The 52,500-nt window shown below is 40.3% G+C and overlaps 2 protein-coding genes across 6 annotated transcripts; one reads left to right on the top strand and one right to left on the bottom strand.

Moving 5' to 3' along the window:
* Position 1: 1 nt before the first annotated feature.
* Positions 2 to 4,753, bottom strand: hdgfl3 (HDGF like 3). 2 transcript variants are annotated; one of them, XM_043216848.1, is made up of 6 exons: positions 3,868 to 4,753; positions 2,827 to 2,903; positions 2,618 to 2,756; positions 2,045 to 2,188; positions 1,395 to 1,532; positions 2 to 862 (listed from the first exon to the last, which is right to left on the bottom strand). In XM_043216848.1, exons 1-6 carry the CDS (start codon positions 3,949 to 3,951, stop codon positions 836 to 838), a joined length of 609 nt encoding a protein of 202 aa, XP_043072783.1. In that variant the 5' UTR covers positions 3,952 to 4,753; the 3' UTR covers positions 2 to 835. The 2 variants fall into 2 exon arrangements, with proteins under 2 accessions (XP_043072783.1, XP_043072782.1); XM_043216847.1 differs by having other exon boundaries at positions 2 to 865; positions 3,868 to 4,750.
* Positions 4,754 to 35,564: 30,811 nt separating this feature from the next.
* bnc1 (basonuclin 1) lies at positions 35,565 to 44,050 on the top strand. Of its 4 annotated transcripts, XM_043263934.1 has the most exons (5): positions 35,565 to 36,011; positions 38,093 to 38,195; positions 39,131 to 39,366; positions 39,976 to 41,699; positions 41,861 to 44,050. In XM_043263934.1, the coding sequence occupies exons 1-5, from the start codon at positions 36,003 to 36,005 to the stop codon at positions 42,441 to 42,443; spliced, it is 2,655 nt and encodes an 884-aa protein (XP_043119869.1). In that variant the 5' UTR covers positions 35,565 to 36,002; the 3' UTR covers positions 42,444 to 44,050. The 4 variants fall into 4 exon arrangements, with proteins under 4 accessions (XP_043119869.1, XP_043119870.1, XP_043119868.1 ...); XM_043263935.1 differs by lacking the exon at positions 35,565 to 36,011 and having other exon boundaries at positions 38,078 to 38,195; positions 41,933 to 44,050; XM_043263933.1 differs by lacking the exon at positions 35,565 to 36,011 and having other exon boundaries at positions 38,078 to 38,195.
* Positions 44,051 to 52,500: the final 8,450 nt, after the last annotated feature.

Here is a 52,500-nt window from a genome sequence, read left to right as displayed (position 1 = left end):
CTTGCATTCCAATGAGTTTATTCTGTAAAATTCTTTTCAATAAACAGGAAAAACAGTTTACATGTAGCTACAAACTTCAAAAACGCAACATGTGTGAGGGCAATAAAAATTGGAACGAAATGAAAAGCACATTGGTGAGTGCGAATTTACCACAGATGTGTCATCTACTATCATCAAAAATAAATAGAATATATTCTTTATATAAACAAAGATAAGAAATAAAAAGCTAACAAATCAAGGGCACATTTTCCGTCGGGAAGAAGACGGGATCGGCGCCGTCTGACCAAACAGACAGAACATCATCAGAACGGAACGGAGCTACGGAATGGAAACAGAAGCAGGCATGCCACTAGAAAGGCTAGAAAACAACCAACCCACCGACACACGAACGGATATTTCACGTCTTAAAAAGATGAGCAGTACCTCTAGCATCAGGATAATAGTACAGAGCTCCTAGAATCTACACCCAAATCAAACGTACAGAGATAAATGGAGTTACAGCGACTCTGTGCACAACACTTCATACGGATTCTATGGTTTCCACTCTTGTTCTCTGATTACATAAAAGCGTGAAGATGAACGTCTGACCTACAATGTGTTTGTTCATTGTGAAAGAAAAAAAATCTGTAGCGCGTCAGGAGAGGAATGACTGAGAGATCTGAACGTCTGAAGCTAAACTCTAAATCAAACAGCAGAGAGGAACGAGGGGCTCCTGGACTCTATGTGTGTGTGACTCAACCGGATAATAATGTGTGGGAGTTTGCAAGCGATCGGCGTAATAAGATGCATTTACAATATCACATATCAGCGTCTCAAGCTGGTGTCCGACGGTCGTCTAGTGATCCTCCCGGAGCGACAGATTCTGCTGGAAGAGAACGCAGCCGTCAGACACGTTCTGCTCAGATTCTGCCGAGTCAGACAAGTTCCTGGATCTAACATATTTTGTTTATCCTGAAGCAACATCACTGTCCAAAACACAACCCTGACCCTAAATCAGAGAGCATTGATAGCTGTAGAACAAGAACGCACAAGCACCTAACCCACATTAATCCCTCACTTCTGATTGGTTGATTGGGAAGTTGATCCAGGAACATGTTGTACTTGTTGCAATCATACTCACCTTTCTGTTGTGACATTCACTCTCTCAGTGAATATTCCTCCATGCTATTGTGTATTTATAAAGCATAATAACAGGGCTATAAATGAAAATCAACGGCCTCAGAGTTACAAAAAGTTTAAGACACAGTTTTTAATACAATTAACATAAATGGCACTATATTTCTGTGATGGATGAACTAGGTGTCGTTTGCATTAGTGCATCACTTCTGTCCTGTTGAACTGCAGAAATACAGGTGCCCTGATGATGAAATCAAGAAGATCTTAATTGCTCTTACCCCTTGACTGCACGTCTTGTCTGATGAGTTCTGGATGTTGTTGTCATGGTCACCAGCCTCTGATCCGCTCTTCTGCTCGTCTTTGCCATCCTTCTCCAGATCTTCATCCGAACCCTTCCTGGACAGCTTGGAGGACATCTTGAAGAAGGTCAGAGTGAAAACAGACTTCATTCTCACACCTGTGCTGCTGCGCGGTCCAAGCGTGTAGCTCGCTAAACTTCCCTACATATATAAGCGTGCAGGACTCTGTTGCTAGGCAACAGCTGTTGCTAAGCAAGGGCTCAGAGAAAGGGATGCTCAGATCCACACTCACTTCAGAGACTGCTTCGGCAGAGAACAGGTCCCTGATCTCAGACACTCAGTATCATCTGTATCTCACACACCGGTTGACTGTGATCCCGTGCATATTCTGCCCCCTACTGACCTGGAGCCTGAAGTAACCTTCAGCAATACCTCAGCTGAACACGTTCATTCTCTGAACCATATAATCACTGAGCACATGACTGAATAACAGATCCTGTAACTGGACAAACACTCCCTGCTATCTAAACACCTGCTGGAGTTTTTGCTGCTCAAGGTTTGCAAGATTCTGCTGTAAAGATAAAATATATTGACAAAGAACGGACAGAAATGGGTTCAAAACACGTTACCTTTGAGGATGCGCTTTTTTTTCGCTTGGATCCAACCTTGTCGCTCTTCATCTTGCCCTCCTCCTCCTCCTCCTCCTCGCTGCTGCCGTCACCCACGTTTCCTCCTTCTCCCTCTGTCTCAGACGAGCTCTGCTGTTGCATCACCTGAAGCACAGGTGGGGGTCAGACAGACACAGGTGTGGGTCACGTGGAAACAGATGCGGTCAGCTGGACACAGGTACAGTCAGCTGGACACAGGTACAGTCAGCTGGACACAGGTACAGTCAGATGGACACAGGTACGGTCAGAGAGACAAAAAATGTGGGTCAGCTGGACACAGGTACGGTCAGAAGGACACAGGTACGGTCAGAAGGACACAGGTACGGTCAGATGGACACAGGTGATATCAGACGGACACAAGTGCTGTCAGACAGATGCCGTTGCTGTCAGCTGGACACAAGCATGGTCAGACAGACACAGGTTCAAGTCAGACAACACAGGTATCACACAGACAGAGGAGCAGTTAGACAGAGACAGGTGCGGTCAGATGAACACAGGTGTATTCAGATGGGCTCGTAGCACTGCTCTACTCACCTGGAAACCAGTGAATTTGACGCCAGGGTTGTTTTCAATCTCCCACAGGCCTTCATTAAACCCTTTCCTCTTGTTCGACTTGCCAAACTTGTCTTTGTATTCCTTGTAGGGTAGCAGGTCTTTAGGGCCCAGAAAGGCACTGTGGAGACACACATTGATTACTGCTGCCTTATACACGTCACTGAATCACAAACACACTTCAGACTTACGTCTCATGGGTACCAAAGAAGAAGATAGGGTATTTATTAGCTGGCGGCTTCACAGCTCCCTCTGGCAGCTCGTCGATCTAAATGATCAGGAGGAAGAAGAGTTAAACTCTGATCAGGAACATCATTTTGAATGAGTTTTACACATATTTTCGTCAAACTTTTTTTTTTTTTTTTTTTTTTTTTTTACTTCATGTCACGTTATAGACACTTAACGAGCTTGTTTTCTTTAAGAAGGCATTTTTGTAAAACTCAGGGAAGAATTTTGTCGGATCTATCAGCTTGTGCTACCAAAAATAAATGAGCATTGTTTCAAAGGTAAGTTTAGGTTAAGGGTATGTATGGGTGGGTAGATTTTGGGTATAGTGAGTTATGGACATTAAAAAAAAGCCTCAAACCACCTGCAAAAAGATACTTGTAGCACAATCTGATGCGCTACCTATCTGTTTAATTGGAGGCAGCACAATCTGAGCGGGAGCACACGTCGTCAGAAGAACGGACCTCACGGCGTCCTCAAGAAAGATCGGAGAACATGGAGGGTTTCCTGTCGAAATGAAGCTAAAACGCTGTTCTGGGCCCAGATCAGCACACACACACACACACACACACACACACACGCACATACGCACGCACGCACACACACATACAACGGTTCGCTCCGCACTGCCGCGGGTTCGAGTTCGGAGGAGTTCGGTTCCGGTCCAAACGGGCGCTACTCGGCCCAGATGAGGAACAGCAGCTGCCCAGATAACAACATCAGCGGCACAAACACACACCAACAGACCCAACACACCTCCAAACAGGACCCGTCCCGGGAGTGAAACACACCATAAACGTCTAAAATAACGCAGAGCCCCGAGCGACGAGAGCGAGCGGATCATTTGACGGTACGCACAAAAACACGACTCTCGATCTGCGCGTCGAAAGCTTTCCCCGACGCATCACGGCGCTTTCCGCTCGGTCTCGGCCCGTGTGTGCAGCGGTCGCTCCGCGCTCCGGTAAACGGCCTCCGCGCCGCGCCGCTCGGCTGCTGCTCGTACTCACCCTCGCCGGCCAGTGCGGGTATCCCTTCATCTTGGCGAAAACCAGGTCTCCAGCTTTATATTCCCGGGGCCGTGGGCGAGCCATCACGACACACACGCTCACCGACGAGAAACACTGCACGATATTCCGCGGGCGTCGAGCTCAGCGACGGATGATCGACCATCAATGTTTTGATCGCAGTTAATAAGGAAATAAATAATGAAAGAGGAGAAAGGGCCTGGAGAAACACCTCTTCCCTCGTCTTCTTCCTCTTGAAACACTCACTACAGACCTGTCCTTTCGCCGTGCAATTTTTAGGGAACGTTTTATTTCTTACTTTTATTCTGTCATTTTGTTGCAGACAAACACACACGGCACGTGCTTCAGTTCAGCATCAGTGTATTTTTTTTAAAGGGGAAAGAAAAGGGGAAATTTAAGCCGACAGTTTCTTTCTGACAGGCTCCCAAGCTCTTCTATAACAGGACTTTTGCATCTAAAAAGGGTTAAATAAAGCAGGTTGGAAGGTTACAGATGCTCTCATCAAGAGAAACAGAGGCTGGTGTGCACAGCTGTGAAGAATCATTAAAGATTGAGAGTCTGTAAGTGTGCATGTGCTTTACTGAGTGAACGAACCCTCATATTGACCACAATACTTGACAAAAAATGCTTCAGATGGGAGCGATGTGTTGTGTTTTCAATTCACTGAATTCTGAAAAATTTAGGGCGTACAGTTGTTTTCAAGGAGACCTGGAGGAAAAAGTACAAACAAACAATTCTGTATCATTTAGTTAATGACAGCATATATATATACAGTATATATAACAGGTTAATTTTTATATGTTTTTATAAACATCTTATCTTGTAGACTTTTGACACAGCTGTGGCCTCCTGAATTAAAGGCTTACTCCAACCCAAAATGAAATGTTTGTCTTTAATAACTTACCCCTAACCCCCATATCAGCTAAGTTCATCATCAGAATACAATTGAAGATGTTTGAAGTAAAATCTGAGGATTGTGTCCCATTCACTGTGATTTTGTCTAAAATATCAAACTCTGTCCCGAAGACAAAGCTTGAATGTGTTTGGAGGGACACGGGGGTAAAGATCATCACAAAACACACGACCTCAGCTTCAGCAAGTCCCTAATAAAGACTGTTCAGGGACTTCAAATCAAAAGTTCAGGAAAAAGACGATTTAGCATTTGAAATTATTTCTATAATTAAATTATTAAACACATATTCTCCAAACACACAGTAAACGTAACAGATAACACACCCCCAGCAGGCCCTTTTTCCTCTGAAATATCAGCACAATACAGTCAGGGATGAACTAGTCTTTTTCACATCAGCTTCGTTCCTCATTCGACGCGAGGATGCTGGCTTTCAGATGCGCTTCTTTTTTTTGCATTTTGCTGTTCATGTGAACAAGTTCAGAATGTGTTACTGCCTGATTGATCCAAATAAATCACGTGTACAAATGGTTTAACAAAAGCAACAAAAAGAATGTAAAGAGCGAATCAGTCATGGTCTTTAGTATTGTACAAAATTAAGAAAATACTTTTACTCAGATTCCATATTAAGGTCAGATTGTGTCTGAATGTTGGATTCTCTGTCAGTCAGTGGTCTTCTTCAGGGAAGGGTCTGCTGATAAGAGTGTTGTTCTCCTGTGGAGAGCAGAAGTGTGTCACACACACACACACACACACACACACACCTTCTTCATCAACACCTTACGATCAAGTCACAGAAGCATTTTTTTTTAAATATAATTTTAGAGAGTAACAGGATCCTCTGGAGCTACTAACTTCACAGAAACCTAACCCTAACCATATGTTTAATGAATTAATACAACACACTACTTAAATGTATAATTACACTGTAACAAGAACACCTTAAAATAATGTGTAATCCATGCACGCACACACACACACACACACACACACACACACACACACACACACACACACACACACACACACACACACACACACACACACAGCTATCCTCTGATCTGGTTTTTCAGCACAGGACAGTACCTGGGAAACCAGTACCTTTACTCATCTTCTTGATTCGTGGATTGGTTTTTTGTTTGTTTGTTTTAAGGTCATTATTTTATAGAAGAGTTTGTAAAGATGGCCCCACCAGTCCTGATCCTGTAACCCTGATTCCTCAGTTCTCCACTAGATGGAGATAAAGACCAATTATAAACGACTATGATTGAATCATATTATCTATGATTTGTACAGATAAACGATTCTGACATATTATATGAATCCAAATGTATATTGATATAAACTTTGACTTTTTTTTATTCATGCATTTATTGTGATTTAGTGCTTGTCAAAACCAGTAACTGCTTCTCTTTTCATTTATTCAGCTGTTTATGCTAAAGTACTAAGAAGAGGTGATTTTAAGTTTATTATATTACTGTAGTGTGTCATCTTCTAAGAGACATTTTATATATATATATATATGATATCATAACTTTATTATATTAGTGTAGTGTTCTCATCTTCTAAGAGACATTATATATATGTATGTATGTATATATATAAAGTGTGTGTGTGTTTGCTCCTTCATGTGGAGTTAGTTTTACTCTGCTATAAATCCCAGTGTCGGAGTCGAACCAGAGGGAACGATGCCACAGTCTAAATAAATGATCTAAATGTTTGTCGTCTTTTTTTCCCTGAAGCCTCGACATGGAGGGATTTCAGCCCCTCAGCGCATGTAACGCAGCCAGACTGAATTGTGGGAAATGAGGCAGACGACCAGTAAATAACAGTTGCCATGATGCCCCTCAGCTCCCGCCGAACTGCCACCCAAACGCTCGCCTGCGGAAACAGCGGCCGGCCTCCACAATTTCTGCACTTAACACTTGGCTTGGCGCATGACAGGTGCTTATTTTCCTGCACCGGGGGCTTGTGCATTTGAATAAAGCCGCTACCCCGGCCATCATCATCATCATCATCATCTGAGGCTGATCATGAAGCCAGGCAACCTTAATCTGACCTTTCATCTTTACGTGTGTATAAGAGAAGATCTATGGGGAAAAAATGTAAGGACAGTAAAGCAGGTGTGTTCTGCTCCTATCATCAGGGTATCTAGTAAAACGCTTGTTTTCCTCACATGATCTCCTGAGTATGACGATGAACGACTAATGCTTCATGCTCTGTATATGTGGATTTGACTTCTGTCCTCGTCTGTTGATTTCAGGTGTAGAACGAAAGCTCAGGGGTTAACGTACGTGACTTCATCAGACCTCATTAAAACTGCTCGGACAGCTCATCATAAGTTCATCAGGATGAAGCCCATCACTCCGGCAGCAATATATGCCACAGCTCTAAGCAGGTTTAGAAATGAAAATCTACTACGACGAGTAATAGTCTGTTGGTAGATAATACTGGTGGTTTACAAATGATTAAAGAACCTCTCAAAATGGAAACATCTTTGGGGTGTGAACACAGTTGTAGGAGGGCTTTTTTCTGGCTTGAATTTAGTATGAAATAATAGTTATAATGAGAAATAAAATGCAAATTCAAATTCAAAGATGCCACTTTGTTCATTCTTGACAAAAACTTTACACATGATTCTGGATATAATAATATAATATGAATATAATAATAATATAATAATGATAATAAAGCACAAGTACAAAATAACTAGAGTACACAATAAGGAGAATACAGATAGCATGAGTAGAGACTAATGAGAGTACTGAGTAAGGGACTAAATAAAACTCAAGTACAGTATAATGAGTACAGAATAACACTCGACTAATTTTGTGAACAATTAAGTTATAAAAAATAATTTTGTTTCTGTTTTGTGTTATTTTGACAGCGTCTGCAAACAATCATTGACTACAATTTAACTGAAAGTGATTCATTGATGCAGAATTATATTTCAGTCTAAGCAGTCTGATAATCTGGCTTGCTTCTGATGTTTTCTTTTCAGTTGAAGTTACGAATGGCCGGTAAACAGCGAACCTGGGCTGTGTGACATTTGCACCTTTGAACTATGAAAGCTAAAGGCAAGAAGTTAACGTGTGTGTAGAAATGAGAGTTTGGTGCTTTAACTCTCGCTTCGTCGGAAAGGAACACAGTGTCCTGATAAATAATTAAAATCCTCAGCACAAGATTTTCGTGCCTTGATCGCGTTCCTGGATTATGATCACGATCGTCTCGTTGAAGTCCTTACCTCTCACACTCAAAGTTACAGTCCCAGCTGTCATTCCCATCTCCCATCGCTGCGGTTGACGATTCAGAAACATAAATGGGATCACACCTCTTTTTGTCCTTGTCAATCACTGGAGCGGCGTTCCTGTCTCCGGGCCACAGGCGGGACTGTAGGGAGGGAGTGTCACACGGCATTACAGTCCTGCAAACAGAGCAAAAAGCAGCTTTTTAACATAACAAAAAACCAAGCGATGCATTATTAAACGGGCAGATCAGGCACAATTTGAGTAAAGATGTTGAATGTTGAGCCACGGGTTTCAGCAGCGAGCAACAGCGACCGCTCAGCCGCGCTCAGCATGAATAAATGATGACCGCAAGATCATCGGCGTCCGACATGAGCGCTGTCTGACGGACGTGCAGCGTCTCACACACACACACACACACACACACACGCACACGGTCCCGGGGCCCATCTTCCCTCTGCTCCACACAACTCTCACCTGATTCGTTTGCAGTAGATGCAGTGTGGGCAAAAAGAGCAGCAGAGTCTCTGGAGGCCATGAGTGTGTGTGTGTGTGTGTGTGTGTGTGTGTGTGTGTGGTTTCCTCTGAGGGGACGCTGCTCTGATTAGCCTGTTTGGGACACACACTCACTCTCTCGCTGACCTTGAGAACTTCTTCCCACTGTCCTTGAATTAGACACTGCAGGAGAAAATAACAGGCAATATTCTCAGTTGCACCCTCTCTGTGTGTGTGTGTGTGTGTGTGTGTGTGTGTGAGAGAGAGAGGGAGGCTTTTATGAAGCATACATTTTCACTGTAAATTACACTAATGAAATAATGACTAATAATTTAAAAATCAATTCAGCATTGCATCTCCTTCAGGAATGATTGTTTACAGTTACAGTGATCTTTATAGTATAAACAAAAAGATTGTTTCAGAGGCAGATCATTTCTGTCACAGTGTGAAAGTTTTCATACAAGCCGTGAGACAAGAATCAATGAATTGACTCGTTATTGTCTTCTTGCATTACTGACCAACGATTCTCCTGTTTGACACAATCTAGAAATAAAGGTGACTTGACAAGTATGATTTATATTTAACAGGGATGTGCTTTGTTTCTGTGAGGATAATATACTGGCTTATTTTGCACTGAACAGCTGTGTGTGACGTGATGATTTGCATTTCCTCGTCTCACATGATAATTCAGGATTCGTTTGAGATGATCGATGAACGTCGCTGTCTCCTTCAGACTCTTCTTCAGAGTCTTTTTACACTCGACTGATTTTTAAATCTAATGAAACGCTTGGCTTTTCCCCCAGTCTGTTTAACAAACCTCAGAGAAGAAAACATTCAGTACGAAAAATCTTTCACGTCCTGAAAGCGATAAATGTGAGCGATTATAGCAGACCTGACACATTCGAAGTGAAGCGTGTTGCTCAAAACGATTTCAAGATGGATCCTCCTCAAAAGACGGTGGGCATTTTCAAAAGGCGTGCATCAGACGCTCGGAGCTCATTGTGGAGCGCAGACATCTCTGGTCAAGCCTTTTGTTCTCACTTGGGAACCACTTATAAGAAAACAAGTCTAGGGTTTTAGCTCTAAAAGCTCATGCCAATAACGGTGTTTCCATAGCAATCGAAGCACACGACCGGCTAAAATGTAGCACAGAGTCTGTGCGATCCGAAGCACCTCTGACCTCTGACCCGCTGCTAGATGATATGGATCAATAGGACCAGTTAAAGTTCTTTGAGCTGAATGGAAGTTTGTGAAAAGAATAACTGTGATTCTTCAGCCAGTAAACAGAGCTGTGATGCGAGTGTCAAACGCATGAATAGAGGCTCCATTTCAGAGCTGCTGCAGTGTGACTCTAAAATCTGTTTTTCCTTCAATCCCTTCACTGTGATCTTTGCTTTTTTCCTGAACTTGGGTGACTTTATCTTTCTCTGTCTTTTGAGCTGAATTGATGTGAGTGCTGGAAACTCGCTGTTGGACTATGTGTTGAGCGTCCTGACGGTGAGTGTGCAAGCAGACAAAGGTCAGAGGTCACAGACTCGTGTTTTTTAGCAGAGCTGAGATGGAGGCGAGGCCACGGGGCAGCACGAAGCACACACACACACACACACACACACACACACACACATGCACACTGCATTCATAACAAAAGCAGAAAATATCCAGGAGACTGTAACTGCTTTGTGAGACGGAGTCATTTCACAATGGATCGTTACTGAATCTGAAACATTACATTTTTTAAAGCTAGGTTCATCATCAAATATATATTAACTCACCAATAATAATCTGAAAAGTGGATATTTACATGATTGCAGACAGAAATAATGTGTGTATATGTGTGTGTGAGTCAGAGTGTGGGACCAGTTTTGTGTGTGTGTTTCTCAGAATGTGAGACGTGTTGTTGTGTGTGTGTGTGTGTGTGTGTGTGTCATTCCGTGTGTGTGTGTCTATCAGTGTACGTGATGTGTTCTGTGTGTGTGTCTAGAGTGTGTGACATGTTCCGTGTGTGTGTGTGTGTGTGTGTGTGTGTCTATCAGAGTGTGTTATGGGTTCTGACAGGTCCTGGTGGGCTCGACTGGACTCAGCAGAGGGTCCGATTGATGTGGTTAAAAAGATGAAAAACAAAAGAAAAAAAAAACAACCTCAACAATCTACTGATTTATAGTCACAGGACTTTCACTTATATTAGTCGAGGTTATTTATTAGCAAAACCTGCCTTATTTTTTTTCTATTCAGCTACTTTTGATCAGACTGTGTGTTTCCTGGGAAAATCCCTACCTTGGACTATATGATCTGCTATATTTCTGATATTCTGTCAGTTTTTCAATGTTTTTAAAAGAATTCTGTTCTGTACGAGAATACTTTTTTAAAGTAAAAAAAAAATTGATTATGAGCAAATACTCACAGTTTATAGGTTGTTTTCTCTGTGAATATCTGTTAAACTGTGATCAAAGCTGAATTTTTAGCATCATTAGTGTCACGTGATCCTTCAGAAATCATTCTTCATTAGCAAATGTTGATATGACACAAAACTTTTTTCAGACAAATCAGATTTTTTTTTTGATCACCAGTATCTGTGTTTGAAACAATAAACATCCATTACACAACAACAAACACTTTATTTAGAAGCAAACTGCCTGAGTCATGTCTGTTTCGAACCATCTTAACCAAATGCTGAAGTAACAATCTTTCAAAACATTTAACAATTAAGGTCTATGTGTCTAAAATCTTTATGTTCTTTTGGACAATACATTTTGTAAATGGTTTTATAAGCTCCATAACATAGGTACAGTATGTGTGTCACTGAAGCTTGAAGCACTGATTGTCACACCGGAGCTGATTCATCTTCATGTTCTTTAAAAGACCTGAACTACTGAAACATTTTCCTAATATCTTCGACTTTGTAATTAGTCTTAAAGGTTTCCTCCAAACGCCTCTTATTACCTTTTTTTGCTTCCTTAAGTTAAATGTTTAGCACTCTGTTTAAATACCCTGAAATATCCTTATTTCTTTCCTCAATTGTATAACTCATTTAATATTCTTAGTCACATATGATTTATTTGCATAAACTTTAATATCTTTTGTAGGTATAACCAGATCCACACAAAACGTTTCTATAGTCATTTAACACTGTAACTCTTTCCTCAAGTGAACCTTCCTCATTTCATCAGTCACTTTTATTTATATAGTGCTTTTAACAACTGAACAGAATCAAACGGGAGAAAAGAGTGATAGTAACGTATAATGACAAGATTAAGCAGTTCTTTTTTTTTAAATGCAGAGACGGACTGTGTAATCAAATTGACGATAAACGCTATAAATTAAGTGTCCCCAACAAAGCAAGCCAGAGGCGACAGCGGCAAGGAACCAAAACGCCATCCGTGAGAGAATGGAGAAAAAAAACCTTGGTAGAAACCAGGCTCAGTTGGGGCCCAGCACTTCATTTCCAGTTCAATTTTAAACACAGTTACATCAGACTGTGCAAAGGACTTCTAGTGAGAGTGTGTGTGTGTGTGTGTGTGTGTGTGTGTGTGTGTGGTTCTGGTGATCTGTCCTCGGGCTCATCTAGGTGTTCTGGTCTCTGATGATGGTCTTGGTGCTGATCCACCATCTGATATAGATAGGGATTGAGAAACAGAATAAGCAAGAAAGAAACTAATATTAGCATAGATGCCATTCTTTTTACAATGTAACGAGTACATAGTATGTTATGGGGAATGATAGCTGATCTAATTAACGCAGCCTAACAATCCTGTAATGTATCTGAATAAGAAGTGTATTAGTGTGTTATGTGTACTCTAGGTTAAAAAGATGTGTCTTTCATCTAGATTTAAACTGATAGTGTGTCTGCTTCCCGAACAGAGTTAGGGAGATTGTTCTGGAGTTTAGGTGCTAGATAGGAAAAGGATCTGACACCAGCAGTTGATTTTGATATTTTAGGTATTATCCAGAGTTTTGAGAAAGCAGCGGACGAGGAGGACAGTAATGTGATATATTGAGTATTGAGGAGCTAAACTATTCAGGACTTCCATCAGCGTCTCCCAGCTATATGGGTGAAATATAAATTCCATGTGCCATTGAAGGTTGCATTGCCAAACATAATCCAAAGAGAATAATCATCTACAAAATCTGAATCAAGATTGCCTTCCTCCCAACATTCATCTTTCCACTTTTATGAAACCTCGATCCATACACTTATTGAACAACACACAGAAAGCACAAACACAGTATACTGAAACACAGTGTGCCACGACGGAAGAAGTGAAGTCCTGAAAAGAGTTGTGCTGCACAATATCTTTCTGAAAACTATTTTTCAAGGTTCAAAGATGAGAATTTGATGAGATGAGATTTATTTGAAATAGAAACCTATTGTAATATTATAAATGTTACAACCTCTCTATTACATCCTTGATAAAAAAAAATAAAAATAAAGAAAGAAATAAAATCACTTAAATTGTGCTAAAAACAAAAAATAACCCTAAACGTTAGAGTAATGTTGATGTTAATGAGTTGTGTTGTGATGTTTAAACTCACTTCAGCATATATATATATATATATATCATCATCATCATCATCATCATCATCATCATCATCATCATGTTAGGATAGAACAATATTTGGCACACACACATTCAACTATTTGAAATCTGCTTTAAAGTTGTCCGAATGATGTTATTAGCAATGCATGCTTATCAAACATGAAGTTTTGATATATTCACTGCAGGAAATGTACTATCTTCATGGAACATGATCTTCTCTTAATATCTTGATTATTTTGACCAATACACTGTATTTTCAGCTATTATTTAAAAATACTTGTGCTACCTATGCCTGGTTTTGTGGTCTAGGGTTACATATATGTCAAAGATGTGTGTTTACATATAAAATATGCCCTTTTCGGAAAAACCAATGAACAATGGGGTTAGGAATGAGGTGATTGTTTTATTTTTCTCAATCAAGCAGAACAATCTAGGATGTATGTGTGTGTGTGTGTTTGGAATAACAGTGAAGATCAAATCAGTTTTGCTGATTTTATGGAATATAGTGTGTTGCTGTCTAATGGCACACTTTCATTCAATCATACGAGTTAATGTGAGCCTGCAGTGTGCTAATATAATCTCATCTGCTGCCGTATGTGTCACATTTCAGCATGTCTGATACTAATGCAATATCCTCTCCTCATGTCATCCATCCACTCGCTCACCCGTCCGGCGCTGAGGCCTAACACCTCCATCCCTGGCAGTGAATCATCAGTCAAACGCTGCAGAAAGACAGGCGTGCTTCCAAGCACAGATTGTTTTTAAAGAGCAGCACCGATCTGCAGAACACCAGGCTCTTTCGCAAGATCTCCTGAGTCGCTGATTAACGGATCTCCAGCGCAGAGTCCTCCCGCCCCCCGCCGGCTCTCGGCCTGTCCAGGCGCTGCGCTCCTTCCCCCCCGTCTGTGCCGCTGGGCCTAATGGATTTTTATCAGCCTAAAGTATCAGAGCTGATTTGAGGAGTCCCTCTGCTGCTCTAGAATTCCTTTTGAAATGCCTTTCTTTGGTAGTCTCATTGCACTAGCCTGGGGCAATGGCCTTCAGAGATCACAATGTTATTAATATAAACATGTCAAAACGCATGCTGAAATTCAAAACAGGGGTGCCAAAATGTCAAGGTGTCAAACTGCTGAAATATAAATCAGGCTTTAATATTCCAAAGCACTGCGAAAATGGCCTTACTGCAAATCACTGTAACAATGCGGCTCATTTGAGATGAAGTCGTTTTCTGCACGCTAACGGTGGCTTCGACACAGCCGTAATCAGCAGAACAGGACAGTACCTCTCTGGTCGCTTGTGCAGCGCCTGACGTACAGAGAGAACCGCTTCGGTGCTGTATACTTAAAATGATCGAAGAGTCAAACAACAGCTGCTTATTCTGCTCTGGTTTGAGTCTGCGGGTCTGTGTTATGAGGCTGAGGTTTAGAACTGGTTTGGTTCACCTGAAGACCGTGCACAAACAGAGCGAGAGGATCACAGTTATGCGGCATGAACAGCTTTCATGTGCTTGTCATGCTGAATAAAGCTTAACATGTGGCCTTGAAAAGCTGTGCATCTGCGACAGAGAGGAGACGTGGACTCACCTGATGTGAAGCGTCACGTCTTCTGCCCTGCTGATCGCGTGTGGTGGTTTGGAGCGGCTCTGGGCGTCCATGCACCGCCGCATCTGAAACACACCGACAGCCCTCAAATGCTGCAAGCAGCGACTGGCTAAAGACTTCGGCCCTCTGTGATCTTTCATTTGCAGCTAAGAAGTAGAAAGTTTGCATCAAACTGCCTTTTCACTGTAATGATAACCATTTCGTACTTATTTATATCCTAACACCACAGACACGAGCGGAGCCCATTAGAATCAGTGGTGCAGGTAAATGACGTGCTAACACAACGTTTAGATGTTTGCAACACTCGCTTGGTCACATCCGGTGCTGATACGTTGCAATGAAGATGATGATAGTGATAATAATAAAAACAAAAATCTGTAAAGCTCCCAGTTCATTACATATAAAAAAGATTTAAGCATAAAAACAATCCAAAAAGAACAAAAAAAACGGAACAATGAATGGAGGAAAGATAAAAGTAAAATTAATTAAAAAGAAAGAATGAATATTTACATCTGCTTTTTACATGTGTGAATCTGTGGAGTTAGACTGTTAGCGTCAGTATGTTCACCTGATAAAAGATTAAAGGTTTAGGTTTAGCGTCAGGCGAGCTTGTTTAAGTCATCCAGAGAAACGCAGGGCTCCAGGAGTTTGAACACATTCGGTCGCTTCAATCCTCAAGATACAAAATGCTATAGTTAACTGTTTTTATTTCACACATTCACATAAAAATTTGATGAAACTCAGAACAAGTGTACTAAATGATGTAATTTGCCTAATTCAAAGCGCCAACGTATCGCTCAACACAGCATCTGGAAAGCATCTCAAGAACCACTGAAGCTTTTCTCATTCCCATGCTGAGGGTAAAGAGTTTCGGTCACTGTACTAAATTCTAAAGGTTATTCCTCCAATCACATTAAAGCTTGACACCATCATCTGAAATTTTCAAATTATACCCTGGTGTGCTGATGGACTTCAAAAGTGGCTTCAAAATACTTTGACACAAAACATATATTTTTCAAGCAAAATATATTTGATTTTAGTGCCTTTAGCATTCATGTAAACAACACAGATATGACTGGAGATGCATGTCTCTGCTCTTTGATCTGCGTCTTCAGCCTTTGATCTGTCTATGAGAGTGAAAAATGTATTTTCCAGAGGGGCGAAGCACAGCGCTGTGGTGACCCCTCAGACGCAGGAAATGCGCAAGAAACACCATCTCCAAATGCTCCTGGAAAAGCTGGAAAATGAAGTAAACATACTCATATCTGCTGGTTCCACCATGACTTGCCATGCCTTAAAGCAGGATCGTTCAGAGGCCCTGTGATCCAGATGGAAAGCAGCTGAGGCCAAGCGTTTTCAGAGCAATTACTAGATTGTAAGGAATAGGTCAACATGACAAACAAAGCCTAACATGCCATTTGTGCACAGTAATGAATTAAACCCTACCAAATGACTGAGATCTACTATTAACTGCCATCTTTAACTAGTAAACAGGTTTTAAGAAAGTGTTGTTTAAATGATCTGCTAAACCCTGGTCTTTGAGACCCATAGGCTGGAGGATCATTCTACAAGAGAAAGAAATGTCCACAATGAGCAAAAACGAGCCTGTCTTTGTCCTGCAAATATAATGAATTTTTACACAGTGTAAAAATGTAAATGAAAACTTTACAATCATTAGTGAACAAATGTGAATTGATGATGTGTGAGAATGTCGACCGTATGATCCAAACACAACGAGGATAGTGTGTGTTCAGTGGTGCTTCATGCACAGGCATAAAAACAGCGTTTTTGAACTACTGTCGGGAAGGATTAAACGCACGGATTTTTAATTTGATCAAAACCAGTTGGAATACCATATAACAATAACGGATGGTGTGGAATGAAGAAACATTTTAAAGTGCACAATAAACTGGAATATCACATTTAGGAGAGTGTCTTGATCTCGGTTCAGCAGTCATTTAACTTCAAACCCTTCTGGCTCAAATCGCTGGCCTTCAGGAATATGCAGAAGTCGCTTGCTCAGGGTTTCAGTCCATGCGGCTCAAACCTGGAGCTGTCAGGCTGTGCTGGGAAATCTGCTAGAGCATTAGCATACGACGGCAGCCGAGGCTCACAGCTGCCATGTAGATTTTCCTCTCGCTGGCTGCCATTTTCTAATTGTCCACTCAGAGCTCTCAGCTCCACTTAGAGCATCTCCTCTGAAACAAGGCCTTCTGGGTACAGAGAAAGAATCGGTGGCCACAGGTCTGCCTTCCCATGGTGATCTGCCACTGTAGATCGGACACGAGGGCATCCAGCCTTCCGGGCGCCGCGGCAGACACACTTACACAGAGACCCAGTGCCCGCCGGCCATCGACGCACATGTCGCTCTTCTCTAGGGCTGCTTCTAAACTTAAAGCCAGGACAGAGACTTGTGAACGCTGCCACAGACCAGCTCTGACCTGGCCTCCGTGAAGCCAAAACCAGAGTCGTTTCACAGACAATTTATATTTCTAGCGATTATCGTCAAATTGATTACAGAGACCGTTTCTGCATTTAATAACAAATTATTCATTCTGGTCATTATACATCCATATCATTGTATTCTTCTGTTTTATAGTGTTCAGTGCTTTGATACAATCTGGGTTGTTAAAAGCGCTGTATAAATAAAGTGATTGATTCATTGACAAGTGTCCAGGAATTAAGGCATTATAAATAAACTGTGTCACGGTGTTGTTTTTTTCAGTAATGTGCAATCAAACAAATTATTGTTTCCCCCATTACAATGCCATTACTGTTACTGGCAATAAAATGTGCCGGTGATATAATTTATTATGATATTATTATAATTGAATTTTTCAATCCATCTGAATAAGTGTGCAGTGTAGCTGTATTTGATGTGAAAGCACATAGAGCAGGAAAGTGTTTCATAACATGCAGACCTGATGCACTACATGTAAATATTATTTGTTGTATTTTCCTGTCAAAATAATGGAGTTCCTTTGGAATTTTTCCGCTTTTAAGAACTGCTGGTTTCTCTGGTAGGGCAGAACTAATGCGCAAAAGACTTATTGGCTGGCACTCACCTATTATTATCCCATTTTGATTTCAACAAATCAATTTGAGCAAACACTGACTACTTGATTCATGAACTCAACAGTTCGTTTCATTCATATAGAAACCCTCAATGATAAACAAGCACCGCCAGCAGTCCTAATTCAGTCAACATGACAAACATGCATTTACTTGAGTAATCAGAATGATCATATATATTATAATTCTTGACTTACTGTTGCTATATGCCAGTATATAAATAGTGTAGATGAATGTACGTTTTAGGATAATAATGTATTATACTTAGAGTCTATTGTATTATATATGTTTTTTTTACATTTAATACAGGGGCATCTGTAACAGTTTCTGGTGTTGTTTTCACTCCCCATGGGCTCGGTGTGTGACCTAACTTCTGTCATTATCTGATTGTGTTCATTCTGTTCAGGTGCGTCTCATTAATTAACGTCATTAAGTTGGACAGACTTTGTTTTGAGTGTTAGTTTGTCCGGTCTCGTCAATGTTATGTGTGTTTTGCTATTACCCTTTGTGTTGGAATGCTCTCTGTGGATTCATTAAAAGATTGTTTTTGTAATCTTTATCTATGTGTGCTCCTTACCAAACCATACTGTGACAAAAAAACGGACCAACACAGTAGCGGCGTGAATACCTGCATTTTGTTTTTAGTTTTTTACCCAGTGTTTTGTTGTTTTTGTTGTTGTTTTCCCCAGTAAATGATCTCAATGTCCTTGTCCTCTTGCTGGAGCAGGGGGATCGCTCTTTTGAGGAACACACGCATGACTTTGTGTTCCTTACACACTTTACACACTACCCGGACAGCTGCCTATAAACTTTCTAGTGAAAGGGACTGAACTTCGTCACCAGTGCGCAGCTGTATGGGCATGGTCCTCGAGAGACCCTAGCTGCCTACACTGAATAACAGCTGGTGTCGTGAAACACATCGTTGACCATAAACTCTGTGGATGATGACACCAGCCCCACTCAGGATCCAGATCCCAGCCCACCATCTCCCCACTGTGCAGAATTACAGCCAGAGCCCACCACTGACAGAGAGCCATTGCAGAGGATCACCTCAAAACGTCAGACCAGGTGCGAAAGCCACGGATGGCTCTGCACACTGCACTATAGCTGAGGGTGAGCTGATAATACATCTGAGGCTGATAGATATGGAGAAGGACTGGGAAACTGATCCGAGTTTCTCCTGTGTTTCTGTTGGTCCTGCCACCAGAGCTCCCTCCTGATTTCAGCCCAAAGGATAATCTTACATAAACGCCATCTCACCCATTCCTGTCTCTTCCACCACTGGCTCCTCACCTCACCTCACCATCTGTGCGTTGGATACGGGTCAGCCAATCTTCATCTGTGTCGTGGTTGGAGGATCCCTCATCTCTGCCTCAGCCCTTCGACCCATCGGCTCCACTATGGTTCCCAGCTCCCTCCTCTCTACCATGGGCTTCTATCATGGCTGTGGTCCTGCTGGTCTCCTCCTGCTCAGGATTGCTCCTGTCTCTTCCCTGGCTCCTCCCTCCTTCGTCTCCCCCTTGGACTCTGTTTGCTGGCCCCCTCCTGGGTGTCCGTCCTCCTCCTGAACCTCCTCCCAAGTTCCCATCCGCCCCTCCTCATGTTGATTTTGTTTTTAAGTGCAAATTGCTCAACATGCGGATTTATTAAAAGACCTCTTATCAGACCGTACTGTGAAAGCATCCAAGTTAGTTAGCAACACAATAGTTACTTTTCCTAATAACTAGTTACTAACTCAGTTACTATTTGTGAGAAGTAGAAACTATATAATTACTTAAAGTTACGTGCCCAACACTGCATATGTCTCAAATAATTATTACATATAAAGTCATACATTAATAGGTGCAGATCAGAGGAGTCTGTCAAACACATCAAACATCACAGGACTGTTTCAAGATCTTGTCTCTGCTTCAGTATATTTATTGAAGTCTTTGAAAAGTCTGTTTTAAAAACACTTCTAGTATTATGAACCAATGAATTTACGATCTGAAGATGAGAACTCACGTCCTGTGCTTTACTCAAGTGTTACTTGTGTTATTACTAGAGGATAATATTGGTTTAGATCTGTCATGCGGTTGCTGTTCTCTTTGCATGTGTGTGAAGTGAAGAGAAACGCTGGGCTGCTGAAGTGAGTATTGACCGGCTCCCCATCACCGCTATAGTAATAAATTTGACTCACCTTGCATAAAGTGCAAAGCAGCATGGGCTCCTGTCTGCATCCATGAATCGACAATGAGAATGACAGGACAGTTACACAAACTGACATGTACATGCATGAGATGACAGGATAATATCATCGAATGAATGTTAGCAGTACGTATAAGGCTGAGCAAGAATGTCTTGACAAATATTAAGACTGAGTATTAAACAAACACACAAACTTATCTGATCACCAAAAGAATTTGTCACTTCATGACACTTCGTTTCATGACATTAACTTTTTTGCTATAACTTTATAGTACTATAAAAGCATGGTGAAGAGTCAGAGACGTTCAGATCCATTTGCAAGCTCTTCATTGAGAATAGTCTAACAGGCAACAACAGCGTCAGTAATATTGGAGACAGAGACAGAATCATAAACAGTACCAGGCTTGGGTCAATGCAGGCAGCGAATGATCAGCTTTGACAAATCCAAGCAAGGGGTCGAAAGGCAGACTTTGGGGGGCAAGGACAAGACTTTGCACTGAGGGTGAGTCTGAGCACAGTTTATATAGAGGGTATAATGAGTTACACCTGGGCAGGTAATCAGCCCTAGGTATGGGGCATGATGGGAAATGCAGTTCAGGATAGCTAGTACTCAGGGGAGGGTTCCCTCAGTTGGCCCTTGGAGAGAGCCACAGAGACAAAAAGTAAACTGTGAATAGTTAATGGTTTAATTAATGGTTTTCAGGGAACTTCCTTCTCTTGCTTGTGTCCTATTGCTTAGGCTGCATGCTATAAATATGAAAATTAAGTTACATTTTTATTTTTCTTCTGTGTGCAGTTGTGTTCATTTGTTTTGATTTCTTTATGAGATTCTCTGTGAGCCTACTGGCATTACTTGTTATTTTATTAATCATTGTCTACATATATCGAATGTAATAAAATCAGAACCAGTCTCATTAAAATTTCAGTGCAGTTAAATATTTTAATCACATTACTTGTCTAGTTGGGCAAGTAAAATTCCTTTCTTTCACTTGCCTCTTCAAAAAAATCTACTTAGCGAGTTCTATTACTGTATAAAAAATTCAACTTGCCAGATTAGCAAGTGAGACTACTGTACTGTACTACACAGACTTTATTAAAGAATTTGCTGAGTTAGTACTGGCTGCAGGTAAAGTCTTAATTGTTGGTGATTTTAATATCCATGTTGATAATGAGAAAGATGCATTCGGATTAGCTTTCTTAGACATTATGAACTCTTGGGTTTAGACAACTGAAGAAATCATACTCTAGATTTAATTGATGTTAATGTTGTTGAAATTCTGCAGCAAAGTGATGATATTTCAGATCACTATCTAGTCTTGTGTGAACTCTGTATAGATAAAACCCTAAACTCTGGACCTTATTACGAGTATGATAGGACCATCACCTCCACCACAAAATAATGATTTCTAAGTAATCTCTCCGATTTATCTCAATTCCTTAGCTCATCCAATACAGTAGAAAAACTTGATGATGTAATAGATGCTCCTTTTTTTCTATCACTTTAGATACAGTTGCTCCTTTATGCTTAAGAAAGATGAAAGAAAACAATCTGACTCCATGGTATAATGACAACACACGCAAAACAAAACAAAAACAAAACTAGAAGTATTTTGTTAAGGCTGAAAGTATTCTATTGTACAGAAAAGCATTAAAAACTGCTAGATCTGACTACTTTTAGAAGAAAACAGGTTGTGTCCCCGGTACTTATTTAATACAATGACTAAATTAACAAAAAAATAAAGTGTCAACAGGTGCTAACATTCCCCAAGAGAACAGCAGTAATGATTTCATGAACTACTTTACTTCTAAGATTGATACCATCAGAGATAAAATTGTAACTATGCAGCCGTCAGCTACAGTTTCACATCAGATAGTGAGCTAAAGATCCCCTGAGGAGAAATTACACTCAGTCTCTACTGTAGGAGAGAAAGAATTGTACAAACTTGTTAAATCATCCAATCTCGAATCTTCCTTTCCTGTCAAAGATACCAGAAAAAGTAGTATCCTCACAACTATATTCATACTTATAGAAAAATGGTATCTCTGAGGATTTTTCATTCAGGTTTTAGACCGTACCATAGTACTGAGACTGCTCTCATTAGAGTTACTAATGACCTGCTTCTATCATCTGATCGTGGTTTTATCTTGTTATTAGTGCTATTAGATCTTAGCACAGCATTCGATACTATCCATCACAACATTCTCTTGAAGAGACTAGAAAACTATGTTGGCATTAGAGCAAGCGCCTTAGCATGGTTCAAATCATATCTATCTGACAGCTATCAGTTTGTAGCAGTAAATGAGGAGGTATTATAACTGGCTCCCTGTTAAACAGCAGATAGATTTAAAAATCTTGTTAATTACTTATAAAACCCTGAATGGTTTAGCTCCTCAATACTTGAGTGAGCTCTTATCACATTATAGTCCTGCACGTCCGCTGCGTTCTCAAAACTCTGGCTGTTTGATAATACCTAGAATATCAAAATAGACTGCATGCAGAAGATCCTTTTCCTATTTAGCTCCCAAACTCTGGAGCAATCTCCCTAACTCTCTTCGGGAAGCAGACACACTCTTTCAGTTTAAATCTAGATTAAAGACACATCTTTTTAACCTAGCCTACACATTACACACCAACACACTTTTATTATTCAAATCCGTTAAAGGATTGTTAGGCTGCATTAATTAGATCAGCTGGAACCAGGAACACTACTCCTAAAATACGATGTACTTGTGACATTGTAAAAAGAATGGCATCTACGCTAAAATTAGCCTGTTTCTATCTCATTCTGTTTCTCAGCTTGTATCCAGATCAGATTGTGGATCAGCACCAAGAGATGACTTTCATGGGAGACCAGAACACCTAGATCTGTGGACAGATTACAGAAACCAGCCACACACACACACACACACACACACACACAAAATAATTCCTTCACACAATCTGAACAAAGCTACATTTGAAGTTGAACTGTAAATTAAGTGCTGGTTGTCCAGACAGAGGAGAACTGACCTCCAACGGAGCCTGGTTTCTCATAAGGCTTTTTCTTATACTGTTCTACTGACACAATCTGTATTGTTAAAAGCACTATATAAATAAAAGTGATTGATTGTTGCAACCAATTGCTCAGTGAAAATCAGCATCAGTTTTTGCATCAGTTTTCACAATCACAACTAGACAAACTTTTTCTAAGGCCAGCGTTTAATAGTGTTTGAAAGTGAATGGCATTGGAGGGCTTGGAATAAAATTAGATTCATATCTGCACTCAAATAACATCCTGCATACTCATTTCAGGACACTTTCTTAACAATGTTTTGTGACGCAGAAACTTCTCTAGCAAAGAAAACACGCTCACCTCAAGAGACGGCTAAACACATTTCTTTCTGCCCAGAGGTAACATTAGGAAAACACTGCTTGGACATTGAACATGGAATTACTTTGCAAACACTGTAGACCATAAATTGGGTTTATGTGTGACCTCTGGGTGACAAGACTGATGGTGTCAGGAACTGGGACTTCCTGCTGGAGTTCAACCCGGACACACTGTGTGTGGTTCTGTGTCGGGATGGATGGACACTTAGAGATTTGTGGCCAGCATTTCTCTTCCCCAAACCTAAGGACCAAAAAAAAAAAAAAAAAAATTTTACTTTTTTTTTTTTTCTTTTTAGAGAGACGTGCTCCTGACTCTGAATCTTGAAATGCTATCAGATTTCAGAACAGATCTGTTCTGAGCAGATGAGTGCTAGTCAAACTGGACTGAGCTATCTTTATTCATGTTCTTTATTATTATTAAGATTATTATTATTTTTGTACTTAAGTTTAAATATGTACATACAGTACATGTGACATCTCTCTGGGGATTAATAAAGTTTATCAAATTAAATTTAATTCAGAACATCTTAATTCACTTTTCATCATCCTTTCCTACGGATGTATTTTGTTTTATGAAAGAAAACGTTTTGAAGGCAATATGTAAAAGTAACTGACACAACATGATATTTCATATTTATATTTTAAAAAGCAAAAATTTTGGACAAAAATCTTTTTTGACGGAAAAAAGTCATTGACATTTACTATCATTTTAAAGTGACTCCAACTGAGATAACTGATATAAAAAGAGTAACAGACCCAATCCAACTTTAATTACTTGATATGAATATTTCAGAGAAACGTGGATTTGTGGTTAAAGCGTATGCTTTGATGTGTAGCGCTTATCTGTGGCCAACCTGCGTTTGAGTCCAGCTCCTGACAATTACTTGTCCAACATCTAATCAAATTAAAGAAATGAAAGGCAAATAATATATAATATTTCAGACAGAAATATGTACACGGCAGCATTACAGTTCAGAGAACCCATTGCTATACACTGGAGCTGGCCAGATTCAAGCAGAAACACACTGATGGATTAGACAAAAAAAAAAACAGCTCCAAAGTTTACCGTTTATGTGTCTACACACCTTCAAATCACATTGTACAGTGCAAAAAACTGCTGTGAGGCATGAGGACTTGAGTTTGGCAGCCTGTGAGCGAGGATGTGCATGTGACTGGCTGATCTGCTGTGATGTAGTATATATGACATGCTGGTCAGAGCGCATCCCTAATAAGAGCAATGAAGGCACACTGGGGCAACAAAAGGCAGCTGTTTGCTCACCAGTCAGGTGGAATGAAGGGATTGAACCGGTGGGTCTGAACTGAAGCCATCCGAGCAGAAGCTCTGAATATCTGCATGCCTCCAATTACTGCCTGTCCTGCCAGCAGCATGTAATACACACACACACACACACACACACACACACACACACACACATTCCTGAGCACTTGGATTAATGCTCTCTATCCTTTGATTAAGGCAGTACAGAGCTTTAATGGTAAACCCACAATTTTGGAGAGCTGAAACGATACGCAAGTATTCACGTTACACAGAGACAGTATGAATAAACCTGCCAAACTTCACTGACGCTGAACAACATATTCGCATCTAAAATGTTCTGCAGGACAAAACTCACAGCCAGCTTCCAACTAGATGTTTCCCAAACAAATTGTTTGGATTTTAAAAAACATCCAATGTACAAGGATGGTGTTCAGAATATAGATCTGTGATCTTTTTTTAATCTATTTTTTGTTGATCACAGTTATATTTAAGACCTCTAATGAATATCAGTAATAGAGAAGAATAAACAGAGTTCAGAAAACTGACCCTGTCAGAAAGAATTATTAATGAGGACCAGACCTGCAATGAATTCACTTAAACCTTGCATAAAGAGCTTGTGGATTATTATGAGCTTATACACAAAAATATGATGCAAACTATTTTGATAATATATTTCTAGGCAGCTATTTCCACTTTTTCTTTGAGCAACAAACCAATAAGATTGCAGCTTTGGGTTGCATGTCTTTAGGAATCTTTCTTCCTTAAAATCCATAACTTAAATCTGCCAAAGAACAAATAAAGCAGACCAAAGATTTATAAAGTGTAGGTAACACGTTTAAATTTCCTTTTTAAAACTGGAACAACAAAAGTCAGGTTCACTTGTAATTGTAATGAGTGTAGATGAGTTTTTTCACACAGTCGGTGTTTGGCTTGACATCAGCATGAACTGCACAGCTACAGTTGTGTTCCTGCACACTTTTAGGAGTTAAGGCTGCTTTAGCTGTCGGTAGAAGCAGCTCACATTAGAGTAAACTCGTGGATGTGCGCATCCACACACATCAATTTCTAGGGATTATTGTCGTTTTGATTACACAGACCATCTCGGCATTTAATAGAAATGTAATAGTTTAATCATTATAAATTACTATCATTCTATTCTCCTATTTTATACTGTTCAGTGCTTTGACAAAATCTGTATTAAAAGCTATTTAAATAAAAGTGATTGACTGATCAAGCTCCCAGCGGTCGCTAACCTGTGAGCATCCAGCTGACACCTAAAAAGACAAACACAATGGGCTTCATGATCACATGGCACTAATTCCACTAACCAACACATGAAATGTGCCATTTGAGTCCACGTCCTTTGAAACTTTACACAACAAAAATGACTGGAGAGAGAGTTTCAGTTTTATTCAGAGCGGGTGCACAAATCCGATGAAGACAACGACCAAAGTCTGACTCACCCACAACTAGACAACATGCTTTTTTAGGATTCAGACTAAGCCTAGTTTTCACTTTTTACACCTTGTTCCACACAGAAAGCAGCCCGTGGACACTTGATTATCCATTCTAGGGCAATAACTAGAAGAATTTCTATGTGCAAATGTGTACATGGTTGAACTACATAATGTTGTTAATGTGTTTATAATTAGGATAATACATTCAAATAATACAGGAAGAGACCAATTTGCAATAATATGCTGAGAATCAATGGTGCAACGTTCAAGGATGAGAACAAATTCTGTTACAAGCTGTGGCAAGCATTGTTCAGATTTTGCTCAGTTCAACAAAACTGTGTGAAATGTTTCTTTATTTCAGCTATTATAAAACGAGTTCAATTCAGCGATGAGCAGCTTTTACATAAGAAATCACTCATCATTCAACTCGAGTCAATGTTGATTCAATTCAGTTCAGTAACAGCGTGGATGCCGCAACAAGGACAGTAAACACTGGAATGTTTAATCACATTTATACCCAAACTACAGGAATCTAAACGAGGCGTGAGTTCATCCGTCAAATCAATCAACGGCAGCTTTGATTAGTTTACCTGAGTTTAACAGACGGCGTGCAGAGACAGAGACAGAGACAGAGACAGAGACACTAAACACTAAACGGAAGAGAAAGTCCAGCAGAAGAGACGGGATCTGAGAGCTTGGCATGACACACAGCTCATATCTCCATCTCAGTGATTTAAACACATCACTCGAAAATCACACTATTATGTGACAGACTCATTGCACCGGAAAAAGAAAAAAATAACATAAAATAAAATTATATATATATATATATAAAAGTATATATAGTTACTCTTGTTAATAACGGATTCTGCTGCTGTGTGAATGTGAACATATTTATGAAACTCACAATAAATCCTACACATACATGGGTTTTTATGTCAGTTTATTTACTAGTGCCTTTCGGCTGCTGCCATTTGATTTATTTCATATAGTATTTAGTATAGTATATAGTATTACACTTTGGTTCTGGTGGAGTAACAGAATTAAATTGTTTCATCTATCGTACCACTGTCGGTCTGCATCATCCTGAGAGATTTCTGTTTCTCTCTTGGTGTGAACAGACAAAAGAGGAGCATAATAGTGATGTTTTCCATAACATACTATTTGCAGTTTCAAGCCACCTTGAAAATGTTTTATTTAGCCAGAATACATAGATACTTGGAAGCACTGTCAATTAAGACAGATGTGTGTAATTATGACATCTACCAGCAGAGGCTAACAGAGCGATATTGTAACCAGCAAAACCTTGACCCCTTGAAACAGACGTTTGTCAACCGTTCAATTTGCTTTTTTTGTTTTTTTGCATTTGGTGTGAAGAAAGGGTCCTCAAGATGCCCGTGAAGCATTGAAGATGCACTCTCTTCACTCAGTGCGGTGAGGTGTTTTCACAGCAAGGTTGATCCCTTTGATTTGGTTTTGTTTGTCCTCATGGTCATTCTGACTTGTGGAGTTACACAAAGATTAGCTCGCAGAGAAAGAGTGAATATGTGGTGTCAGTGTGCCGTGATGGTGGGGGGTTATAAAGCACATCTGGTGGAGAATGTGGGTGTTTCTCAGAACAACTTCCCTTCCCGTACCAGTCAGAGCCATCACACGGCTGATTTACGCTCCTCTAATGTCATGGAACGAAAACATGGAAACTGTGCCATAAACAGTGAATTCCTCATAAGTTGGGAGATTATGATTCAGTGTATAGGGAGGAGGTCCAGCTTTCACGAGACCATTAGTGCATTAACACACACACACACACACACACACACACACAGGAGCAGTGAGCTCGGCGTCAGTGAGAAGTGTGTTATCTCATGGTGACCCCACAGCTCTCATTCTAAAATCCAGTAACTTTCCATTCCTTTTTCCTTTAGTCAGGGATACATGTCATCGCCAAAGAGACTGTGTTTATGATTTTACACAGAAAATGTTTTGGTAATGACTTCAGTTGGATGCTTGGCTATTCTGTTTGGGAGGGAGACAGAAGCAGACGGATGCTCTCTGAGTGTGTGAAAGATTAATGCAAACTCTGGATTACCAGTGCCATCGCAGGCATTACACCAGAGTCTATCGATTTTCCTTCAGCTTATCCGAAAGAAGAAAAGAGAGAGGGCTATTCTCCACAGAGATGCTGCACGTCTGTTTTACCAAGAGCTTCTGCTGTCCGTTTTCACAGGCTGCTCTTCTTCCGCAGCGAGCACAATAAATGCTGGAACATTCTTATCAGTCATAGACTAGCCATATTTACAGCATGTTGACATTCATGACTGACAGCGGAGATATGGTGAAGACCTTGTCACGCTACAGAACCCTTTAACTGCATAAACGTTGAAAGCATAAGACCACTTTCGTATTTCTATATAAGAAAAGCCTGTTCGCACGTCTCGTGAACGGCTCGTACAGGCGGTGTAGGAGTGATGGTGTTGTGAAGAGCTGGGCACTTTAATCTGCTTGTTCACAGCCCACAGCGTTTGCACTGGTCTGCGTGTTGCCATACATATCAAGTGCATGAGATTTTTTGAGTTTTCCAGAAACAAGTAAAAATCCATAGATGTTCGTTTGCTATGTTGACCAGTGTCTAGGTCAGTTTAAGGATGTCATGCGATGAAAACCTCACCTTGATCTGGAGACAGCAGGGACAAAGCCTGCATATTTTGATCCATGGCGATGATCACTAAAGCCCAGAACTCTCCAGCAGATGAAGCTGATGAGGATGCGGAGTGTCTGCTAAACAAACGATAAATGTCTGTGGTCTTGTGAATAAGTTCTATACAAATTAGGCTGACATCTTATGACGTTGTAACCAGGAATGTTTTGCAATCCTTCTCAAAATTCTGGCTTAAAAATAAATGTGTGAATCTTTACATATCTGACAAAACATTATATTTTATATTTAACCACAACATGAACTTAAACATATAATGGTGGACAGACTAAATCATTGTATAAATTACTTTAAGTTTAAATGGTTTAAATAACTCCCAGGTCCCCTTTATCTTGACCTCCTGTTGTAATAAATAAAATAATGCAAATTATGTCAGCACAATTACAATGGTCCCTGGTTTCCTGATTGGGAAACGCTGTTTTAGACCAGCATACAGTCATAATTGCTTACAAAATACAATCATTACTAAGGTACCTCCAAAAAACTCAAATCCCTCCCCATTATGCACAAAGTCGTTCCTTTTAGCCACGTACCTTATAACGTTCTCAAGAGATCAGTTTCATTTCAGAGCTCTGACAATCCCAAGCTGATATAAAGGTTTCTTTAAAATGTCTTTATAACCAAAATGTGTTGTGCTCCATGATACAAAGATCCCATTGTGGTTATACCAAGAGCTGGTGGTTTTGTGTAATGTGTAGAGATAAACACTGCAAGAAAAAATAGGAAAAATGGTGCAGAAACAAGCTAAAAATATTTTGGATTATTTAAGATGGACTAAACCGTAAAATATGGGTCTCAGAATCATACAGGCACTGTTAGAAGGAAATGCTCAAAAGTGTAGAAGACGCTGGACAACTAAGTAATAAGGATTTTTCTTTAGAACTGTCTACAGATAAACAAGGGACCGATGAACAAACAACCAAACAAACAGTTGTGAATCATTCAGTTAATATTTTGTCTAGTGGACATTTAGTCAGAGCAGTACTAAATGATAAAAAGCACTGCTTATGATTCCTCTTTATTTAATTTATTATTTTTTTTATCTGGGGTATTCAAACTTCCTGTATGCTAAAAACAGGGACTCTGTATGGGCGATCAGAACTGCTATAAATATCCCTTAAAATGATATTAAAGCAGACAAGCTTGAGCTGGGAAAATCTTCAGGGTGGGACATTTCTAAACCTCTCTATCAGAGTAGATGGCTTTTGTGTGTGTGACTGCTGATAGATGTTGCTCTAGTTGTGTCAGAGCTGTGGCCACGTTTGGGCAGGTGTGTCTTTGGCTCAGACACGTATCGCAGTGAAACAATCAGCTCATTGTGCAACATCTACATTCCAGCCGCCACATGAGCGTCTCAAAGCTGCTGCACTTCACGTCCATCTGTGAGCCAGCAGCGACCGCGCCGAAACACACCTACACCACCACACAAGACTAGTTTACTGAACACACATCCAGCTGATGTGCCCTGCTATCTGTCAAGAGCTCTTCTACATTTAATTACAGCTTCACATGACTATTTTATAGTGAGAGCTGGTATTCTTCTTTCTTTCCTGAGTGTTGGATTGTGGGAGTGCCCAAAGAGACTTCAGAGAGATGTAGAGGTATATTTTGTTAGTCCGGGTTGGGTGTCTGGACAAGGTCCCTAAGCTGTTTTATAGTTTAACCAGCCTTGACTTGTTGGATGGTGACATGTATCTGCTGACTAGCAGGATCAGTGCGCTAAGCTGCAGTCTGATGCTTGAAAGGCTTTTGGCATGTGCTGGTGCCTGAGTTTTTCACCCTTGACTGAAAGCATATGCTGCGAACAGTGTTAGCGTGTGTTAGCCTGTGTGCATGAGTATGCATATGTGTTAGTGTATGAATGTGTGTGTGTGTGTGTCCGTGGGTTCCCGGCCATTTCCGACACATCTGGCAGTGCTTGGCTCCTTCAGGTGAATCATGTCTCTTGGGAGGCTGCCTCACTCTGTGTGTGTGTGTGTGTGTGTGTAGTGTCTGTGAGTGTGTGTGTCAGTGTATATATTAGAGTGAGAGTATGAGTGTGTGTGTGTGTGTGTGTGTGTCTGTGTGTGAGTGTGTATATGTATATGTGTGTGTGTGTGTGTGTGTATGCATGTGTGTGTGTATATGTACATGTATGTACACCTGGTATTTATCATGTTATGGGGACCAAATGTCCCCACAAGGATAGGAATACCAAGACGAAACAAGCTTATAAAAATACAAAATATATATATTTTTTCTTTAAATCTAAACATTTCAGTAGTTTCCAGTAAGGCGTAGGTTTAGGTGTAGGGTTGGTGTAGGACAATAACAAATACAGTTTGTACAGTATAAAAACCATTACACCTATGGGGAGTCCCTGTAAAACATGGAAACACAAAATGTGTGTGTGTTTGTGTTTGTGTATGTAAGCATTTGTACATGTGTGTTTGAGTGTGTATGTGTGTGTGTGTGTGTGTGTGTGTGTGAGATAGGAGGCTGGCTTTCAGCTCTGTGGCATCTGCAGTGTGGCAGGAAGTATGTGAATCTGTCTCACAGTTAATTCAGACACCACATGCTTTTCTAATTCCACCCCATCACCCCCCTTGGCCCTTAAAGGGAAAACGTCAGAAAAAAAGTGTGAAACCTTATGCAGTTGATGATGTTTGTGTGGTAGTTTGGAGTGGGTCACGAGTGCTGGCGGGAGAACAGTAGCACAGGGACGCTCTGACAGGACGTCTTTACCTGGCCAACGGTGTTCATGGGGCCAAGAGCTGCTTTCACACTTACAAGCCCCAACACACATCAGCTGCCTGGGGCGGCGCATGCCTCCGTCTGCGATCAACAGATAACAGCCTAAAACTGCACTCTCCATCGACAACTTCTACAAAACACCTAAACATTTACCCTTTGCTTCAGCTACTAAGCTGAACAAGAGTTTGGCAATACAAAAATTCTCACTCGTTTTTGTCAAAAGAGTTTCTCTGTCTGTCACAGTTGTGCAGATTGTGTGTGTTAATAGTTGGAGTGAGGCTGTTTTGGAGGAAAAGGTCATGAGTGTTACAGGAGAATCAAACAGCGGAGAGAGTTTGTCTCCACCCTAATGAAGAGACGAGAGGATGGAGACACGAAACACCAAATACACCCCCATACTAAAATAAACCAGCTCCCTGCCCACATCCACACACTTTCACGCAGACACACTGCACCCTGCACCCCTCGCTGACACCGGGTCATGTGTGTGTGAGTGTGTGTGTGTGTGTGTGTGATGGGTTACACCTGCAAGTTTCACCATCTACATTCCATTCCAATGAATTATTTGTGTTACACTGATATTGTATAACACATCTTCAGAAATTAATTCTCACTGAAATTAATTCTGTTATGTTAAGATAATGAACAAGGCTCTGTGTGTTTTTAGAAGTATAGTCAAAAATCAGCCTAAACAAACAATTCAATAGCTTGACTTGCATCCTTGCCTCTAAACATATTTTCACATTCACGCACAATATTTTGTGGCACTGTAGAGCTGAAGCACATTCAGAGATTGTATTGCTCTAATCTGGAAAATTGTGTTTGGCAGATCAATCACAGCATCGTAATTTTAGACGAGACTTTAACATTTAGTACTCACATACAGCAGACCTTTAGCAGCAACTTAACACACACTGGCTCCTTCTGCTGACGCTAATGCCACTAATACTCCTCTTAACACGGTTTGTGTGTGGACACATGAAGGAGTTGTGTGTGTGTGTGCTTTTGTGTTTATGTGTGAGTATGTGAGCGTGTATATGTGTGATGGGAATGTCAGTGTTTCTCGAGCTGCTGGGACGTACCGCTGGGTGATGGGTGTGCAGTGTTTGGCTGGTAATACTGAACGCTGTCCCCTGCTGAAAGATTCCAGAAGCTTCTCCTCCTCACAGGGCTCCTGGGTCATGCGTTTGTCATCATGACCTCTGACCCCTCAGGCCAGCGTGGCAGCAGGAATGTAGGAGATGTTTACGCTGCTGAAACTGATGGAGTCCAGGTGGCCGCTGCAATCCCTCCATTCTCTCTCTTTCCTTCACTTTCTTTCTCTCTATCGCTCGGTCTCTCCTTCTATTCTGCTGGATCTTTGTTTTCAATCTGAATAAAACACGTTACTCGTGTGCAGCTCGTGCTTTCAGTCGTTTTTGTGAGAAGTCCTCTGACAGCTGTATTTTCAGAGGCAAATGTTCATGATGAAATTATACAGGAAGAGGAAGTGCAGGCATTGTCAGCGTGTGTGTCCCACCTTCACGATGATGGTCCATCTCTCTCGCCATCATTCATCTGCTGATGGCTTTTTGAAGTGCTCTCTAACTTCTGGAAAGTTTTCCACCCCCCAACCCCCTTTTAAAAGGCCATTAAACTGTGTTGTAATGCAAACGGTAATTCTAAAGAGACCAAACAGGTGTCCGATGTGCAGGCAGCGTGTCTAATGTAGCTATTACATGGACAACAGCAGATTATCATAAAAGCATCTCTCCTTAATGTGGACTGGACTGATCAATAGCAGACTGGCGATGAGACGTGCACACACACACACACACACACACACACACACACACACACACACACACACACACTCTCTCTCTGCAGACTGGAACTGATATTTGCTGCACTTTATTAATCCTCTCCTGCGTCCTGACCTGATTCCACTCATACACCGAGTCTTTCACCGTCACTTTTGGGCTTGACAGCCGTTTGTGGTTCTACAAATTCCAGGGTTTGGGTTTGGATTGGGGTTAGGGTCAGATTTAGCGTTATCCCGTTTACCTTTGCTCTGCCTCTTCATACATCTGTCTTTGCTTCGCCCGGGGCTCGTTCCTGCTCCTCTGTGAGCGCAGAGAAGAGAGAGGTCAGAGGTCACACAGCTCCTCCACAACCATCTGACGTAACATCTCTCTGAAAGTGGCATGGGTGTCGGATTTGAATACGAGGACTTCTCATGGCTGCCGTGGCCTCCAGCTTGTTCAAAGGCAGTATTTTTAGAGCCACTATGAGATAGAAGCTGCTCTTCGCTGCTCTCTGTGTTTTTGAAGTACTCTCTGCAGGCACAAAGCTTTTACTCGTACCTTTTTGGATTAAAACGATCCTCATTAAAGCACTATGAGGCTTTTCATCCTTTCAGTGGTGTGAGGGAAAGCTTATTTAACGTGCTTTATTGAGTTTGGTGCCGCAGAGATGTGTCATGTTTTACTGAATTGAACAGAATCACTGAAATGTCATTTTAAGAGTAATTTCTTTGCAATAATCGATTAAATGCTCTTACTGCATGACAATTGTGAATATATATGTATGTATATATATATATATATATATATATATATATATATAGAGAGAGAGAGAGAGAGAGAGAGAGAGTCTCAGTGTTCAGTAAAACAGACTTGTGCAGTCTGGGACAGTCTTCTGTCATAATTTACTCTCTTTGTGTATAGACAAGGTTTTCTTTAACTTAACACCTTAACACCTAAACTGAATAAAAAAATAAAACAAAGAAAAGACAGGTCAGATTAGTCGACTGTAATATCATACTCTTTCTGATCAGCACTTTCACATCGTATGTAATATCGATGTAATATCAGTTCATTGGGTCAAATAAGTTTAGAACAGTGAATGCACTTTAATGATATCCAATTTTTTCCTCTGGGATCAGTCAGTTTTTTTGATTTGCCTAAAATCACACAGGATGTTAGCAGCACCTAGGAGCACTGTACATGAATTATCCAAACTCCTTTCTTTGGATATTCACATTGCCTGTTGTTTACACACAAGACCAAATGTGTGCAATTCCATACAAAAAATTAACGAAATGATATTTTAACTGTTAATGCATCAAACCACTCTTGTGCCCCGTGTGCTGTAGATGAAGCGATCTGTGTTTGCATGTGAAATGCAGTACGCAGGAGGGAATCTGCCAGAACGAGCCGTTGCTCGGCGGCGAACTCGACTCCAGACCGCAGCCTCAGGGAGAAGATCAGCAAAACGAATTCTGTCTTTAAAAAAGCTATCTTACAAACAGCAGCACTGCAATCCAGCCAATTTCTGCATGTTGATTTGATAAGCGTCCTCTGGGTCTCGCTGCACGACTGAGGGCTTCCCATGTGTGACTTCATAAAATTTGCCTCTTACAAATAAAGCTTTGATCTCCTGTAAGTAATACAGATTTAACCGAATATTTCAAGCTATATTAGCTACACAGTAATAGTTCCTGCCATTTTGCTTGTTGCAAATTTGTAGTTAAGGAGAGAAGATGCCCACTCAGTCATCCGTCTCTGATCGTTAAAGAAGCCAAAACCTGTTAAAACCTGCTCTGTAATGGATTAAATGCAGCATGTTTTTACCTGCTGTGTAATTGGTGTATTAAAATGTCAAGTGACTGCACAAAATGTAATATCGCCTCATCAGCTCAGTAGATATAAACTTCATGGATTGATTGTCATGATTACGAGAAACGTGTATTTAATTAAACATTTTTGAAGTCAAGCGCTTTAGTCAAAAATCCTTCACATGCAGCAAGGTTTTTTGGAAATTAAAAGTTTTCTGTGTTTAAATCAAACATGTGATATCTGAATCACTGCAAAGAAAACGCTGAATTGGATGAAGCATGCAAGACTCTGGCGAGCAAAAGCATAAGTTGCTGGGATTGATCAGAGGCTGTTAAAACACACACACACACACACACACACCCAGTATCCAGTGCTTGAGTGTGTCTTGTGCCGGGCTGCATTGATTTAATGCATTACTCAAACTGCTGGAGAGAGAGAGCAGAGGTAGAGAGTCTCTCCTGACTGCATTAGGAGCCTCCAGCCTTTGTGATTCCTTTTGATCAAATCTCTGTGAGAGACGCGTGTCATGCCCTCTTCCAGCCAGCTGTGAGGGGACTGGCCCGCCACCCAGTGGGGGAGGTGTGTGTGTGTGTGTGTGTGTGTGTGTGTGAGAGAGAGAGAGAGAAAGAGAGAGAGATCTCCTAAGGTGAGAGGCAGAGAGTTCGACGGGTAGGAGGGTCTCATTCCACTCCCCAGCGCCCAGTTCCAGCACACACTCATCCTGGACACGCTCACACACTCACACGGGCCTGCGGACGCGCGCAGCGATTGTCGATTGCAGGAGAAAGTGTGTGTTGTGTGGGTGAGTGTGACTGAACTGTGAGTGATGGATCTCTCGCAGTAGAAGGGAGAACTTGTACAGGCAGGAGCTGCTGGAATGGCAAACTGCTCAGAAACACTGGAAACTTCTGTCTGATCAAAATGTCTGAGGTAAGAAGTTTAGTTTGAGTTTGTGTCCTTCCTGGATAAATTAAATAAGAACAAAAGAGGATTGCGAGTTATGGGCATGCACTGTTACGACAAGAAAAATGTGCTTTTAAAAGCTTGCTTAACTGTTCTGTAATGTGGGAATTTACTGGTGTGTGGGACAAAAACCAGCTCAACTGTGCGTGTAAATATGAATAAATTTATCAAGAGCATTTTTTTATTAATCGAGCAATTTGCTATAGCTAGATCTTTCAGGGGAAACTTTATTGTGCTCTTCCAAAGGGTGTGAAGTGTCTTCACAAGTGTGTGAGTTTTTGTTGCTCGTCCACTGGAATGTAATTCAAGACAGGAGTAATTCTGTGCCGTAATGTTTGTGTGTGGAACGCTTGTTTAATCTCAAGTTGGATGCGAAAGCACATTCATTATAGACAATCATTGAAAGATTTTTGTTACTGGGACACCAGGAGTCAAATTGTTTTTCTGTTTTGTTTCCAGCTGTAAGAGATCCGGTCTCTTGTCTTTGTGCTAATGGTGATGAGTTAGTGTCCCAAAGTGGGACTAAGACCCCGATTCTGGGCGGGCAAACACAGTTAATGGCCTTGGGGCGTGAAAGCTTTGTGTGTGTGTGTGTGTGTGTGTGTGTGTGCTGACTTCATTAAGCTCATGTTGATCAGTCACTGTTGTTTGCTGCTACAGGCCTGTTTTGCGAAATCTGACAGTAAAAGTCCTTCCGTTAGAGATTCACCGCTTCGCTTGTTTTCACCGTACGCTGCTCCTTTTCTTTCTTCATATCATTCCACATCTTTTTTGGTCCCAGTAGAGCTGCTAACTTGTATGCTTTCTTAAACTAATATTTGTCTGATATTATGTGATATTACGTTTTAAAACATATCATTTGTGATGTTATTTGGGACCTTTGTCTCAAAGTGTACAAATTGTTTTATTTGTGCACTTTGAGACAAATTGCAAAATAATTCATTTAATAATCAGTCAATCATAAAGTATGTTATAATTTTAATTTATAAAGAAATTTAATTCTTTCTTAACAATTTGAATTCAATATAATATGCTGTATTATTGCTGTTGTGTATTTCATGGTGTAGTCGCGCCATCAGCTATAAAGCTGTATTATTCCACTGTTGGTGAAAATATGAATTACCATGTTTGTATGGAATGCCATGTAATATTAATAATACAACAATATATATCAAATACAAAACCAAAATCTCACATGCATTTTATTAAAACGTCAATATTTACTGAAAACTGTAATGATTAGCTTTTGCAAACGAAAAGCACATAAGGCAGCATAAGTAAAAATGTTAAATTTATTCAGAAATTAACCTCTCAAGAAGTTTCTCTCACGTAATCTAATGCATCAAATCATTATTTTAAAATATGTTTTGTGCTTTCTGGTGACTCTCATGATGTAAATATGTACGGTACATTGGGAGGTTTGTGCATTTTCAGTGATTGCTCTCTCTTTCTTTGTGTGTGTAAGAGCCGATGTCTTTCATAGTTACAGGCTTTAATGGCTATTACCTTGTGTTTTGCCAATATAGACTTGATGTGTTGATTTATGCTAGTGATTTTAATTCATATGAAATTGCACTAGCTCACTGTATGTTTTGTGCCCAAAGGAATATTTTCTATTATTAATTTATATTCTATCTATGCATGTAAATTGAGGTCCAACCTAAAACTCTACAAAAATCCTGATTGATAACAATGTGCAAAACAGTAAAAAAAAAAGTTAATTAAAACTGGAGAAGGATTTGAAAATGGGTCTATATGTTGTGTCTCTCTTTTGATTTAATGACAGCAGTACTTAAACTATGTTTGTTTTCCAGAATGACAAAAATCCAAAGAGCATCTTCAGCTTAATATAAATACATTTATGAGTGTGTGTATAGAGGCGCGTATATACACACACACTCACATATATATATATATATACTTGCATACATACATACAATTATATACATATATATATATATATATACACATATACATACATACATACAAGAACACATATACACACACACACACAGTTCAGTGATTTTATTATCATGTGTGTTTTACAGGCTATTTGCTGCACGGTGGTGAACTGCAACTGTGACAGTTTCAAACCTGGTAAACTGAGGCGGCGTCTCTGTGAGCACTGCAGGCACGGCTGGGTCGCTCATGGTGAGTTTTACATTCTGAACAATATTACATTTCACACAGACATACACACAACTTCAGACCACATTTAACACTAATGTCCATTTCTACTCTTTAACAGCACTTTAAAAGGAATATTTTGAATGAATTTCAAGTTGAGCTTAATCAGTTAACAATTTTGTTGTACTTTCTTTTTCTTAAAAACAATATGTATTTTCTTTAAAAATCTGTTACACTGAGTGTTGCACTTGCAATAAAAAAATATTATTATTATTTTTTAATTATAGTGACAAGACTGTGCATATTACGCTGATTATATTGTGGGAGGGAAATGCTTATTAACGTTTTTGCGCAGATTTATATCTAATTTTACATTTTACATTTACATTCTAATTTTAAACTGGTTTCCATGACAATGTAATGAAAAATTTCAGATAATAAATAAATCATAAACAATATTTAACAGAAGAATTGAAGAATTTTTTAACATTAGAAGCTTTATAAAGTCCTCAAAAATGCAACCACATTTATTTCCATAGTAAATTCTTGTTTTTTCTTTAAAAAAAAAGAGGAACAGGTAAGATTTTTTTTTGTAGTGAAAATCAGCATTTTGCGACAAATGCTGTTGACTGAGCTTAGCTTGGTTGAACCTTAAATTTGCATATTTAAATAATAATAATAATAATAATAATAATAATTAAGAAATCTGTTAGCTCTAAATTAATTTAAATTAATATCATCTTTCTGAGATTAAAGCAATGTGGCGTAACTTATAAATTGATGCCAATTGTAGTGCCCCAGGTTTTTGTTGTAATCGTTAGCGTTCATAGATGGTAATTATTTACAATACTGTCTATAATTTCTCATTCACAAAAGCAAACAGAAATGCTTTTAATGAAACATAGAGATGCTTTGCTGATTTCTGCTTGTAAACTGATGCCTGTTTTGCTTAATTGCAGCTCTGAGTAAGCTGAAGGTTCATCACATGTACCAAGGAAGCCAGGTAGAGATTGTTCACTCCAATGTGGTATTTGATATCTGTAGTCTGATGCTTTATGGGACGCAGGCGATTCCAGTGCGTCTCAAGATCCTGTTGGACCGCCTCTTCAGCGTTCTTAAGCAGGAGGAGGTCATTCAAATCCTAAATGCACTGGACTGGACTCTCCAGGACTACATTCGTGGTTACGTCCTGCAGGTGAGCTGCTGCCCATCTAATCTGGTCACTTGACCCCACTTGTAAAAAAACACACTTCAATTTGAGATGGATAATTACAGTTTTGTCACACTTTTCCTTAAAAATCTATTTTTGAGCCACAGAGGTTTCTTTCATTCTATTTGCTTATCAAGTATTCAGGTGCCTGAATTAAATTCATGGTAGTTCCTCTAGTGGAGAATGTAAAGTTAAAGCCTCTTCAGACCTCCAGATGAATGCTGTATGATGAAATATTTATTCTGGTTACAACATGAAGCTGCTGCATGACTTTCAAAGCCTGCTGGCACTCAAGAGTAATTACAGGCGGACTGAAAGACTTGCCCGACTCCCCTCTGATCTCTCCCCTCCCCTCCTACTTCGACAGGGAAACCCGCATCATCTAAATGAAGAAAAATTACGCTCAAGAACGAATCGCTCTGCTGCAGTAATTAGACCTCTCAAGTCCACATGCATTAGATGTATGGATGACTTGTTATTTAGTAACTCTGTCAATCTGTCAGAAGTTGTGGAGTATTTTAGGGCCCAAGTGTGGAACATTTGTTAGTTTAGAATTCCTCATGCAAATGATATTCCTTCTGTGTATGTGTCTAGGATGTGGCCGGTAAGGTATTGGACCGCTGGGCCATAATGACCTTTGAAGAGGAGATCGTTACACTGCAGCAGTTCCTGCGCTTCGGAGAGACCAAGTCCATCGTGGAGCTCATGGCGCTGCAGGATAAGGAGGGACAAGCAGTCGTAGTCCCAACTACAAGAACCAATTCTGACATCCGCAGCTTCATTGAAAGCAGTACGCAGCGGCCTGTGCGTCTGCCTGCTAAAGCCGAAGCACCTGGTTGCAGTAACGGTCATCATTTTGAAACGCTGGTCAACAGTATGGCCCTCATGCTGCCGCTGCAACTGCTGAATTCTGTTTCTGCACCATTGCTGAGCTCCAGCAGTGATTCCAGCCACCAGGAGGCACCAACAAGACACGAGACTTCAGACGTGAGTCTCGACACCGCTCCATTCGACGCTGGCCCCTTAAGAGCTGAGATGCTGCTGGACGCAGAGTCTCCAAAGATGGAGTCGGAAGAATTTAACGTGAGTGGGAACTCCTCTCCCGCCACACCTTGCACTCCGTCCATGGCTTCTGAAATCACACACATGTCTCCAGAAAACAAGGTACGGTGTGCAGAGAAGAATGGATCCTTAAAGAAAGGCCGCGTGTTCTGCAGTGCCTGTGAGAAGACCTTCTACGACAAAGGCACTTTGAAAATTCACTACAATGCTGTCCATCTGAAGATCAAACACAAGTGCACCATTGAGGGCTGCAACATGGTCTTCAGCTCCTTGCGCAGTCGGAACAGGCACAGTGCAAACCCGAACCCACGGCTGCACATGCCCATGAACCGCAATAATCGCGATAAGGACCTGCGGGGCGGTCTGAGTCCGAGACAGGAGGACGACGCAGAGTGTGAAAAGCGAGAATTCACTGCCATCCCAGAGAGCAGGACCGTCTCAAGTTTCATCATCCGCAACTCAGAGCCCAAACTCCACAGCTCTTTATCTGGCATGAGTCAGAGCGGCATCCTCTTTCCCAATCTAAAGACTGTGCAGCCCGTGCTTCCCTTTTACCGGAGCCTGGTGACCCCTGCCGAACTGGCTCATACACCGGGCAGCCTGCCCTCTCTCCCTCTTCTGTCTTCCTCCGTGCCCGTCAGCACCAGTCTCATGCAGAGTGGCTCCGAGCCGGTGCCCAAGAAGAAGTCTCGAAAGTCCAGCATGCCCATTAAAATTGAAAAGGATGAGCTGGCAGTGGAGGGCGTGTCCGAGGAGGAGACTCCACCCCTCAGCCCCTGCACAGACATAGAAAAGTGTAACATCAACAGCATGGGACAAGAACTTGTGGAACGTGATGCCAGATCCGGCCTCAACTTATTGGACACACAATGGGACAAACTAACTCAGGAGGACAATCATATCATCTCGCCGTCATCTCCTTCTCTCTTTCACAATAAACAGAATGATGAGAAAGAAAGAGAGTCCTCAAAATGTGAAGAACCAGCATGTAGTTCGCGTCCAGAGCTGCCCTGCGGCCACCGACCGACCCATTTCACACATGCCAGTGAAAACTGTGCAGACAGCTGCAGCGACCCAGAGACCATATGTCCAGATGATAAAGACGAGCAGGCGCACCCGTGCGAGATCTGCAGTAAGACGTTTAAAAACCCTTACAGTGTCAAAATGCATTATCGCAACGTGCACTTAAAGGAGATGCACATGTGCACTGTGGATGGCTGCAATGCTGCTTTTCCGTCCCGGCGAAGCAGAGACAGGTAAGATGGGTAGGCCTGAGGGAAACTAATATATGTTACACCAGTTTTTTGTTGCTCTATTAGGACTAAGAGTTTGAGGATTGCTTTATAGATGTAAAAAAGTTAATAAAACAAAAGCATGTTGGATTTGTCTTCAAACATGTTTGCTTTCAATTCTCTAGACACAGTGCAAACCTGAATCTGCACCACAGGCTGTTGACCAAAGATCATTCAGGAACATCTTCTCTCCGCAGAGAGCATCCCGACCTCCCTCACAAAGAGCCCCTCTGCCAGATGTCTGTCATCCTCAAAGAGAGTCACCGTACGGGCCTCGTCTTCCCCATGAGTAAATCACTGGAGAGAGCATCTGAGCCGGTAGAGGGCGCTGTGGAGAATGAAGCAGTGCTGGACCTGAGCACCAGAGGAAGCGCCCATTCGTCCTGGGACTCAGACATGGGCAGTGAGGAAGGGCTCCCTCTGGAGGACAGTGACGAGAGCTGTGACGGAGTGACCCCATCTCCGCCTTGCCTCAGTCAGCAGACGAATAGCTCATCACCCATCACCTGCCATCTTTGTCAGAAAGTTTACAGCAACAAAGGCACATTCAGGGCTCATTACAAAACAGTGCACCTTCGCCTTCTTCACAAGTGCAAAGTTCCAGGGTGTGACACTACGTTCTCCTCTGTTCGGAGTCGCAATAGACACAGTCAGAATCCAAATCTACATCGCAACCTTGCAATGAATACCTCTCTGAATCAAGAGTAGGGCACATGCTCAGAGCCATAATCTCCAAAATATAAATAGTCAAAGATTTACTCCTAACTCCTAATTCGGGTTCAGAGGCACTTCGCTCTTTGTACTGCACAATCAAGCACAACTGGAAGGACACAATCATATTTATAAAAAACCCGATGTCGTTTACCTTTTTAATGTTGAGATATGTTTTTCATCTCTAATGTAATATCTACTTGACAAACATTCCTTATATTTATTGATTTTTTAGAGTGGGACAGAAAGATGCCTATAAATGACAGAGCAAAAGAACGAAAAGACGGAGGTGCTGTGCACATGAGAAAGCACATTTTAATAACCTTAAAACAATCAGTGCTGTTATACAGTATGTTAAGTCCCTCATTCTTTATCCAAAGCCACATAACAATCATGTCTTGTTTTCCTTCTCTGCACTTATTCATTGAGAGGACAAGTCCCTCCTCAGCATGAGACAGAGGCAGAACATTGATACAGAGTCTACAGCAGATGAGAGAGTGACTGTTAGAAAGAGTGATCGAGTGAGTGTTGGTGAGAAAGTGATGAGGAGCATGGGCTGTTTGAAGGCGCAGGACTCACGTTATCATGTGCTGCAGTCAATTTTCTGCTAGTATATTTGTGTTTGCTTGCTGTTCAGATTCTTTTTATTACAAAAGATTCAGTGAAGTTGATAGATTGTGTTGCTGTTCCAATCAATATGCTGTTTAAAGAGGCTGTTGTGTTCCTGTTGAGTAAGTTGTTGTGTGTAAATTTGATTTTTAGGGGCCAAGCACCTGCAGTGTTTGTTCATTGTCAAATTCTTCTTGTGTCGTTGGAGTTCCTGGACCAAATTTGGCTACTGTCACTTAAACTCTGTAACACCAAACAGTTCAGTCTTTACCTTTCAACCAATCATCTTAGTAACAAATGTTTGTGATAACATCCATTTGGCAGGATTCTTTTTGTCTTCACATTATTCTTGTTGTGAAATCTCATGGTCTTGTTGTCTTGGTTATTTAAGTCTGAATCCTTCTCGTCTCAGTCGTTTTCACATGTGTTACATTAAATCATTTTAACTTCTTTAATATTACATTGAGTCAGCTCGTAACTGTTGCTGTCGTGCTTGGCCCCTTCATTGCTGCTTGCAGCTATATTGCTATAGTTGTTATTCATGTGGAGACCAAAGATTCTTATTCCAGGATGGTGTTAAGCATCAGACTGCACACATGGACACGCACATAAGAAAGATTCAGTTTTGTAACACATTTTCATCAGTTCAGTGTGATGTTGCTCTACAATGAGTTTAATGTCAGAGCGGTCAAAGGACTGACGGTCAAAGGCTTAGTCTGAGGACAGCAGACGAGGACATACTGATGTAAATCAGAGCAGAACGAATCGAGTCTTACACTGGCTCCCACAAGCACACACAAACCTGTGTACATTTATTCTTTTAACTTTGTTTTCTATGTAAATTCTTTTGTAATCTGCCCTCCTCCCCTCCACCAGACGTGTATGCTGAAATGTAATAAGAAGGGTTATCAGGATAATAATACCAGTCTAATCCACAATCATTTATTTGTGTTTAATAAAATAAATTTGTGTGTCAATAAACAGTTATTTAAAAATACCAGTAAATGCTTACTTTTATAAACTTTTAAACATAATTAAGCAGGGGAAATAAATAAAATCTTTTTTTGTCTCTATTCTTGATTAACATAATTTCAACTTTGACGGTCTGTATTTATTAGCAGGAGGAATTCAGACAAAATCTCTGATTTTCAGATACTCAAGAAGATGCTAGAAACCTGTTCTCTACACATTTATTTATTTTGCTAACTATTTTTCATCTAAAGAAACAGTTTTGTTTTGTGTGTGTGTTTGTAATCGCTCATATATGAAATAACTGTGACTAGGCTCAGAGTGCAGGACATAAACAACAGACAGTATATAAATTAAGCAAAGTGTATTATATAAAACAATTAAATATATTGTGCCCAGCCACATGCCATCTCTCAGTTCTATTTGTACATTCCTTTGAATTTGATGAGGAACCGGAAAAAACTAAAGTTTTCAGAGTTTTCTTCAGACTGTGATTGTGAATCATAGGCTTGACACGCAAATGAACAGAACTTCCATTCTCAGCATAAATATCACATCAGGTGAAGTTGTCACATGCTTTAAGTGATGTTTTATGAATTAAAATTTTGCGACGAGCACACACAGATAATTTACACAGATGGTACGTCATTAATGACGTTATGATTAAAACAATGATTATGCAATCAAAACAAGAGAAATGCCCTGTAAATTATCCAGAATGTTCTAGCTTGTTTTCTCTCGATTCAGCATCCCTCCACCAGCCCCTACCCTTTGGAATCAGTCCTCTCCATGGACTGGGCTTGGGAGTCCTGCACAGCTCCTAGAACTCTCCCTGGACAGCACGGCAAATACGTTTAATCTGTACTCAATTTAATTATATTTAAGTGTGACTTGTGAAATGTTATAAAAGTGTACGATTGATTACAGTATTTTACAGTATCTAACTGCTGTGTGCTGCTGTGTGTGTGATGTAACGATGTAATTTGTATAATACTTTTCAATTTATTTATCTTTTTTCTATGTAAAAAAAAACAAAAAAAAAACAAAAAAACAAATCTGAATCTTGTTGTTAATGTATATCTTTAGTGTTTACGCCACTAGATTTGTAGTGATCTGGCTCCATCTTGTGGCTCATCACACTGAATTTGGTCCACACACAAGACAGCATGAGTGTTATGGCTTATGATTATGGTTTGAAAAAGCAGTTCTCTTTCCCAGGATTTTTTTTTCTGTCTGAATCTGAGCTGGTAAAATGGAGCATCAGAGTTAAGCAGTTCATGATTTTTTGCCTTTGCTTAAAGGTAGGGAAGCTCATTTTTGGAAAGGCTAGTGATAACAAGCTGGCTTTGAGAAAGATCCACACCCTACCTTCATAATCACTTTGCAAAGCGATGCCTCCTCCAGAACACATGAACGAACACAAGCAGAGTAGAGACTAACCTGCAACACAAGAGATGCCGTTGTTGAAGGAATGAATGCAATGCAATCAATTTACCTCTTTCACTGGTGAGAAACATTACAGTACAAAATGCAATTTTACAATGCAATTTAAACCACCATGACAAAAAACATTCTTGAACCATATCACCTTCCTTGCCTTTAACTGTGGACATGTAGTGTAGTTGTAGTGATGCAGTTAAATAATCATTATCTTTTTGACTTTTCTTTTGAACTCATTTGAGTGCAGCTAGTGAAGGGTGCTTTTGAAGCATAACTTTGAAGCTTTATAACTTTTGTGAATCAGTGAAACAGTGGTTTGGTGAGTGCATCAAGCTGAGTGTATCGTTGTGGGTGATTTCTGTAAACCTGGACTCACATGAGGTCTTTGTGCTCACCTCCTACAGGCGAACCATATACCAGCATCTATGGTTTTTACTGGTCACTGATTATTTTTATCAAATTGTAGACATTTTTAATGAGACGTTTGTGTAATTAAGTATAACAAGTAGTTAATTGTCTCTCTCACTGGTCTCTATTTACAAGCTCTGCGTGAAACAACAAAATAAGCCCTGCAAATTATACACACACGTATATATATATATATATATATATATATATATATATATATATTTTTTTTTTTTTTTTTTTTTTTTTTTTGCATTTAATGTTCATTTCAACAAAGCATTTGCAATAGGATTTTTTATGCACAAGTTAGGGTTGCATTTATACTATACTAGGGTTGCATGATAAACATTGGAGCATTATGTATTGCACATCTTGTCAGTAAAGCCTGTTAATGAATGCTGATAATGAACATGGATTTGAGCAGCTTGTCAGTGAACAACGTCTCTTTGTAGTAAATGCTGCTCAATAAGAAATCAGGCTTTACTGACAAGATGCGCATTAGATATCGGCTGATGTTTATTGTGCATCCCTAATTTATAAACTTTTGATCATCAGGCGTCACTCTTTTGAGTGCTTTGAAACATTTTGTGAAGCAACTGGTATAACTGATTTGATACTTTGAAAAGGTTTGTTTCTCCCATCACTAAGTGTAAAGACAAATATTATGTTAATGATGATGATGATGGTACTTTGTTTCCTTAAAGTAAAATTTGACTTTGGTAATACGTCGCATCACAAGATAAACCTCTTTCTGTTCATGATAACACAAACAGTAATTCAATGCAGATGATGAAGTGACTTGAGACGTTATTGATCAGGAATGGTGGTCGGACCTTATTGCTGATAGTTGATAGTTTGTTCAAGTGAGAAATGAAAAAAAAAATTAAGTTGCAGAAAATATAAAAACTGAATTCTGGATGAGAGCTTTTGCTCGAAAGAGAGCACGGGTTAATCAGCTCTTAATAAACAGAATATATTCACAGATGTACATAAATACATGTCTATTTAGTCATCACAGTCTCTGTTTCATATATTTTACAGCAGTTTTTTTGTCCTATTAGTTATGATGAAAAGAAATAGGCCAAAATAGGCAAAACAATGAAGTTTCAATGACAGACTCAAAGCTTTCAAGAAACAAATGTTAGGAGACATATTTCAAGTGTACTTGATCATGTCTACAGTGAAAAGTAATCAGATGTGTATTTGTAACTTGTATGTGTGGATTATGCCATGTTTCTTTGACTTAATTAAACCTGTGTTCATTTTGGCCCCACAATGTCCATGGCGGTTCGCCTAAAAGGTGCAGAGATGCCAGGGAGAGGTTGCAGGGGTGCTCTGCCCCGCTGGGATACAGCACTTGTCTTTTGGCAGATGGCACACATGTTGCAGTGTGTTTGTACATCTGTGTATTGTGTGGGCCAGTAAAAGTGTGAGCTAATGCATGCATATGTTTTCTATTGGCCCAAGTGACCTTTTCATGGAACAGTGTGTGCAAGATGCAAAACAAGAGGACGACAAAAAGATGGTACAATCAAACAGGTCATACCATTATTTCGCACATATAACAGAATTCAGCAGCACATATTCTTCATTGCACAGATTTGATGGTTTGCCACACTCAGCTTTGACAAACAAAGGTTTCAGAGTTATCATTCCTTTGAAGTTGTGCTATGTTCCCTGGGACTCTCCACTGAGGGATCAGAGGCTGGGGTTCCCAGGTACTTCCCACTAGTCCCACCCTGCAACAGACTACTATCCAAGTCTAGCAATGGCTGTAGATTGGCCCTGGCTTGAGCTCTAGTGAGAGCAGGACATGACAAATCAACATTGGCAGTGACAAGTGAACATTCAGAGTCCTTGCTGGTGGGTTGCAAGAGTTCATAAAGCACTGGTAAGTCTCTACCTAGAATCATATCAGCTGGTTAATTGACGACTATGGAAACATTAAGTACATTTGTTCATGTCCATTAACAGTCACAGCTAATACATTTTGACTCTCTCCCTTAGAGCCAAAATCACAGTCCCCCTCTCTGGGCACATAACAAAACCCAGTAAGTTTTGCTTTGCGAGCAGGACACACAGCTGCTTTGTGGCCCGGCTGCTGGCAGTAAAAGCAAAGCAAGTCTTTGGTCGTTGACTTTGGACCTTGTGTATTGTCAGATAGTTCAACACGACCCCTTACAATCCCCAAGCAATGAGAAGCACCACGCACAGTACCTTTAAGCAGTTGAGTATGAGGACCACTATGAGCATTCAAGTACTGCTGAGCCAACCTTTCTACCACCAGTCCTGACCTTTTTTTCATGCTCTCTCACCCAGGTGTGTGTGTGGAAGGGAAGCACCCGAAGAAGTTGCTCCAGGACGATGGCCTTCCCCCTGCTGGAAGCTTGGCATCTTCGGATCTGCCCACTGCATCGGCTCTCTCAGTGCTGTGACTTTTGGGGAGTCGTGTACATAAGCGGGTTGGTGTCTTGTGGATACCTTAGGTGCTGGCGTCGGTAGCTCCATTTGGATGCTCTCCACATCAATCGAGGCCTCAGCAGGACAAATTGACTGCAAGATGGACTCATGAAGACCTCAGAGCTCCTGCAGATATCAATCCTCTCTCTGCTCTTGAGCATCAAGAAATCTACAAACAGGGAAATCATTCCTTCGCCAGCTGTAGCGTCAAAAGTGACGGACTTGGTTGGTGGTTGACTGGACTTTGGGGAGACTTTGGGAGGACTCGTGATTCCCTCCTCATCCTCTGTAGTGTCAACCAAATTCCAGGCTGTCTCCTCTTTAGACGCTGCCTTCCAACCAACTCAGGGAGGGGATGTAAGTCTGTGAAAGGATGTAAAATGATGGCAGCAGCACTTCAGTGCAAAGTGCAGTTTTATTTACACTGCAGAAGAATTGTCCACAGAGAAAGACATATACAGGTGCACACAAAAATGACGAAAAACAAAATCAAAGTACCAAAGAAACAAGAAAAGGGGAAAAAAGACGGAAGGTACACAAACAGGGTTTTGAATAGCTCAAGGCACTGCAGTAGCAGTCTTGCATTGACTTGGTGAACAAGCCCTGTCCTGAAGTTTGGTCTCGGCTTATATAGGCCAAACTTCACCCCTTTTTGGGTAGTACCATTCGCAGGTATGTCTGACATTTACAGAAACACAAATACCACCTCTATTTGGCACTCAGTATCCACCATTGAGTTAATCCTCTTTACATACGACATACAATCCTTTAACATTTAATATATTAGTTCCACACGTAAATACACACATAAACACCTAATCATATGTTGACAATGGTTTCGCCAGCTTCTTGTTGCACGGCACAGCGCGGGAAGGCCATAACGTCATAATCGGCCGCCACTCGTGTGCTCGGTTTGGTCAACGCTAGATTTCCCGCCAGATGATTGACTACACCGACACAGCACTTATCCTGTTTGAACCTGTGATTTTTGTCTATGTAAAATGTATGTAATGGCTAATATGAACAACAGGAAGTGTTGAAACGGGAAAATGTCCATGCGCTATCAGTATTACGTGTGCACCCGCTACCCTGATGGTGGCAACAGAAGGGAGGATGCAAAGAGTGGATGAGGTAAACAGGTGCGTGTGTGTTTTAGTGCTGCTTCCCCAGCGGTGGCAGCTAATGTGACTTTATCACACAAAGTTTGTTTAAAATTAAGACATTAAGATAAAAATAAACTAAATGTAGCAACTTGATTTTATTTCCATGGAAAAAGAAAAATAGAATCAACCGAGTTATATATGACAAAGAACTTACATCAATACAGAACCTAAAACAACACACTAAAACAAACTAATGAAGTAAAAGAACACTGAATTTAAATGGACATTAAATGTTTTTAAAATCTACTACTCGTTTCAGAAAGTTAATAAAACAAAAGTCAGAATTTTCATAATGTTCTGAAAATTATAAAATGGAATGTTCATACACTCAAAAACGTTTCTGAAAGAACATTTAAAAAGTATAATTTTATATGGGACTGTTAGAAAAACATAGAATATTTTTGCTGGGTCTCAAAATGGACCCAAAAAAACAAAACAAAACAAAAGCTTGTGTATTATAGTAGTGTGTTTTTATTTTCTTACACAGAGCTTAAAGACAGATATAGCAGGACTGTCAAACTCTATTGTTGAAGGGCCACGTCCCTGTAGAGTTTAGATTCAACCCTAATTAAATGCACCTGTTCCAGTTGATCACATCCAACCCTTATTTGAAAACTGCATGGTTTGCGTGTTGAAAATAAACTGTGGGTTTAGGCTAGTATGGAGACAGCTGAAGCTTCTGTGCATACACACATCAATATGGTGTTATATTTGTCAAACTATACAACATTAATGACTGTGTTTTATTAACATCTACACTTGTACAATTTTCAGTAATGCAAAAACTATTTCATAGGTATAAACTAACTTATTGTTATTTTCTGGCCACATCTGCATCCCTTCTAACCACAACCTAAACCAGGGGTGGGGAACATTGATTCTGGAGGGCCACTCTCCTGGAGTTTAGCTCAAACCCTGGGAAAAACAATACCTTACTACATCCTGAAGACACTGATTGTTCGGGTGTGTTTGAGCAAAACTTTGCAGGGACACTGGCCCTCCAGGATCAACTTCCCACATCCCTGACCTTGACATTGTAGGCTCCAGGAACTGTTTGAGACCTGTGCTATATAGGATGCACTACTGCCATCTGCTGGAGATAACCACTAATATCATGGCCAAAATCATTGACAAGGGTTGAGGTTATCTTAAAGTATGAACAACTGTCAGAATGGCAAAATGAAAACCTGATGAATTTAAGCATTTTAAACAGAATACCACATTGTTATTACAATCGTAATGGTCATAACATATTTATCAGTTAAAGTTGTGTCATTTTCTTTCACTTACAAATGCACAGCTGAAGCATGTTTTATATTGTAAGTTAAAACAAAATATGTACATTTGAGAAACAATTTTACAGCTTCCTGAAAGCAGTAAAATACGAAAGTGATGAAAAAAAAAACACTTTTTATTATTATTGTTGCAAAGCCAGACCTCCTCCTCCTCCTCCTTATCCTGGCGGTTAGCAAACAAACAGAAAGGTGCCTTCCTACTAGCTACTGAGCTGGAGGTGTGGAACGTTGATAATGAATTAATTAATTAATTAACTAACTAACTAACTCCCTGGCATCAGCCAACGTTGACAAATTGCTTTTTTTAAGATCGGTGTGAAAGACAAAAAAACCCCATTCTATTATAAAGTTACCAGTATGAAACAAACACAATGTACATTTTCTTTGTCTGATCTAATAATTTTAATGCAACCACAAGCTATTATCGCTTTCGTTATTACTGTCGTCTGTGTGAATACATGTAAACAGCCACAGCAGCTTGCGTGCTACAAAGGTTAGGGACTCATCTAATTCATCTTAGCTACTGTTCATTTCTGGAAGAAGAGATGAATAACTCAGGCTTTACCTCAGTAAGTAGGTAAAATAGCAAACCTTTAGAGAAGAATAGCTGAATCCACTTCATAAGAATGACACTGGATGCTGAGAGTGGTGGCTGAATACTGAGATAATGTGATGCAGGTGGAGCTGATTAGTACTCAGCTGAGGGTGTGTGCTGTGATTGGGTAGTGACAGAGTCTAGTAGATTTATGAGAAATATATTATCAGGAGCCACAGGGTTAGGATTAGAAAAAATCCTAGTTCTGGTAATGCACAGTCCTTCAATACTCCTTCTGGCTGCTCTCTCATCTCAGCCAAGGCCTGCCCCTATGGCCTAGGTCCATTACTCCACCATCAATGTATTTGGCCTTTTTATTGAATCACATATAGATCATTTACAGTGAGGATAATACTTCTTAATGTAATTTATTAGAGGTAGACAGGGTCTTAATATATATATAGTATCTTCTTTCTTAAAATTGTGCCCTCAATCACAAATAGTGACATTTTGAAATGTATGTCTGAGTATCATTTTCAATTATTTTATGTGTGTTATCCATTGAGGTATTAATTATTAATTGGTTATTTGTTTTACCTGAGGGTTATTTTCTAGGTATTTATTAGTAATATTTAGAGGTGCTGTTCATATAATTAGAATATCATCAAAAGTTGATTTCACTAATTCCATTCAAAAAGTAAAATAAATGTTTATGTTTCTTTTAAATCTTTTAAATTTTGTTTTTCGTTAGTTGTCAGTTAAAATGATCAAATTCAAAAGAAATAAACATTTGAAATATATCAGTCTTGTGTGTTAGGGTTAGGGGTTAGGGTTAGGGTTAGGGTTAGGGTTAGGGGTTAGGGTTAAGGGTTACGGTTAGGGTTAGGGTTAGGGTTAGGGTTAGGGTTAGGGTTAGGGTTAGGGTTAGGGTTAGGGTTAGGGTTAGGGTTAGGGTTAGGGTTAGGTTAGGTTAGGGTTAGGAGTTAGGGTTAGGGTTAGGGTTAGGGTTAGGGTTAGGGTTAGGGTTAGGGTTAATTAGGTTAGGTTAGGGTTAGGGTTAGGGTTAGGTTAGGGTTAGGGTTAGGGTTAGGGTTTAAATTAAAGTTAAATTAAAATTAAAATTAAATTAAAATTAAAATTAAAATTAAAATTAGGGTTAAAATTAAATTTAAAATTAA

The sequence above is a fragment of the Puntigrus tetrazona genome, chromosome 18, assembly GCF_018831695.1.
Source record: "Puntigrus tetrazona isolate hp1 chromosome 18, ASM1883169v1, whole genome shotgun sequence".
Classification (NCBI taxonomy): domain Eukaryota; kingdom Metazoa; phylum Chordata; class Actinopteri; order Cypriniformes; family Cyprinidae; genus Puntigrus; species Puntigrus tetrazona.
Note: the sequence above shows the minus strand (reverse complement) of the source record. Positions and strands in the feature narration are given on the sequence as shown.

Coding starts and splice junctions, on each gene's coding strand:
- hdgfl3 (XM_043216847.1), bottom strand. CDS start 3,951: ATGGCTCGCCCACGGCCCCGGGAATATAAAGCTGGAGACCTGGTTTTC. Junction 2,904..3,867: donor ACCCGCACTGGCCGGCGAGG/GTGAGTACGAGC, acceptor CTGATCATTTAG/ATCGACGAGCTGCCAGAGGG. Junction 2,189..2,617: donor TCAAATTCACTGGTTTCCAG/GTGAGTAGAGCA, acceptor CCTGTGCTTCAG/GTGATGCAACAGCAGAGCTC.
- bnc1 (XM_043263933.1), top strand. CDS start 38,078: ATGTGTGTTTTACAGGCTATTTGCTGCACGGTGGTGAACTGCAACTGT. Junction 39,367..39,975: donor TTCGTGGTTACGTCCTGCAG/GTGAGCTGCTGC, acceptor GTATGTGTCTAG/GATGTGGCCGGTAAGGTATT. Junction 41,700..41,860: donor TCCCGGCGAAGCAGAGACAG/GTAAGATGGGTA, acceptor TCAATTCTCTAG/ACACAGTGCAAACCTGAATC.